At 36.9% G+C, this 72,089-nt stretch overlaps 1 protein-coding gene across 3 annotated transcripts; it reads left to right on the forward strand.

Annotated features, from left to right (window-relative positions):
- Window positions 1-17,789: 17,789 nt before the first annotated feature.
- LOC115219043 (protein DGCR6) lies at window positions 17,790-58,364 on the forward strand. 3 transcript variants are annotated; one of them, XM_036502300.1, is made up of 7 exons: window positions 21,169-21,270; window positions 22,562-22,732; window positions 36,551-36,695; window positions 45,847-46,007; window positions 50,465-50,571; window positions 57,801-58,010; window positions 58,068-58,364. In XM_036502300.1, the coding sequence occupies exons 2-6, from the start codon at window positions 22,669-22,671 to the stop codon at window positions 58,008-58,010; spliced, it is 687 nt and encodes a 228-aa protein (XP_036358193.1). In that variant the 5' UTR covers window positions 21,169-21,270; window positions 22,562-22,668; the 3' UTR covers window positions 58,068-58,364. The 3 variants fall into 3 exon arrangements, with proteins under 3 accessions (XP_036358195.1, XP_036358199.1, XP_036358193.1); XM_036502302.1 differs by lacking the exons at window positions 21,169-21,270; window positions 22,562-22,732 and adding an exon at window positions 17,790-17,832; XM_036502306.1 differs by lacking the exon at window positions 22,562-22,732 and having other exon boundaries at window positions 21,164-21,270.
- The last annotated feature ends 13,725 nt before the right edge of the window (window positions 58,365-72,089 follow it).

Raw genomic sequence — 72,089 nt, forward strand, 5'->3', positions numbered from 1 at the left:
CACACACACTATCATCATCATCATCATCATCATTTAACGTCCAACCTCCATTCTGGCATAGGTTTGATGGTTTGACAGGAGATGGCAAGCCAAAGGACTGCGTCAAGCTCTCTTGTTTACTTGGCATGGTTTCTGCAGCTGGATGCCCTTTGTGATGCCAACCACTTTACAAAGTGGACAGGATACTTTTTACTTGGCACCAATACCAGCAAAGTCTGCCTTAGCATGGTTTTACAATCCAGTGTGACTCAGTGATTGATGTTCAGAGACCAGACATTGATATTGTGAATGAAGGAAGAAGGAAGCCAAGATCATAAATATTACCATATCTGGAGATGCATGAGTTGGTGCCAAAGAGCTGGAAAAGACTGAAAAGTGAAAGCTACTAAAAGATGAAATTGCACAAATGTCAGCAAAGAAAAGAGTAACTGTCATCCCAGTAGTTGCAGGGGCACTGTTTGAGAAATTAGTTGGAGAAATTGGGATTGACATAAGGGTAGAACATGCTCGTAAAATTATATTGTTATACTGGGCAAAGTTCAGAAAGCTCCTACCCCTACTGGCAACAAAAGGTCTCTCCCTCAGAGCAAAAGGTAGATTGTATGATGCATGTGTGCGAACTGCCATGCTTCACGGTAATGAAACATGGGCTGTGACTGCAGAAGACATGCGTAGACTTGAAAGAAATGAAGCTAGCATGATCCGCTGGATGTGTAGTGTCATGTGCACGCAAAACAGAGTGTAAGTATCCTGAGAGAAATGCTGGATATAAGAAGCATCAGATGTGGTGTGCAAGAGCGACGCTTGCGATGGTATGGTCATGTGCTGCGGAGGATGAAGAGAGATGTGTGAAGAAGTGCCACTCCCAAACAGTTGAAGGTATCAGGGGGAGAGGTAGACCCAGGAAGACATGGGATGAGGTGGTCAAGCATGACCTCAGAGCATTGGGCCTCACTGAGGCAATGGCGAAGGACGAGATCTCTGGAGATATGCTGTGACTACAAAGACCCGGGCTGCTTTCTGCAGCAATTCCACATACCCCCTACCCATTCTAAGTACCCTGGATCCCCAAAGTACCCTGGATCCCCAAAGTACCCCGATCCCCAAAGTACCCCGGACCTCGTTGCCCCGGCCGCTGACACGTTAAAATGCTCGAACCGATCGTGACGATGCCGGACCCTCCGGCCCCTGTGCAGGTGGCACGTAAAAAGCACCCAATCCACTCACGGAGTGGTTGGCGTTAGAATGGGCATCCAGCCGTAGAAACTCTGCCAGATTCAGACTGGAGCCTGGAGCGGCCCCTGGCTTCCCAGACCCGGTCGAACCGTCCAACCCGTGCTAGCGCGGAAAGCGGACGTTAAACGATGATGATGATGATGATGATGATGATTGGGGACAGCAAGGATCTTGAGATTGGTACTTGTGGAAAGAGACCATGTGAGACCTTTGACAACAGGTTGTTGTCCACTCTTACATAATTAACTGGAGCAAGTGAAATTGAGAGCTCCAAGGTGTGAAATGCAAATAATAATAAACCTGTTGCACCCTGTATATATTGCCCTGTCATCTACTTTTGAAAAGATAGATTTAACCATTGAGAGTTAAGTATCTTAAACTAGAATGCAGCACAGTGGCAGTGCTAAGATAGAATATGCCAACATTTCTGCTGATTGTAGTTATTGTTTAGTCCAAGTTAGCTTGGAACAAAATCTTATGGCCGAAGACATTTAAACAGTGATATTCTCATCTTTTTCCAGTATTCAGTATCCCCAGGTCCCCATTATCCCAAATTTTCTTTTCTATGTCTGGCATTTTCTATTGTCTTTCATTTGTATAATAAAACTCAACTGTGTGTGTGTGTGTGTGTGTGCATGCGCGCATGTGTGTGTGAGTGTGTGTATGTGTGTGTGTGTGTGTGTGTGGTGTGTGTGTGTGTGTGTGTGTGTGTGTCTCTCTCTCTCTCTCTCTCTCTCTCTCTCTCTCCCTCTCCCTCTTTCTCTGCTTTAAAATGGAAGAAACAATATTTAAAAACAGTACTTAAGTCATACTAATTGATTGTGATGGTCAAACAAACAAAAGCCAAGCTGGATAAAAGATTTCCTACTAAAAGCTCAATCTTTGTGAAATACATTATAAATCTTGTTATTAATCATGTTAAATAAAGATTAATTTTTTTTCACAAACCACAACAATTTAAAGTTATTGCTGTTTAAGAGGATGAGAGATAAATCTTCCCTTCAGTGAGCACTAGTTCTATTGCAGATTACTTTACAAAGTGAATTGTGTATCTGTTTTCCAGTTAGATATACTCTTTTACTCTTTACTCTTTTACTTGTTTCAGTCATTTGACTGTGGCCATGCTGGAGCACCGCCTTTAGTCGAGCAACTCGACCCCGGGACTTATTCTTTTTGTAAGCCCAGTACTTATTCTATCGGTCACTTTTTGCCGAACCGCTAAGTGACGGGGACGTAAACACACAGCATCGGTTGTCAAGCAATGCTAGGGGAACAAACACAGACACAACAAACACACACACATACACATATATATATATACATATATACGACAGGCTTCTTTCAGTTTCCGTCTACCAAATCCACTCACAAGGCATTGGTCAGCTCGGGGCTATAGCAGAAGACACTTGCCCAAGATGCCACGCAGTGGGACTGAACCCAGAACCATGAGGTAGGTTAGCAAGCTACTTACCACACAGCCACTCCTGCGCCTTAGATATACTAATGAAATAGATATACTAATAAAATTAAAATGGTTTCCTTGATTAAGAAAACATTGTCTTGTTATACGAATTTATCTGCTGGAACTTAATCTCCTTAACTGTATGACTACTATAATCATATGAGTTTATTTCAAAAAAAATTTACATGCATAAATTTTGTATGGTTTGCATACACTCATGCACATTAACACACAAAAACATATGCATGAAAACCAAACTCTTATGATCAGATACAAAACCACATACAGTCAACCAAACCCGTGTGTGTGTATTACAAACTATGATGACTTTTTATGCTGAGGTCAGCCTCATGCTGTGTCTGACAGAAAATATGTATAAATTGCTCAGATTTATTTAAGAATATGAGGATGCACAGGAAAAATCATCAGAATGATCCAGAGCAACCAAGAAGTCAGAAGAATTTGTTAGAATGTCAAACCTCCAACAAGTTGCTAGTAGGATTCAGGAACCATTGTCATTCTCACATGTGATGCAGGGATATATTTTATTTATTCAGCCATGGTTATACTTGTCTAATGAATCAACAACTGTTATATATGTACATATGCATGCCACCTTCTCCAAACACTATTACTGAGTTGTTATTGGAGTAGAATCCTCAGGCACCACTTTCATAGGGTCCTATCAGAAGCAACCATCATTACACATTTTCCAACTGGATTTACAAGTATGACCAACTGAAATGATGGATATAACCTGACAGTCTCATTCTTGATCTACCCCTATATATTCTTTTATCCTTCTTTTAGTTGTTTCAGTCATTAGACTGTGGCCATGCTGGAACACCACCTTGAAGAGTTTCAGTTGAACACATTGACCCCAGGACTTAATATTTTTAAGCCTGGTAAGCTTTTTTATTTTATCAGTCTCTTTTGCCAAACTGCTAAGTTACAGGGACATAAACACACCAACAAAGGTTGTCAAGCAGTGTTGGGGGGACAAGCTCAGACACACACACATACAGACACACACACATACATATATATATATATATATATATATATAATATATATATATATATATATATATTATATATATATATGATGGACTTCTTTCAGTTTCTGTCTACCAAATCCATTCACAAGGCTTTGGTCGACCCAAGGCTAGAGTAGAAGACACTTGCATAAGGTGCCACACAGTGGAACTGAACCTGGAACCATATAGTTGAGAATGAAGCTGTGTACCGCACAGCCATGCAGGCACACACACACACACACACACAGATACACATGCACACACACACATATGCACACACATATATAATTATAAATAAGGGCAAAAGAAAAAAATTTTCAATGCCAACAAGCTAAAAAATAGACTTTAGATCATCTAACTACATACAATATTTTTCACTATAAACACACAGCATGTTGAAACAATGAAAGCAAGCAAACAGAAATTTTTTAAATTCGTTATTCTAGGATTTGACCGTTTTCTGGATTAATCCAAAAGGATTCTTCCTTCTTCAGTGAGAAATGAAGTGTTTCTTGCTGAAGAAGGAAGAATCCTTTTGGATTAATCCAGAAATCAGTTTGATTTGGGAATAACGAATTTTAAAAAAATTTTGTTAGCTCGCTTTCCTCATTTCAGCACACTGTGTATTTATAGTGAAAAATAATTGAATGTGGTTAGACAATCTAAAGTCTATTTTTCAGCATGATGGCATAGAAATTTCTTTTCTTTTGCCCTTGTTTTTAATTGTTTATAATTTTCACCTTAAAAGGTATTTTAGTATGTTAGCCACTGATAAAAAATTTTTTTTGAAAAATGTTATCCTTATATTAGAAGTATATATATGTATGTATGTATATGTGTGTGTGTGTGTATGTGTATATATATATATATATAATATATATATATATATATATATACATACACACATACATACACACAAACACATGACAGGCTTCCTTCAGTTTCAGTGCACTCACAAGGCTTTGGTCAACCCGAGGATATAGCAGAAGACACCTGGCTAAGGCAGGTACTGAATCTGGAACCATGTGGTTGGGAAGCAAGCTTCATACCACACAGCCATGCCTGTATATCATCATCATCATCATCATCATCATCATCGTTTAACGTCCGTTTTCCGCGCTAGCACGGGTTGGACGGTTCGACCGGGGTCTGGGAAGCCAGGGCCCGCTCCAGGCTCCAGTCTGATTTGGCAGAGTTTCTACGGCTGGATGCCCTTCCTAACGCCAACCACTCCGTGAGTGGATTGGGTGCTTTTTACGTGCCACCTGCACAGGGGCCGGGGGGTCCGGCATCGGTCACGATCGGCTCGAGCTTTTAACGTGCCAGCGGCACGGGGGCAACTGGGTCCAGGGTACTTTGGGGATCCGGGGTACTTTGAATGGGTAGGGGGTATGTGGAATTGCTGCAGAAAGCAGCCCGGGTCTTTGCAGTCACAGCATATCTCCAGAGATCTTGGTCCTTCGCCATTGCCTCAGTGAGGCCCAATGCTCTGAGGTCATGCTTGACTACCTCATCCCATGTCTTCCTGGGTCTACCTCTCCCCCTGATACCTTCAACTGTTTGGGAGTGGCACTTCTTCACACATCTCTCTTCATCCATCCGCAGCACATGACCATACCATCGCAAGCGTCGCTCTTGCACACCACATCTGATGCTTCTTATATCCAGCATTTCTCTTAGGATGCTTACACTCTGTCTTGCGTGCACACTGACACTACACATCCAGCGGATCATGCTAGCTTCATTTCTTTCAAGTCTACGCATGTCCTCTGCAGTCACAGCCCATGTTTCATTACCGTGAAGCATGGCAGTTCGCACACATGCATCATACAATCTACCTTTCGCTCTGAGGGAGAGACCTTTTGTTGCCAGTAGGGGTAGGAGCTTTCTGAACTTTGCCCAGGCTATTCGTATTCTAGTGGTGATACTCTCTGTGCATCCACCTCCGCTACTAACTTGGTCACCCAGGTAGCGGAAACTATCAACTACTTCTAGTTTCTCTCCCTGGAGTGTGATGGACTCTGTTTTCTGAGTGTCTGTTGTGTCTATTGTCCCTGTGCATCTGCCGCACATGAAAGCTATCCTATCTGTTAATTTCCCTTTAATGTTGCTGCACCTCTTATGTGTCCATAACTTACATTGGGTGCATCTTATGGAGTTTCTACCTGTACCTTTCCTACAGATTGAGCAGGGCCACCTACCCGAGGGGGTGTGTGCTGAGTACCTCTTGCTGCTTACTAATACTTTGGTCTTTGCTACATTTATTCTAAGGCCCTTTGATTCCAACCCTTGCTTCCACACCCGAAATTTCTCTTCTAGTTCCGGTAGTGATTCTACTATGAGAGCTAGGTCATCGGCATAGAGGAGCTCCCAGAGGCATCCCGTTTTGAATTCCTCTGTTATTGCCTGAAGGACTATGATGAATAAAAGGGGACTGAGGGCTGAGCCCTGGTGCACACCTACTTCTACCCGGAATTCTTCACTATATTCGTTGCCAATCCTAACCTTGCTGACAGCCTCTCTGTATAGAGCCTGTACAGCCCTTATTAGCCATTCTTCAATCTCCAGTTTCCACATCGACCACCAGATGAGGGAACGGGGAACCCTGTCAAAGGCTTTCTCCAAGTCTACAAAAGCTATGTAGAGGGGTTTATCTTTAGCTAGGTACTTCTCCTGCAGTTGTCGGACCAGGAATATAGCATCAGTGGTGCTTCTACCTGGTACAAAACCGAACTGCATTTCATCTAAACAAATTCTCTCCTTAATGAGATGGGTTATGACCTTCTCTGAGACCTTCATCACCTGGTCCAACAGTTTGATACCTCTGTAGTTATTTCTATCTAGAGCATCACCCTTACCCTTGTAGCAGTTGACTATGGTGCTGCTGCACCAGTCATTGGGTATGACTCCATTGTGAACTACCTGGTTTACAATGCGGGTGACTATGGTATAGCCCACATAGCCAGCTGTTTTAAGCATCTCAGCAGTGATTCCTGATAGGCCAGGGGCTTTGCCTGGTTTCATATCCTTAATTGCCTTATCTACAAGGGAGCTGTCTATTCGGGTAGCTTGTCCCTCTACTGGGTCAACATTTGGCAGGCTCTCCTCCTCCCATTCATTCTCCTCATTCAGCAGTCTTTCATAATGGCTTCTCCAAGCCTCTTTCTTTTCACTAGCAGTAAAAGCAAGTGCCCCATCATCCATGCGGACACATTTATATAAAACTATATTCATAACTATAGATAACTATATCACTGTATTGAGCAGACTACTGATTATTGCTATACACCACTGATCACAATATGCCTTCTCACATTGTTATAGCTTTCAAATGATTCTAATCTGCTGGTTTAGTGAGCAGGCCAATATTCCTCCTGAAGTAAGAGTTCAGAGTATTGCTTCCCACCCACATGGTTCAGTTACACTGCATGGCATCTTGGGTTAGTGTCTTCTGGGCTGACTAAAGACTTGTGAGTGAACGTGATAAACAGAAACTGAAAGAAACTTGTCATCTCTCTCTCTCTCTCTCTCTCTCTCTCTCTCTCTCTCTCTCTCTCTCTCTCTCTCTCTCTCTCTCTCTCTTTCTCTCTCTCTCTCTCTCTCTCTTTATCTCTCTCATGTATGTGTGTGTGCATGTGCACGTGTGCTTGTGTGTGTGTTTTGTGTTTGTTTAATTACCCTTCTTGGATTGTTTGCTTCCCTGTAACTTAATGGTTTGGGAAAAGAGACTGATTGAATAAGTACTAAGCCTAAAAAATAAGTACTGGGTCAATTTGTTTAACTAAACCCTTAAAGTGGTGCCCCAACATAGCTGGAGTCCAATGACTCAAACAAGTTTAAAAAAAACAAGGAAGTATCCCTAAGATCATTACACTGTGTTCTTCCTAAACCCTTTAACATTTTAACTGACCATATCTGGTCAAAATATTCTACCTGTTTTATGTTCAAACCAGCCAGATTTGGTCTCTCACATCTACCCTACAATGTCACTCTAAAACTGAACATCACATAACTGAAATCTTGATGCTATGAGATAATGCATGATTAATTCAAAACAATGTGGATAAATAAGCTTCACATTTAACAGAGTAATCTGAATGCTAAAGGGTTAACGTGCCAGAGTATAATTTGAGAAAGAATTATTTCTATCAAATTCAGCAATCTCATATGATTTTATGTCAGGTTAGCCATTGATAATACACAGGTATTATCATAGGTCAGAAATATTTGGTGTGATTGTAGGAAGGACCCAACAGAATATCTGACAGTATAATCCAAGATATACAGAAAGATAGTATGGCTATGGCTGGAAAGCATTTGGTTTTTAGAGGTCTGCTCAATCAGGGTTGACATTAAGTTATGCTACGGAGTAAAAATCAATTTAGATTTAGTTTATGCTTAATGCTTCATTAATAAACTCATCTAGAAAAGCTTACATAAAATAGAAGTAATCATACTATGGTATTTTTTTCATCATATGTGAATATTAATATTGCAGACATAAAAGTGTGTTAGTAGATAAACTTGACAAACAGCTAACAAGAATTAAACAGGTCTGTGCATGTATAGCATGTGTTTTCTCTTGATGGGTGTTCTAAGTACCAACCACTCAATCATGAATAGAGCTGGTCGTTTGCCAAGTAGAGACATGCCTACTTATTACAAATGAGAATACTGAAATATGTGTGAGTGTATGTGTGATGTTTTGGATTGCAAGATACTTATTTATTGTTAGTAGGCATATGTGTGTGTGTGTGTGTATGATATTAAGTATTAAAAGCACCAAATATATATATATACATAGAGAGAGAAAGAGAGAGAGAGAGTGAGAGAGAGAGAGAGAAGTTTTCATACAACAAAGGGGATAAATATTCATAAGTATATATATTTTAACATTTTAGTCAACAGGAGTTTCACAGTTACCTCAAGGACTGAAAGTTTTAGCCCTTGAGTCACCTTGTAACTCTTACTGATTAAAATAATAATAATCCTTTCTACTAAAGGCACAAGGCCTGAAATTTCGGGAGAGGGTACTAGTTGATCATATTGACCCCAGTGTTTTACTGGTACTTAATTTATCGACCCCAGTGTTTAATTTACTAGTGCTTAATTTATCAACCCCAAAAGGATGAAAGGCAAACTCGATCTCGGCAGAATTTGAACTTAGAAATGTAGCAAAGGGTGAAATACTGCTAAGTATTTCATCCAGTGTGCAAATGATTCTGCCAGTGTACAAAAGATTCTGCCAGCTCGCCACCTTAATAATAATAATAGTGATAAAAATGATGGTTTCAAATTTTGGTACAAGGCCAGTAAGTTCAGGGAAGGGGGAAAATCAATTACATTGACCCCAGTGCTTTACCGGTACTTATTTTATCAACTGCAAAAGAATGAAAGGCAAAGTCATCCTCAATAGAATTTGAGTTCAGTAAAGACAGACAAAACACTGTTCAGCATTTTGCCTAGTGTCCTAACAATTCTACCAGTTTGTTAGTAATCCTTTCTATCATAGACATAAGACCTGAAACTTTGGGGGTGGGGGCTAGTTGATTACAGAGACTCTAGTATTCACCTGGTACTTATTTCCTTGACACTGGAAGGATAAAAGATAAACCTGACATTGACAAAATTCGAGCATAAAGACAGATGAAATGCCACTAAGCATTTTGTATGGCATAATAATAATTCTGCCACCTTACTACCTTGACAATAGATGTTTCTATTAATGGTACAGGCTAGCAATTTAGGGTGGAGAAAAGTCAATTCCAACCCCACCATACCTGACTGGTGCTTTATTTTATTGATGCCAAATGAATGAACAGCAAAGTTTACCTTGGCAACTCAGAACATAAAGAGCTGGAAGAGATGCCACTGAGCATTTTCTCCAACTCACTAATAATAATAATAATAATAATAATAATAATAATAATAATAATAATAATAATAATAATAATAACAATGACAACAACAACAATAATAATAATACCAATAATAATAAGCACAATGCCTGATATTCGTGAGGAGAGGGTAAGTCAATTACATCGATCCCAGTACTTGACTGGTACTTGTTTTATTGACCCCGAAAGGATGAAAGATAGAATTAACCTCTGTGGAATATGAACTCAGAATGCATATAATCTGGTGAATGCATTTTGTCTGGTGTACTGATGATTCTTCCAGCTCACCACCTTAATAATAATAATATTAATAATAATAATGATGATGATGATGATGATAATAATGATGATGATGATAATAATGATGATGATGATGATGATGATGATGATGATGATGTATTAAAAAATATAAACACTGCATATATAAATGCATGCACACACACACACACAGTGTATGTGTATAAAGACAATAAATTTTTAAAAAGGACAACACAAACATTTTTGACAGTAAATAGTATTCATTTAATGATTTCAATGGAAAAAAGCGTGACTTCACATGTTAAACATTAGTTTTCATCAGAAGAAAAGAGAGGGAGAAGAAAAGAGAAATAGGCAAGGTATGTATAGAAAATAAAAAATGGGAAAGGCACAGCAAGAAGTATAAGGGTTAGAAACCAGGTGAAAATTCTATTCTATAGATAGGTTGAGCTTAATTTAAAAAGAGAGGAAGGTGTGGGTGAATAGCAACATGTATCATAGTGTGTCTGTATGTGTGTGGAAATACACAGACACACACACATACACACCACCAACGTCATATATATATATATATTGAGAAAAAGGAGGCAGTCAGAATTTTGGATAATTCTTTATTAGTACTTTCATTTGTTTATTGAACTAGTCGAGACAAAATCAAAATGATATAAAACAGAACCTTTCCTTGTTCATTTATATGAATTGGATGTTTTTTGCTTTTACCTACAGACCCTGTAGCCCTGATGGGAAATAATTATTTGCTCTTAACATATTGGGCTTCCAGACTACTTGTCTAGGCGATGTTTTCTTTCCTTTTACTTCTTCCTTTTGTTCATATTATATAGTCTTGTTCTTCACTCTGATGAAGATCCATTGCCTTAATTTGAATGCCCTATGAAGATGAATAATTTTATTCTCGCATATATGTATAGACTGCATTTTGGCAATCTGATCAGTAATAGCCGTAAGATATGTTATGTCATCTATTTTGTTATGTCATGCTTTGTATATTACAAAATAAGCTATAAATGTGGTCCAATTGATGTGTTGGTTAATCTGTGGTTTTCTTCATTTTCTAATTATTTACATTGGCTCCTAATAAACTCTTGTTTATCCTGTTGTTACCTGTACTCTATGTGTATGGTGTGCTTGCACACCATTGCTTGGGGATAATACAGGTAACGGATACTGATAGTATATACGGATATTTTTATCCCTTAGTCAATTACTATAACCGCTAACTCTGTTTACACACACACACACACACACACACACACTATATATATATATATATATATATATATAATATATGTATATATGTGTGTGTGTGTATACATATATATATATATGTATATGTATATATATACATATATATATATATATACATATATGTGTGTGGTGTATAAATAATCTCTTAAATACTAAGATGAGAGAGTCAATATACACTCTATACCCTTTGTGTGAAAAATGTTAAATGTTAAATTCTATCTTAATTTTAATTCACTTGAAGAAATTTTTTTTTATGTGATGTAATTGATCTGTTCATTAATAAAAACACATCTGAAACAGTTGTAGTGAACCTCAGCCCATTAGCGTTATTTTACATATATGTGTGTGTGTGTGTGTGTGTGTGTGTGTGTGTGTGTAGTTTATGCCTGATGACTGTGTTGGGATGTTACACATGTTATAATTCATTGTTTCACATGTATTGTGTCTATTAAATTATATACACATGCACGCGCGCACACACACACACACACACATACACAACACACATATATATATATGCTTGTGTATCTGTGTATTGATGTTTATTTCTATATCAAGTTTTATATACAAACAACCTTCAAGTGAAGTCTTACTCAATACAGTACATGTTTATTAAATACAGTCTTACTCAATACTGTATATTACAGTACATGTTTATTAAACTTTTACAAGAAGAGGGGTGACAGTAACTTTAGCTTGCTAGCCTTTGTCATACAGTACTATACTTAGGTTCCTTTTAGCTTTAGATAGTCTTTGACAAGTTGTGTTTTCAGGGGTAGGTGAGGTTACGTGAAGTGATAATTAAGTTTGGTGTATGTAAGGTTTGGGAAATGCATGTGTGTGTGTGTGTGTGTGTAGTTATGGATATGCATAATGCCCTAAAGTTACATACATATATCTATCTAAAATAATATAATGTGACTATACTATAAAACGACTAGAAAACCCCAATGAATACTTATAGCAACCTAGCTACATAGGTACAAATAGGTTTTACTGTTAAATTTCAAAGTGCTCAAATGAAATAATGAAATACTCTTTACTCTCTCTTTTACTTTTTTACTTGTTTCAGCCATTTGATTGCAGCCATGTTGGAGCACTGCCTTTAGTCGAGCAAATCGACCCCAGGACTTATTCTTTGTAAGCCTAGTACTTATTCTATTGGTCTCTTTTTGCCAAACCACTAAGTTACGGGGATGTAAACACACCAGCATCGGTTTCAAGCAATGTTGTGTGCGTGTGGGGGGGGGGGTCAAACACAGACACAAATATATACACACACATACATATATATATATACATATATACGATGGGCTTCTTTCAGTTTCCATCTACCAAATCCACTCACAAGGTTTTGGTCGGCCCGAGGCTATAGTAGAAGACACTTGCCCAAGGTGCCATGCAGTGGGACTGAACCAGGAACCATATGGTTGGTAAGCAAGCTACTTACCACACAGCCACTCATTTTCAAAATGAAGATAAATATTAGGTTTACACAACTGAAGCATTATGGAATTAAAATAGGCATCTGTGTGTGATACTTAGTGTACGTACAGAGTGCAATGGGTAAATTGTCACCATTTTATATCTTTAATTTTGTACATGTGCATTATTTGGTTTTGGTTTCGTCAACTACACAGTATGTTAGAGTTAGTTGGGTACTGTCTGTGAGAAAAACAACACCATGATGCAATTCACTCAGGCAGAAATTTGGAAACGACTTGTTGTACTGTTTGGCATTTGCACCTGAAGCTCCAATATAAACATTTCAGAGTATTTGGGCATCAATCTGAGGACTGTGCATGTACCAAGAGTGATAAAAATCAAACATCCAGTCAGCATCATGATATTTAGAGTGATCACTAGTGATGGTGATGTTATGCCTCTATTCATCTTCCCACACAGCCTCAGACTCAACACAGAGGCTTACATCAAGTGCCTGGAGGAGGTAGTGCTGCCCAGGGTCAAGAGGGTGGCTGCTGAAAGAACCTATGTCTGGCAACAGGACTCTGCACCATGTCATAGAAGCAGGAAAATCCAGTCATGGCAGTCAGACAATTTCTGTGACCACATCACCTCTAACATGTGGCCACCTAACTCCCCAGACTGCAACCCCCTTGATTATTATGCATGGGATGCAGTTGAATGAGAGAAAAACAAAACTCCATGTAATACCAAAGATGAACTGAAGGCAAGGATTACAGCAGCTTTCATCAACTGAAACAAGGAGACCATCCAGAAAAGTTGCTGGCACAGGAGTGGCTGTGTGATAAGAAGCTTGCTTCCCAACCACATGGTTCCAGGTTCAATCCCACTGCATGACCCTTGGGCAAGTGTCTTCTACTATAGCCTTGTGAGTGGATTTAGTAGATGGGAAATGAAAGCAGCCTGCCGTATGTATGCGTATATATATATATATATATATATATAATATATATATATATAATATATATATATATATATACAGTTGCAGCATGGAAGGTGTTTATAAGCCATTTAAGAAACATACAAAACCGTTCGATTCACTTCAACATTTAAATTTAATTTGTCAAAATCTTTTTGTCGCTTTGAGACCGCGACCTGTTCACTGACAAAGCTTCGTGCTGCATAGATTTTACTGTTAAATTTCAAAGTGCTCATATGAAATAATGAAATACTCTTTACTCTCTCTTATACTCTTTTACTTGTTTCAGTCATTTGATTGCAGCCATGCTGGAGCACCGCCTTTAGTCGAGCAAATCAACCCCGGACTTATTCTTTGTAAGCTTAGAACTTATCTATTGGTATCTTTTTGCCGAACCACTAAGTTACGGGATGCAGCACGAAGCTTTGTCAGTGAACAGGTCGTGGTCTCAAAGCGACGAAAATATTTTGACAAATTAAATTTAAATGTTGAAGTGAATCTAATGGTTTTGTGTGTTTCTTAAATGGCTTATAAACACCTTACACGCTGCAATTGTTTTCATTCCAGCACATGATCTCAGATCAAGTCACTCGCTATGCAAGTACATCTATATATATATATAATATATATATATATATATATATATATTATATATATATATATATATATATATATATATATATATATATATATATGTATATGTATGTATGTGTATATATATATATATATGTATATATATATATTATATATATATATATATATATATATATATGTATGGATATATGTATGTATGTATGTATATATGTATGTATGTATGTATGCATGTATATGTATGTATTTGTGTATCTATGTTTGTGTCCCCACCATCACATGACAACTGATTTTAGTGTGTTTACATCTCCGTAACTTAGCAGTTCAGCAAAAGAGACTGATAGAATAAGTACTAGACTTACAGAAAATAAGTTCTATCTTTTCTACTTTTTCATCCTCTTCTGCATATGTTTAGAGCATGCTTAAAGAACAGTGTGTCTTTACATATTGTTTTCATTGATTTCATTATAACAGTTATATAGCTATTTTGTTACAATTTCTTTATACACCATCAGTTCTGTTACAATAGAATGTCACATGTATATGTATAGTTGGAAATGTGCAGAAGTTCATCATATACATGACACAGACAGACGAGGGGCGTTCAATAAGTAATGCCCCTGACCCACTTCCTATAGCAGTAGAGCAACGAAACTTGGCACAGTTATTAGTCTTTTTCTACATAGGGACCACCCAGAGTTACGCGTTTCTCCCATCGTTTGATGCAGCGCTGGAGACCGTTTTTGTAGAAGACCCCAGCTTGGTCCTCCAACCACGACGTGACTTCAGAAATCAAGGCTGCATCATCTGGGAAACGCTTTCCTTTCAAAAACAACTTCATGGCTGGGAAGAGGTGAAAATTGGAGGGTGCAAGGTCAGGAGAGTAGGGGTGGGGTGGGGGAGGAGTTCATAGCTGCACGCCTGTGTTTCTGATCTGGCGACACGCAAGTTGTGGACCGGAGCGTTGTCCTGCAGGAGGAAGATGCCTTTGCTGATCTTGCCCCGCCTCTTGATTTTGATAGCTTCTCTTAATTTCCTCAAAAGTGAAGCATAATAGACTCTTGTAATCCTGAAATCTGTCATCACTACTCCGTCCTGGTCCCAGAAGACTGTGAGCATGACCTTGCCAGCGGAGGGCTGCACCCTTGCCTTCTTTGGAGGAGGTGAGTCACGGTGCTTCCACTGCATTGATTGGGCTTTGGTCTCTGGATCATAGTGATAGACCCAGGTTTCATCCTGTGTAATCAGTCTTTTGAAAAATTTTGACTCATCTCTTGGCACATCTCCAAATTCATCCTCGAGCACTCGATGCGTTCTTGCTTCTGGAAAGGTGTGAGCAACCTGGGAATTCATCTGGCAGACACCTTTTTCATATGCAAATGGTCATGAATGATAGTTTCCACAGACCCGGTATTAATCTTGACTTCATGAGCTATTTGGCAAATAGTTATGTGGCGATCTTCCAAAATGGCAGCCTCAACTTGACGGACAGATGCCTCATCAATGGCAGAAGGGGGGTTGACCAGATCTGGGAGCTGTTTCCACAGAGTTCCGACCATGTTTGAATTCACGATACCAGCGTTTTACAAGGTCATATGATGGGGCATCATCACCATAAGTTACTTTCATTTCATCAAAAGTCTCCCGTGGTGTGCGTCCTTTCAAATACAAAAACCGGATCACTGCTCGACACTCAACATGCTCCATTTCACACTTGACTCAGTTCAAACACCTGTAAATCAGAATCCACAATTAGTCCAGAGCTGTAATTTGCCACTTAATCTACAGAGATATAAATAATTGCACATGCAAAATTTCAGCTAGATCAAACAACTGCAAGTTGGTCAGGGGCATTACTTATTAAACGTCCCTCGTATCTATGTGGTGAAGAACTTTGCTTTACAAATGTTTTCTACAGTAGCATTAATGTCGACTGATAACTTATAAAATTTGGATAGGAGCTAACAGAAGGCTTGATAAATGGTCTGTTGGAGGGGTAGGATGGAAGAGTGATAAGTGAAGAGAAGAGGAAGGTGGGTAAGGATGGTGGTGGGTTTAAGGGAGAGAGAGCAGAGGAACAGTCAGTGGATCGTGCATGAGCAAGGGCAGTTTGGATAATGGTGAGGGGATATCCATGTAGAATGAAGTGAATTGAGACTGAGACTGAAAGTGAGTAGAGACTGGGTCTCAAAGTCATGGTCGGCACTGCAGAGCTGATGTAGATAGAGGAAGTGGATGCAGGTGTGGATATGGTGGGAGGAGGAGAGGTTGAGATAGGAGTCTGTGTGTTTGTAGTTGATGGAGGTGGTAAGAGCAGAATGGTGGATGCTAACAGAAATGTCGAGAAATTCAATGGTAGAGTTGGAGACAGTGCAGGAGAATTCAAAGACAGGATGAAAGGACTGGACGAAGGAGAGAAAGGAGTCAAGATGTTCATGGGAGAGTGAAGTTGCATCGATATAATGACCATATAACTCAGGAGTAGGACAGTGAACTGTGAGAATATTTGGGCCTCAACATAGCCACCAGCGAACAGGTTTGCATAGTTGGAGCCCATTCTCATTCCCATGGCCATTTCTGAGATCTGATGGTAAAAATCTCTTGCAAACAAGAAGCAGTTGAGGAAGAGGATGTGTTCAGCCATGTATGTATGTATTGAAATAAAAATTTAAAAACAAAATGAAATTAGCAAAAGTAGTTCAGGAGTACCAAACTTATCTCTTTGCACATATATTATGTTGCTAAAATGTAAATAAAGTACTACTATAGTTCAACGTTATTTATCTTGTACTTGTTTCAGTCACTGAGCTACAGCCATGCCAAACTGCTAAGTTATAGGACACAAACTAATCAACCCCTGATGCCAAGCTGTAGTGGGGTATATACACACACTATATGGCAACCTTCTTTCAGTTTCCATGCACATAGAGTTTAACTGTCTGACAATGGTAAGCATGGAAACACAATGCACAGCTGTCTCAACATTCAACCTGGCAAGAGGCAAGACATGTGAATGAGTTGGCTGATCTCAATGCTCTGCAAAGAATGTTGACACAGAAGCAGCATTTTGTTGGATACAAGCAGAAGATTGAATCGTGCGATAGTTTCATGCTGATTGGTTGCTTAATAGACTGAGCATGTGAAACAGTCTTGATATTTGACCAGCATTTACCAAGCATTTCAGTTTCGAATCACCACCACAACCCTTTTCAGTCTTGCAAACCCTAGATTTAATAGAGCCCGTCTTATGTTTTGAATTAGAAAAGTTATCAGGGCCTCCAAAATCTATTGATCCAAGGGCCCCACTAGATCCAACTTCCACTGATGTGGACATATAGGACTATAACCAGTAGAGATAAGCCAGTTGCAGTATACTGAAGTGTTCTCATTAAATATGCTAATGCTAACCTAACTATTATTTTTAATGCAGATAGTGTCCCCAAGTAATTAACCTCAGTGATTTTTTTAAATACCTCACTCTTTCTTAATCCATCCATCCATACATACATACATAATGATTGTTCCATCTTCACTGATGATTGCCGTCTCTTTGTGTTGCCTTGTTGTCAATAGCATTTCTGACTTCCTGTCCATGACCTCTCAGGTGACTGTTCTGTTACAGAATTTTCAAACACTACAAATATCTTAAGAGCTATGAGTAGGGATTGGATGGGTAAAATTGGTAAGTAGAGCAAAACTAGTAATTTCTCATTTCTCATTTTCTCCCTGCCTGTTTGAAATCATTACATTGCATGTATTGCATCATCATTTTGTATTGTTGCATCATCTTTAGGAGTAAAAATTGGTCAGCATAGCTGTTGTTGTTGGAAATTGAAAGAGTTTCAAACAGTCAGGTGACAAGTACTTTTTTTCAAGAAATTTTTCCTCAATTTTGACTCAATTGCAATTGAGGTTGTTAATAAAATATCTGGATAATTTTTGGTGTTCAACAATTAAAATTCTTTTCTCTGTTGGATTGCAAGTCAATATTTCCCCACATCATCATCATCGTTTAACATCCATTTTCCAAGCTAGCATACGTTGGACGGTTCGACCAGGGTCTGGGAGGCCAAGAGGCTGCACTAGGCTCCAGTCTGATCTGGCAGTGTTTCTACAGCTGGATGCCCTTATAATGCCAACCACTCCAAGAGTGTAGTGGGTGATTTTTACGTCACCAGCACAGGGGTCAGAGGAGGCTGACAACGGCCATGATTGGTTGGTGCTTTTTACATGCCACTGGCACGAAAGCCAGGCAAGGTGGTGCTGGCATCAGCTATGTTCAGATGGTGCTTTTTACATGCCACCGGCTTGGATATCACAACTACAATTTCCATTTGATTTTCATTTTGATGTTGATGTACTTGACTCAATAGGTCTCCTCAAGCACAGCAGGTCGCCCTACGATCCAAGGTACTTTTAATTGGGCTGGGGCAGGTTATGGAAAACTAGTGTAGGATACAGCCGTGAACTCACTTTATTTGCCAGGTCTTCGCGGTCACAGCATATCTCTAGAGGTCTCGGTCTTTTGTCATTGCCTCTGTGAGGCCCAACGTTCGAAGGTCATGCTTGACCACCTCAGCCCATGTCTTCCTGGGTCTACCTCTACTCCGGATTCCTTCAACTGTATGGGAGTGACACTTCTTCACACATCTCTCCTCATCCATCCATAGTACATGACCACACCAGCGCAAACATCTCTCTTGCATGCCACATCCTATGCTTCTTATGTCCAATATTTCTCTCAGGGCACTTACACTCTGTTGTGTGTGCACACTGACATTACACTTCCAGCGGATCATGTTAGTTTCATTTCTTTTGAGCCTACGCATGTCCTCCGCAGTCATGGCCCATGTTTCACTGCTGTGAAGCATGGCAGTTCGCACACATGCATCGTACAATCTACCTTTCACTCTGAGCAAGAGGCCCTTTGTTGACAGTAAGGGTAGAAGCTTTCTAAACTTTACCCAGGTTATTCTTATTCTAGTGGTAACACTCTCTGAGTATCCATCCCCACTACTAACTTGGTCACCTAGGTAGCGGAAGCTATCGACTACTTCTAGTTTCTCTTCCTGGAGTGTGATGGAATCTGTTTTCTGAGCATGTGGTGTCTATTGCCCCTGTACATCTGCCGCACACAAAAGCTATCTTCTCAGTTAATCTTCCTTTGATGTTGCTACACCTCTTATATGTCCATAGTTTACACTGAGTACATCTTATCAAGTTTCTACCTACACCTTTTCTACAGATCTAGCAGGGCCACCTACCTGAGTGGGTATGTGATGTGTTCGCCTTCCTACTTACTAGAACTTTGGTCTTTGCTACATTGACTCTAAGGCCTTTTGATTCTAAATCTTGCTTCTACACCCAAAATTTTTTTCTAGTTCTGGAAGTGATTCTGCTTGAGGAGCAACGCATCTTGAATTCCTTTGTTATTGCCTGGAGGACTATGTTGAATAAGAGGAGGCTGAGGGCTGAACATTGGTGGACCCCTACTTCTACCTGGAATTCTTCACTATACTCATTGCCAATCCTAACCTTACTAATGGCCTCTCTGTATGGGGCCTGTACAACCCTTATCAACCATTCGTCAACCCCCAGTTTCTGCATCGCCCACCAGATTAGGGATCGGGGGACCCTGTCAAAGGCTTTCTCCAAGTCTGATCTTTCTGGTGCCTAAAGATGTATATTGATGTGTATGGGTTTTTTTTCAAACGTAATTCTAGGGAATTGAAGAGGCAAATTTATCTTACCTTGTCTTAGTCATTTTGCTCTAGCTAAATTCGTTTCAAAGAGAAAGGAAATAATTTTCTGAAATAGTGTTCTAAATATGTTATAGTGTTTTTAATACATTTAGAGAATGTTGTTTACTTAGCTAATATAGTTTTTGTAAGGTAGTGAACATTCGTAAAAAGTATACCTTTTCATAAAGGCAAAAATGCAGTAAATATTCCTCATTGTGCCCCACCGCCAATATAAAATTTGCAGTTTAGGTCATAAAAATAGAATATTTTGTTAATATAATAACATCTTATTTAGTTGAAGAAATTTGATGAGAGTATGAGTTGCTGTGACAGAGAAACCTGACTTCATTTTATGTATTTATTTCTAACGTGAAAATAGTTTATAACTGTCCGAAACATTTACTAAATTTACCGTGTTTTGTGAACGTTTCGTTGTTAGTATTTGTCGATACAGAGCATCACTAGTTTTCTAGGCTGCAACTATTTTAATTATTTATATATTTTACCTGGTATTGAAGTTATGCTTTACAATTGTGGTTTAACTACAGTTTGGTGCCCATAACTTCGTTTCCTCATAATATCGTCAAAAAAGCATATCTTTTAAATTTAAATCTTTCGGAAACACGTTTTTTAAGATGTAAATTGTTATTATGCTGATAAACTTAGGAAAAAAATTAACAGAAAAGTGAATTTTGTGTAGTTTTTCACTCCCACCCTGAGCTTTGTTATCACTATTTTCCATTAAGTTTCACATTACATCATAAATTTCTTTTTCCAGATTTCTGTTGGAACATCAACATTAAGTAAACTATACGTTCAACGTTATTAACGTAATTGTAATCTGTATCTTTAAAAACATATCCCTGCAAAATTGAATTTTAAAAATGTCGATAGGGCGGAGGAGCAACAAACTGTAGTTATGCCAGCGATCTCTCGCAGAGAGAACTGGTGCAAAGATAAATTCATATTCTTATAATGACTTGAAATATCGTGTGTATGTGAGCAGGCTTCCATATCAAAGGTATTCAATGTTCTCTTACACCAAACAGTCATAAAAGAAACACAAACAGACGTTTGTAGAACACTCACCCGCAAATAAGTAAACATAACACTCTCTCTAAATAAAAAAAAGACAGACACACACGCAAATGGGATTTGCAAAGTACTGAATGAAAGAAAAAAAGTAAAGCGAGGAATGTTCCAGGTGTGTTTTAGGTACCTAAGAATCAGACAACCGTTTTAATAACAATCCGAATGTTTACTTTAGAAATTAAAAACATTGGTTTGACAGTATTACCGGAAACGGAAGTGACTTCTATGCCATGCCTTCATTAACGAAGGTGAAATATTAAATCCAAACATTTTGATCACCTATTTTGGTAGGTATTTAAATATATTCTTGTGAAAAAAGTTTCTCCCTAGAATACATTTAATATAAATGGATTAGAAAAGAAATCAAGACTTAATTAAAATCAAATGTTTTCATATAAAAATAGATTTTATTCTTTAGCATTTCTTCACTAAAATATTTTGTTTTGTTTTCGTTATGATATGTCAACTTAAGTTTTAGTTATAAACATTTTTTAAAGCACAAAGGCAATGAGATAGTTTATACATTCGGAAAATTTAAAAATATATTTCCATTATACAAAATAGCTATCCTTGAAGAGATATCTGAAATATTACTGTTTTAAATTTCTTAGATACAACAAAATCTATATTTAAAGTTCAAACCGAAATCTAAGGTTGTGTTTCTCAAAGATTCGTGTCGCAAAGATACGATTACTGATGAACTTCGCATGAACAGCTAATAAAAATATTTTAAGGTTACAAATTCAGTGAAAAGAAATAAGGTAAAAAACTGTTGCTTCCTTTATCTTTTTAACCATACTTTATTGTATTGATTATAACGTTTTTAACACAAAAAACCCCCCAAGTTATAGTTACCAAAACCTGCTGCATTGAAGAATAAGCCCCTTAACGATTGCAAATATTGTTCTCGATAAATCGTTAACTAATTCCCCCGTCTTCCCGAAATTTGCTGGTTTCCCAACCCAAACTATTTCGAAAGCCAAGCCGCGCTATTTTTATTAATCCCAAACACAAAACACCGTTTTCCTTCACAAAAGTAGAACTATATAGGCAATTGAATAATCCTTAAAATTGTTTGTGGACGTTGATTATCACAACACACGCTGTTGTTTCCCTTTAGTACGAAAATGTAAAACGAGATAAAGATTATCAGTTTGCTAGCTCCCTTAGCATTCCAAAGTTCACTTCCATATCAGTGAAAACTGTGAAACGATCTGATATTGTATATTTACTCTGAATTGTAATAAACTTTATAACTGCTTTATCTAAAACTTTGGCTAAGGTAGGTTATGAATATTGTAACTGCCAGGGTTTTCCCTTGCTCTATTATATAATACCTTTGACTCTAAAAAAATAAAGATAGGCTCAATTCTAAGTTATCTTAACATTTATTCTGCTTCTGAGGACAGTCTATTGGTTGACGACTTTCTCATTTATTGATCAAAGCAAAACTGAACACCAGACAGTCCTCCAAAAAATTCAAGCTGGCTCTTCGTCTTTTGAATTTTTAGCCAACTTATTTGTCAAGGCACTCAATGATGCTATCAACTCTGGGGCATGGTAGCAATTTATCCTTAGGTTCTACAAGACAAATTCAATAATGCATTGTCTATGACAAACATAATTCAAATCCAAATTTTCAATGAATAGCCTTCAACAATTCAACTACCATTGCTCCTGCAGCCATGCCTTCTGATATAAAGTACATAAGTATCAAATTAACCATCACTAGCAAACTACAGGAATTCAGTATGAAAGGTGCAGTACTGATTTTTTTCTTTTTCTGTCCCTCAAATAGGCACTCTTTGGAATTATTTTCAGCTTCTCCAGTCTTCTCTTGCCTAATACTGAATCCATTTCTGTAATCCAGATTTCATCAGTCAGTGTCAAGAAAGTTTGTGATACAATTCTTTCATTCGCAGATGGTTCTTGATCCTGTGCTAACAGTTTGCACCTCCTGCATACCAAAGCTTATCTTCCAATATGGAGTAAAATGACAAACAATTTCATTTGTTGTCACTATATTTATCAATACGGTCTTTAAAGGCATTCTCCCAGATCTCAACAAATTCATTTTCACCCAATTTGAACCTTAACCAAAACTAACAAGGATCTTTTCTACTCTAGGCACAAGGCCCAACATTTATGAGGAGGGGGCCTGTCGATTTGATCGACCCAAGTACACAACTTGTACTTAATTTATCGACCCTGAAAGGATGAAAGGCAAAGTTGACCTTGGCAGAATTTGAACTCAGAACAAAAGCAGGTGAAATACTGCTAAGTCTTTCACCCGGCATGCTAATGTTTCTGTCAGCTCGCCGCCTTCCAAAACTAACAATAATATCTACCTATTTACTATTGGAAACATTTACTGTCATTTAGCCACTCCTAATTTTTGCTTTCCACATGATCAGGAATTGGTGCTCCATTATGTTGTGAGGCTACCATCCATACAGCATACAAATTAATTCACCAGAATTTGTTACCAAAAGTAATTATGCAAAAAAGTGCTTTTAGCTCTGTCAGATATAGTGCTATAATGAGACATGCTACCAGTAAGCATTTATCACTGTACCAACTGGTTGGGGAATCAGTCTTGTCAGTTTGAATTTTATTATACTGACCTTAAAATTTAACCCCAATTTAGGGTAAAAAAATATTAAACTTTACCTTCTTTGCATGAAGTGCGTTGTATGCTCCAGCCATCATACTGATTGGCTGACTGTCTGTTACAATTTGATTTTTTGGTACACTATTGTTTTTCATCCTCTTCAGTGCTGATTTGTCTGATCTATCCTGGAGACATGTAAGATATAGAGGTCTGATATTCTTTTGTCACTTGACCTCTCCTTCTGCTTTGTGTCTTTTCTCCATGCTTATGGTACTCTAGCTAACTGCTTATTGTCTTCCATAATAGATGTATCATAGTTTCAAGATATTGAGAATCTTGCAGTTCTATATTTAAGAGATGAGGAATTATGTACATTATTTACAATTGACAGATATCTGTCCTCATCTTGTTAACACAATGTTTCGGCTGATATATCCTCCAGCCTTCAGGTGTCTTGGGGGAAAATTTCCCCAAGACACCTGATGAATTCTGGAGGGTATATCAGCCAAAATGTTGTGTTAACAATAAACAAGATGAGGACAAATATCCGTCAATTGTAGATAATGTAAATAATTGAGAATCCTATCAAAGTGAGCTTAGTATGAATATTGAATAAAAAACATCATCATCATCATCATCGTTTAACGTCCGTTCTCCATGCTAGCATGGGTTGGACGGTTCGACCGGCAATCTGGGAAGCCAGAAGGCTGCACCAGGCTCCAGTCTTATCTGGCAATGTTTCTACAGCTTGATGCCCTTCCTAACGCCAACCACTCCGTGAGTGTAGTGGGTGCTTTTTACGTGCCATCTGCACAGGTGCCAGGCGAGGCTGGCAACGGCCACGGTCGGATTGGTGCATTTTACGTGCCACCGGCACGGAAGCCAGTCGAGGCGGCGCTGCCATTGGCCACGATTTGGATAGTGCTTTTTACGTACCACCAGTCCAGGGGTCCTGGCATCTGCCGGGTGCCAGTCATAGGATTGGTTCAATTTCGATTCCGATTCCAATTTCACTTGCCCCAACAGGTCTTCGCAAGCAAGGGGGGTTGGCATGGGTGCCTGTTGTTGGATGAGGTTCGATATCGACTTCGCTTGCCTCAACAGGTCTTTGTGTGTCCAAGAGAAGAAAGGCATGCATAAGTGGGCTGGACTTACTTGTCCTGCCTGGTCCTCTCACGCACAGCATATTTCCAAAGGTCTCGGTCGCTGGTCATTTCCTCAGTGAGGCCTAAAGTTCGAAGGTTATGCTTCACCACCTCGTCCCAGGTTTTCCTGGGTCTACCTCTTCCACGGGTTCCCTCAACTGCTAGGGATTGGCACTTTTTCACACACCTATCTTCATTCATTCTCGCCACATGACCATACCAGCGCAATCGTCTCTCTTGCACACCACAACTGATGCTTCTTAGGTCCAACATTTCTCTCAAGGTACTAAAGCTCTGTTGAGTATGCACACTGACATTACACATCCATCAGAGCATACTGGCTTCATTCCTCGCGAGCTTACGCATGTCCTCAGCAGTCACGGCCCATGTTTCACTGCCATGTAGCATGGCTGTTCATACACATGCATCATACAGTCTGCCTTTTACTCTGAGCGAGAGGCCTTTAGTCACCAGCAGAGGTAAGAGTTCCCTAAACTTTGCCCAGGCTATTCTTACTCTAGCAGTTACACTTTCAGCGCACCCACCCCAACTACTGACTTGGTCCCCTAGATAACGGAAGCTATCAACTACTTATAGTTTTTCCCCCTGGAAAGTGACGGAAGTTGTTCTCTGCAGATTTTCAGAGTTTATTGCTCCTGAGCATCTGCCACATACAAAAACTATCTTCCCAGTTAGCCTTCCTTTGACATTGCTGCACCTCTTATGTATCCATAGCTTACACTGGGTACATCTTATAGAGTTTCTACCTACACCTTTTCTACATATCGAGCAGGGCCATCTTTCTGAAGACATTTGTGGTTTGTCTACCTTCCTACTTATTAGTACTTTGGTTTTAGCTAGGTTGACTCTAAGGCCCCTCGATTCTAATCCCTCCTTCCACACCTGGAACTTCTCCTCCAGTTCTGATAGTGATTCAGCAATTAGAGCAAGGTCGTCAGCATAGAGGAGCTCCCAGGGGCAACCTATCTTGAATTCCTCCGTAATTGCCTGGAGGACTATGATAAATAGGAGGGGGCTGAGTACTGAACCCTGGTGGACCCCAACCTCTACTTTGAATTCTTCTGTGTACATGTTGCCAACCCTAACCTTACTTACGGCATCCCTGTACATGGCTTGCACAGCCCTCACCAGCCATTCATCTATTCCTAGTTTCCTCATTGACCACCAGATAAGGGATCGGGGGAACCTGTCAAAGGCTTTCTCCATGTCAACGAAAGCCAGGTACAGGGGCTTATCTTTGGCTAGGTATTTCTCCTGCAGCTGTCTCACCAGAAATATGGCATCAGTGGTGCTTTTCCCTGGCATGAAACCAAACTGCATCTCATCCAAGTTGACTCTCTCCCTAATCAGTTGGGCTATGACCCTCTCTGTAACCTTCATTACCTGATCCAACAGCTTGATACCTCTGTAATTATTTGTATCTAGAGCGTCTCCTTTACCTTTGTAGCAGTTGACTAGTATGCTGCTACACCAGTCATTGTGTATGACTCCTTCGTGTATCACCTGGTTAACTATTGAATAAAAATTGAATAAAATTTGAATAAAAAACAATAGAAAAAGGAAATTCTGGGAAATTATTATTTAATTTCTTAAAATTATAGAAGATAGAAAACACATTGATATCTTTGCTTGCTTATGTTTTATTGCTCTAACTGATGTGTTATGGTCAAATCACTCCAATTTTGTTATTAATCACATTACTCCTAGAAAGTTGTCCAGTTCAAGATATGCATCTAGATTGGTTTTTCAAAAATGCCTCTACTTTGGCAATCATACTATAACAGGGATTCTTTTTCAATCAGATTTCAAATCTTAAACTATATAGAATGGTTGTGTCTCATTTATCCCAAGATCAAATCTGATTAAAAGATTTATGATCAAAGACATTTCACTGGTGATCACCCTATGTTTTTGGAGTACGTCTAAGTCTGTATTATCTAATATATCTTTTCTTTGTTTAAGATGGTAGGGTATGATTTATTTCCTGTAGCTTCAGTGGCCTCATAGAAGCACCTTTAATGGTCTATGTGTTTGCATATATTGTGAGTGGGTGTTTGATGTATCATTACTAAATTCAAAATAAACATGTAGCTTGAACTAGCAAGAAATTTGGAAAACTTGTGCTCAGAATGTAAACCTATTGACCTTCAGCCACCAACCAGTCCCATATTTTATTATTAGACATCCTACTAGTCTTCTACAAGTCTCATATCATTACCTGATTCATCTCCTATTGAACCTTAAATTGACATAGGGCAACTATGACCATGCATAGTTGTTCCAGTTAGATTTTATCCTTAAAAAAAATAACTTGGTGAAGAAAAACATTTCGTCATTTTTTGTTTTTGTTTTTTTCCTCCTAGAAAATGTTGTTCATATGGTCAGACTCAACAGATCATGAATATCAAGTGACCTTTATATCTGATTCCACAATCATTGATAAGATGGTTTTGGTTGCCCCCCCACCACCACCACCACCACCAAATGGCACTTAATCAAGCATCCAAATGCAACTTTTACCTCATTTTAATTGCTAACATTAAATGTTATCAACTCAAAGTATTTTACAAGCTATTCAGATATATTATCTGAGCAACTAGCTTTCTATATTTGCCTTTACATAATATCTTTATAACTGTACAAAATTTGATATAATGTCAATTATTATTATTTTTGGCTTTTTTATTGCGATTGTGTTTTTGACCTGCTGCATCAAAACTGTTGGCTATATATCTTAAATAACAGTTTTATTCTTTCAGTATGGATATAGTCACAAATAAACTCAACATTATTTTCATGTCTGTTTTTGTCAAATCATTACATCATTTAACTATCAAATTCTTCTTTCTTTCATCCAAGCCAACAAATGTTTCCTGTTGTTTTTTTATGATTATAATTTTTACACTTGAGAATTTTATATATTATTTATTTATTATTGTCATCATAGAATTTCTAATTTATATAAGTACTAACAGCTAAGCCCGGTTTCACCCGGTCTGTTTAGATGATGTGGCTGTGATCGTTTTTGGTTAGGCATAATTTATAACAGTGTTTCTCAACCCTATCATTTCGGGTCCCCTGTTTCAATTGGAGCCTCCAGCTGTATGAAAATTTCCTGACTCCTCAACCCCTGTCAGAAAACAGCTTCAGGAATTCTGAAGAACGAATTTGTATGTAGTCTGGGGAAATTCCATTAGAACGTTTTAATCGATTTTCTCGATAACTATGGGGGCTAGGAACAAAATACAAACCGCATTCCAATCTATGCACCCATCTCCACATGTGTGCCATTTTTCATGCGAATCCACCCAGCTGTTTGGTTGTGAACCTCAAGACAAGAAAGAATACAACGATCACCCATGTCCAATTTATATTATAGATTAATGGTAATAAAACTAAAAAGTCTACTTATCATCATCATCATTGTTTTAACATCCACTTTTCCATACTTGCATGGGTCAGATGGAATTTTGTTAAGGCAAATTTTCTATGATTGTATGCCCTTCCTGTCGCCATCAGGCAGTTGTTTCCAAATAAGGTAATATTTCCCTGTGATATGACACATTTTCATGAAAGATTGGAAATGAAGGACAGTGCTTGCATGATGGAGACATTTGTTTACAATTATCATGCCATGTCAAGACAAGGAGAGTGTAACACATGCTACCTGTATATATACAGTATATGTCTGTGTGTGTGTGTGTGTATAAATATAATATGCTCCGCTGGATGTGCAATGTATGTGTACGCATGCTACAGAGTGTTAGTATATTGAGAGAGAAGTTAAGCATAAGAGGAATTAGATGCAGTGTGCAAGATAGAAGACTGTTCTGGTTTGGTCATGTGATGCAGATGGATGCTGACAGCTCTATAAAGAAGTGCCATTAACTCAAAGTGGATGTAACTTGTGGAACAAGGAGACCCAGAACGACATAGGATGAAGTACTGAAGGATGACCTCAAAATGCTGAACCTTTCAGATAAGATAACAAAGGATCAAATTACCTAGTACCTTGCTGTCATCAAAAAGACCCATCCTCCGCAGCAGAGGTGTGAAGGCTGCATCCCTGATGAAGAGGATTAGCCTGCAAGAGTCTTGTGCTGGTGCCTTGTAAAAAGCACTCATGCCAATGGCACATTAAAGCATGCAGCACACATGGTAAAGTGGTTAGCATTAGGAAGGGCATCCAGCCATAGAAACCAAGCCAAATCAGAGTGGAACTTTGTGCAGCTTACCAGCTCTGGTCAAACCATCCAAGCCATGCCAGCATAGAAAATGGATGTTAAAGGATGATGATAATGATGATGATATGTGGCCAGCTCCTGTCAAATTGTCTATCCCATGGTAGCATGGAGAACAAATGTTAATTGATGATGTTTTGGTATGATTTTACCTACTCAGTAATAGGTGGCACCACAGTTATTCAAAGCTCAACAGGAACTGCTGTTCTTATAGAGAAAAATTGCAAGCAGAACATTTGCTAATATGTGTAGAGGCTTACTGAGCTGAAATTAATTTAATATAATCAAATGAAGCTGTCAAGATCAAAATAAGTGGTACATTTTTAACACATTCCCGTACATTAGAATGTGAATGGGATTCACTGCAACATTTTGTGTCAGAGAACCAAATTTCTCTTTATACTGTCTGTGTAAAAACAGATGAAGCTCCAAACAACTTCATCAGAATACCAGGCATGTTGTTTCAGCATGATTCACCTCCTGGCACTCTACAAGCATAGAAGTGCTGCTAGGCAGGACTATCTGAGATGCATGCAGAGCAACAAAGCTGTTCTGCATGAACTTGTACAGTGCTTGAGTATTGCCTACTTATGGAGTTATGTCAAAAGGCTGTTAATCATGTGTAGGACAAATTCGACTATCAGCTGAATTCACTGTGAGGACCTTTGACAAGGCAGGGCAGGTGGTATTCCTCTGTCTAGCAGTTTTGGCGAAAGAGGTTGTGTGGTAGACAAGGTTGAAAAGATTGAGGAAAGACACTTTTCTCTTTAGCCAAGCTCTCATCACCTTGGAAAGAAAGAGGGAACTTTTGTTTTCATAGCTCTAATGTATTATAACACTCTTTCACTTGAACATGCATTGCTTAATTGCTGGTTATATTTCAGTGTTTTTCTAAGCAGAATAGAATACCTCCAAGAACTTTTTGGAGAAATTATATTATTATATAACAATCATTTAATTTTAATTAAAATTTTATATAACAGTGCCAATCAATTATTGTACTTTTTTTGTCACTGCTCTCATGGATTTCTATGATTCTCTGTCACCATCCAATTCCATTATTATGAATTTGAATTGAAAGCTTGAGTCATAGTGAATCTTTCAGTACCTGAGTACACAACCATGGACACACCCCTATGAATGTGTTGCAGTTACTCTCTTGATAGAGCTTGGTGATCCTAATCATTGATCTTCTAAGGATTCCTCTTCTCAGCATCAGTATAAGAAGCACCATTGGCTCAGTTGAGCTCTATCTCTTCACAATCTGCCAAGCTGCAGTTCCATGATCTCACTGTATCCTTAGCAGGGTGGATGTATGGGTGCTATGCCTCGCCAAATGGCAGCCAGTAACTGTGCAAGGCAAAGTTGTCAGTCTGTGAGGTATTTTCAAAATACCAACATACCAATCCATTAATATACAACTGAGCTCAATGATAATGATTTATTAATGATTATCAGTTAGCAAAATGTATCTTTCACAGACTTTTTTGTAGTAAGCATCAAGACACGCACTGTTTTCTATTTAGTAGATATTTATTAGGTAGGTGACTAAATTTTCTCTTTGGAGAAATAAAACTAATTCGTAAAATGATTCAGTATTTGACTTTTTGTAATTGTTTTATTTCCTGCAAAGTTCAAATGAGAACCATGATGAAATAATGCTCTAACATTTGGAGCAGTGATGCTGCTACGCATACAAACATCTCTGTCTATTCTGTGATGACTACATTGGCTTCTACTCTTGTTAATTAAGTACCTTCATCCAGGGTCACCTGATATACCATCCTTTCCTCCTCTATTATATCTTCTTTCCTAGGTTTTCTATTAACCACTTCACCTAATCCTTCCTAGAATATCAACTTACTGGCATTCTATATCTTCTTATGTTCTTCCTGCTGACATTGAAATTTTCATGCTAAGCAAACCATACAACTTGAGTTGAAGAAACAGGAAAATAAAAGAATTATATCCTGTAATCAACAGGCACATTTGTCCAATTCCAGATAAAATCAAAATCATCATTGTCCTCATTGTGACTTCAAAGCAAAATCCATCCCAGAACTCAAATTGCATTCATACATCCTTGCAAATAAAAGCTTTGCAGTTTCTTTTATTTTTAAACCTTCTTTTTTATAATCTTTTCCTTCAAACACACATGCATCAAAATTGACATGAGTGATTATATCATCATCATCATTTATTATTATTATTATTATTATTATTATTATTATTATTATTCAGTAGCTTTATTTTTATAGCGTGCTTTCACTTCACTACCGAGCGCAGCTCTGTGTGCCTTGGGTATGTGCTGTGATTTGTTGTGATGCTCTGATGGTTATTGTATGGAAAGTGTTCTGCGTAGGATGTGTGCAGTGCCTAGTAGTGCAATTTTCTGTATGTTATATGTGTTTGTAAGTCCTGGTGTTTTTGTTATGTATTTGTCTGAATATTTTTTTATCAAGCCTAATGCACCTACTATGATAGGAATTGTTTCTGTTTTCAGATTCCACATTCTAGTTACCTCTATTTCCAGGTCTTTGTATTTTGAGAGTTTCTCCATTTCTTTTAGAGACACGTTGTCATCAGCCAGTATTGATACATCAATTAGAAAGCATTATTATTATTATTATTATTATTACTATTATTATTATTATTATTATTATTATTATTATTATTATTATTAAGGTGGCAAGCGGGCAGGATCATTAGCACACCAGGTCAAATGCTTAGCGGTATTTTGTCTGCCGCTATGTTCTGAGTTCAAATTTCACTGAGCTCAACTTTGACTTTCATCCTTTCAGGGTCGATAAATTAAGTACCAGTTGGACACTGGGATTGATGTAATCGACTGCCCTTGTGGCAAAATTTGAAACCATTATTATTATTATTTTAAAAGGTTTAGCATAACTCCTCACAAAGATAAATAGACAATAGAAGAGTGTGATGCAATTGCAATAGATATTTTATTGGTTTGAACAATATTGACAGAATGACATCATCAGTCTTCAATTTTCAAGTTTACAACTGGCAAAAGGAAAAAAAAAAAAAGAAGAATATTTAATCAAACAGTTTTGTGTAAATATGATGAAATTTCCCTGTCATTTTGTTCATCCCTTCAGGGTATGATGTTAATAATTCACAAACATATTTCTCCTCATGCATTTTGAGGACTGAAAGTGTACATGTGGGACAGAGATAACCATTTGGTGTACACAGCAGAATGCGCCAAACACAACTTGATTTATGTTGGTTGTACAACAGAACAACTAAACAAAAGATTCAATGGACACAGATAGGATGTCAAGCACAATAACAGTAGTTCGACAGAACTTGCTGAACATTTTACATTAAATGGCTGGAATTGTGAAAAAGACTTGAAAGTACATATTCTCAGAAAATATTCTGAATCTGCTACACTTTCAGTCCTCAAAATGCATGAGGAGAAATATGTTTATTAACATCACTCCCCAGAGGGGTGAACAAAATGACAGGAGAATTTCATCACATTTACACAAAACTATTTGATTGAATTTTCTTTTTCTTTTCTCCCACACCTTTTTTCTTTCTTTTTCTTTTTGCCAGTTGTAAACTTGAAAATTGAAGACTGATGAGGTTATTCTGTCAAGGTTGGAACACAGTTTGCCCCATTCAAATTTTTAAATTTAAATTTCTATGTATCACTTTTCATTTTGAACTTGACAAAGACAGGCAAGCTGTTGCAATATTGTTCAAACCAATAAAATATCTTTTGCATTCATATTATTTATTATGACTATTATTAAGGCAGCAAGGTAGCAGAATCGTTAGCGTGCCAGACGAAATGCTTAGCGGTATTTCACACTTCACTACATTCTAAGTTCAAATTACCTTTCGTCCTTTCAGGGTCAATAAAATAAGTACCAGTTGAACACTGGTGTCAATGTAATCAACTCATCCCCTCCCCCAAATTGCTGCCATTGTGACAAAAATTTTAAACCATTATTATTATTATTCACATACACTCAACAGATTAGACTGTTGGAAAAGAAAAGCATCCTAATATTGGGCTACAACAAGTAGCTTTACATACCAAGAACCCTTCTATTGGATTACAGCAAGTTTCTGTTCTCTTTATCTACTACTACCAAATCAGGCCTTCTAGCTTCTATTACTCTGTCAGTCTGAATGTTAAAGTCTCACATCTTGTATTTCTTACCTTCTAATACTTTACTAGGTTCATGTTCAGTATGTTCAAATCATAGCTTTCTACATAACTCCCTGTGGATTGCTCTCCCTAGATTGTCATGTCTTTTCTTGTATTCTTTCTGTGCCAGCATGCTACATTCACTTACAAAATGAGTAATGCTTTCCTCTTTTGATTCGGGTTTTTCTCTATCGTGGCTTTTAGCCAATTAGTCCTTAATGCTTGATCTTGTGCAGCAACTAACAAACTTTCTGTCTCCCTCTTCAGCTTTCCTTTCTGCAGCCATAACCATGTCTTACTACTACTTGCTGAAACTATCTTTTTGAATCTATCATGTTACATCTCCTGTCAGTCAGATAATTTCTGGGTTTTTTTCTTCAGATTTTTAAGTTTGTTTGGTGTTTTGGTTTCCCTATGTCTTGCTGTGACACTAGTAACTTTTAATAAACTCTTCACTGTTACCTACATAGGAGTCTATATCTACTCTAGCTAACTCCGTGCAGTCTTCTACTGATATTAACCCTCTTTCACCTTCCTTTCTAGGTAGATATAATCTTGCTACTCCTGACCTTGGGTGGAGTTTTCCATTCATATTGAATTCCTTCCTAGTTCTTCTGTCTAGCTTTGCTAATTCAGTTTTTGTCCAATCTACAAAAGCTGTTGAGTTATGATATTGCTCAAGTATTTACAGCCTTCACTAGAATCAGACCATTTAGCTTTGACTTCATTACCCTTCTTACCCTTCTGATGTACTCCTTCTCAATTTTCGGTTTTCTTTCTGAAGTTAGTACTCTGTCAGATTCTAATGCTCCTAGATACTTATAACTCTCTCCTCTTTACAATGATTTTATTGTCTGGCCATCTGGTAATTGGATGCCTTCGATGTTGACTACCTGTTCCCTTCTCATGACTAATATTGCACTCTTATCTATGCCAAATTCCATGCCTGTATCCTTCCTGAAGAGTTTTACAGTCTGTGTTAGGGAATCTCTCTTTTTCATTCTTACTAAAAAGCTGCAGATCATCCATGTTGAGCAAATGGTTAATTTTTCCCTTACTATTTCTGAACTGACACCCTGCATTGCCTTCCTTAATACTAAACTGAGGCTATCAAACATAAGACAAATATTAAAGGAGACAACTCCTCTAGGAAAACTCCTCTTTTGATATTAACTTTCCCTAAGAGTGTGTCACCTGAGTATAGATCTACTTTCCATTTCTTCATGTTGCAGCTAATTAATTCTCTTATGTTGTCTACTATACTGAATATACTAAAACATTCACTTATCCATGCTCTTGTTAGATTTTTCTTTTTACTTCATTTAGAACTGCTTTATCTATATATAATAGATCTTGCGTTCCTCTAGCCTCCTGCAACCTTTCTGTTCTTCTGCTAGTAAACTCTGATTGTCAAGTTGCTCATAAATGCTTTCTGTTAACAGCTTCCACACTAATGGTAAGCAAGTGATTGGTTTATAGTTGCTAGCTGTATTACCCTTGCTCTTATCCTCCATAATGAGTATTGACCTCCCTCTAGTCATCCAATTTGGTATTATTCCTCCATTAAGGCAATCCTGAAGTTGTTCCCTCAGCCTCCCATGTAAACTACTGAATTCCTTTAGCCAGTACCCTTGAACTAATACTGGTCCTAGGCCCTTCCAATTCGGGATTTTCCTAACACTTTACTCATTAATGCACTAGTTAATCTTAGATCTGGTTGCTTCTCACTCACTACTTCTTTCCTTATGTTCTCTATCCATACTGCATCTACATTATGATTGACTGGTTTATCACAAATATTACTCCAGAACTTTCTAGCTTCCTCTGCATTAGGTTTCTCATTTTCAGTACTTTGTTTTCCACTATTTATTTGGTCATAAAATCTCTGGTCTGTCTCAAATAATCTATTCTGTTAATACTAATCTATTCTTTTCTGATATCTGGGGAGCTTGCTTGCTACTGCTATGATATGCTGTTTCAACTCTTCTATTATTGTCCCAAATCCTTTCTCTTTCACTAAGTATCTTTCCTTGAGGCAAGATTTGCATCTTGTGGCTCCTAACTTGTTTGTTTTCCAGGCTTCTATTCTACTCAGATCTTGTATTAAGGCTTCACTTTATTTTGTAGTCTTCTTTTTCACATTTGCTCTTTTTTAATATTTCCCTGTGAGCTATCTGATCTTCTGGTGATTACTCCCCCTCTTGCATAGATCAGTAAGTTAGTTTCTTCTATATCTTTAGTATCTGTCCTACTTATAACAGAATCTACTTTCCTAGTAATTTATTGTAGCTTCCTTCTGTTGCTTCCTTCGATGCCTTTTAATGCTGGCAATCTTTTTATTTCTTCACTCATTACTTCCTGCTACTCATCTAAAATCTTCTGACCTTCTTTACTTAAATCACTTAATTCATTGGTACCAGTTGGCACTTCCTTATTGGTAGCACGATTATTATTTTTTCTTTTAAATTCTTCTGTGGTTTGAGCTATATCTCTTATGTTATTGTTTGTCTTTCTTTTCCAGTTCTCTTGTGATCTCTTCTACCTCCAATTCTGTCATCCACTTTCTTCTAATAGCATTAACTTGATCAACTACTCTCTGCTCTGTTACTTTAAACATTCCCTTCTCTACCCAAAGTGTTAACATCCATTTTCTATAGCCCCTTCTTCTAGGTTCACTTTCTAAGCACTGTATTACTATCCTGTTTTCTTCACTGGTCCACTTCCTCCTCCTTACTCTATTATTTGCTTATGCTGTATTAGGATGACAGCTGTGGTCAGTCTGTATCTTTACTGATCCACTGTCAAATGAAAGGCCTTCCTTTAAAGGTCCAGCTTCATTTTCGCTGTTACAACCAGAGTTCTTCGGAAACTCCTGTCTCTCATAAACTGAGGTAAGGTAACGTTCATCACCATCGTCATTATCACTATTATTTTTCAGCATATGAAAGTTTCAAGCAACTTTTTATTGCATCATTTGTTGCACCTTTGGGCTAGTGGGGTGGTGTGTGCTGCATTTTTGGGATATTGTATTGTATCAGTATGTTTTATTATGGGGTTTTGTTTGAGTTTTCTGTTGTATTAGTTTTTATATTGTGTTGTTTATGTAGCACTGGTTGTGTTCTGTTGGGTATCAACCTTCTATGGCACATGTTGTGGGTTTTGTTCATTTTGTTTGGTATTTACAGTATGAGTTTATTCCTGTATGTTTTTGAAGGGGTGTTGCATAGTAGTATGTGTTTGTGTAACTCCTAAATCAACTATTTTATAGTATCTTTTGCTTGTTTATTATTATTATTATTATCATCATCATCATCATCATCATTATTATTATTATTATTAATATTATTATGATTATTATTTGTTTAGGTTTTTCAAAGGAATGTAGTTTTATACTTGGATATTCAGCCATGGAGGATTCATATGCTTCAGAAATTGAAAGAAAAGAGCTTCTACAAAAAAAGCACTATTTCTTTCTTAATGAATTACAACAAATGGCTAGAGAGTTACCGAGGTAAGAATCAGTAAAATTCCAAATAAACTTATGACTTGTTTTGGGTAATAATTTAAACAAAAAGATAGTGCAAAAATTAGCTTTGAAAATCATTTTTGTTTTTCATTCTTAATCTGATAACTTATTCTGTTGGTCTGATTTGCTGAGCTATCAAGTTACAGGGACGTAAACAAACCAACATTGGTTGTCAAGCAGTGGTAGGGGAAAAATACAAGGACACACTCACACACACAACATGGCTTCTTTCAGTTTCCAGCTACTAAATCCACTCACAAGGCCTTGGCTGGCTCGGGGCTGTAGTAGAAAACTCTTGTCCAAAGTGCCATGCAGTGGAACTGAACCTGAGACCATATGGCTCAGAAGCAGACTTCTTATCACACAGCCACACTTGAAATCTAATCTCACCCAGATGAGATATTTTTTTAATTGATGAATTAAAGAAAAAATAATCCAATGAATTACATATCTTTTTCAGAAGAAAAACTTGGGTTTGTTGTGTCTGTAGAGGGTCATTAGGCCAATATTAATAACATGCACTAGTTCAGTTCCACTCCTTTATTATAAATCAATTGGTTAAATATCTATCTAACTAATCAATTGTTTGTTTAATTTGTTGGTTAAACTGTCAATCATTTGTTTTCTTTTTTATTTGTCAAAGTTCTTTCAACAAATTCCCATAAAGAATCTTGCAAACCAAATACAAAAATTTGGATTTGTGTTTCATTAAAATACTTGTAAAGAACAAAGAGAATAGAGCTTGATAAATGTCTTTGAATAAATCTGTTTGTATTTTGAGGCTTTAAAAATAATCATTTTCAGTCTCAAGTGAAATTGTGAATTTTAATAGCTTTATCCAAATTGATTTTTAATCTGAATTTCAGTCTCTTCCAAATTAATTTTCTGAAGGATTCACTGATATTTTCATCATCTTTATGCACCATCTATTAATTGTTAAGCATTTTCAGTGTGTAAACATTTTATGGAGAAAGCAGTTATAGTTTCTGTTCTTTAATTCTTTTACTGGTTTCAATCATTAGACAGCAGCCATGCATCACTGCTATAAATTGGATTACATGCCCACCACCACCCACCTAGTACTTTGTCTAGCTCTTATTTTATCAATCCTTAGCAAATTGTGCACTTTTGCAAGCATTAAAGTCAAGTCTCTGGTATGAGAATAACACACACACGCATACACACACACTTTTCTGAGGCTTTGAAAAGTGTCATGGGTGCTGCCCTTCCACATTTGACTAAGAATGTAAAATAAAAATAAAATGCCCAATACCCCCACTGGCTCTGCACCCTCCTCCACCACTATATGTATATATATATATCCCCTCTGTCCACCTTTTCTCCACCTGAGGCAGCCATGTTTCCCCTCTAATACAAAATTCCTTTTTTCTATCCCTCAGTACTACTCTCCACACCATATGAGGGACCTCTTATCTTGTGACTTCACTGCTGCTAATGCTATATAAAAAGCACCCAGTACAGACTGTAAAGTGGTAGTTGGCATGAGAAAGGACATCTAGTCATAGGAATCATGCCAAAGCAGGCAGTGGGGACTGATGCAGTCTTCTGATTTGCTGACTTGCCAGTTCCTGTAGAACCATCCATGTCAACATGGAAGATGGATGTTAAATGATGACAACAGTAACAATGATTAATATATATATATATATATATATACTAGCATTAAAGACCCGTCGTTGCCGGGTCATAGTGCTAGTGCATGTATATATGTGTACATATTACATGTACATCTATATATATACATCTACACATAAAATACAAAATACAAAGTTATATCTTGTTATATCTCTAGTGATAACAATACTCAAAATATATAACAGACTGGAATTGTAGGCCTGTCTCTTGTAATTTCGATCAATTGTATCTTGTCCTCCCTCTTGTATAGAAGTGTGGCTACAATCCACCCTACCTCTACTTCGGGGGTGGGGGGGGCATGTGTTAAAATCTTCTTTTTTCTCTACATTGTATACTTTATAGACAATAGTCTTTTCTTTAATTTAATTTTTTATTATCCATCTGGACTATTCCATTTCTGCACGCTAATTTTATTTTTAATTTATTCCCATTCATGTGAAACCACTTATTCAAGTTCAAATCATTGATGCAGTTTTATACCAATTTAACTTTTGTTATGTTACGATTATATTATACTTTAGTTTGATTTTAATTATTACTTACTACATATAATTCAATTGTTATTATTATTTTTATTGTTAAAGTGAAAGTATCTGACATAAAATAGAGAAACGTTTTTGTTTCACTTTTAACATGTAATACTGAAATAGTGGAGAAGATATGATATTGCTATGGGCTCGCCCTAGGCAAAAAGTTCAAAATTTTTTTTGCCGACGACACTCCCCAGACCCTAAGTAAGGCATGTGTAAAGTTTGAATGAAATTGGTTCTCAAGTTTTAGGGAAACACACAGACAGACAGACACACACGCACACATTCTCAGTTTTATATATATATCATCATCATCATCATTTAATGTCCGCTTTCCATGCTAGCATGGGTTGGATGATTTGACTGAGGATTGGTGAACCAGATGGCTGCACCAGGCCCCAATCTGATCTGGCAGAGTTTCTGCAGCTGGATGCCCTTCCTAAAGCCAACCACTCTGAGAGTGTAGTGGGTGCTTTTATGTGCAACCAGTGCGAGGGCCAGTCAGGTGGTACTGGCAATGGCCACGCTCAAATGGTGTTTTTTAGATGCCACCTGCACAGGAGCCAGTCCAGCGGCACTGGCAACAACCTCGCTCGAATGTTTTTTTCACGTGCCACCAGCACAAGTGCCAGTAAGGTGACGCTGCTAACGATCATGCTCGAATGGTGCTTTTTATGTGCTACTGGCATGGAAGCCAGTTTGCTGCCCTGGCAACAATCATGCTCAGATGGTGCTCTTAGCGCTCCACTAGCACGGATGCCACTCATCGAATTTGATTTCGATTTCAATTTCACTTGCCTCAGCAGGTCTTCGCAAGCAGAGTTTAGTGTCCAATGAAGGAAAGGTACGCATAAGTGGGCTGGTTACACTCTTGGCATAGGCCATGAGGTTATGGTCTCACTTGGTTTGCCAGGCCTTTTCAAGCACAACATATTTCCAAAGGTCCCGGTCACTAGTCATTGCCTTGGGGAGGCCTAATGTTGGAAGGACATGCTTCACCACCTCATCCCAGGTCTTCCTGGATCTACCTCTTCCACAGGTTCCCTCAACCGCTAGGGTGTGGCACTTTTTCACACAGCTATCCTCATCCATTCTTGCCACATGACCATACCTGCACAGTTGTCTCTCTTGCACACCACATATGATGCTTCTTAGGTCCAACCTTTCTCTCAAGGCACTAACACTCTGTTGAGTATGCACACTGACATTACACATCCATTGGAGCATACTGGCTTCATTCCTTGTGAGCTTACGTATGCCCTCAGCAGTCAAGGCCCATGTTTCACTGCCATGTAGCATGGCTGTTCATATATATATATATATATATAGGTATGTTGATGCAAACAGGAAAGATAGAACTCAAATATATGAGCATATGTATATTTTTTTATTAATATTTAGCAGGAGTAATAGAGTGACTCAAGGTCTGAAAGTACCAATGCATGAAACTCTCTGACTTTGAGTCATTCTGTTACTTCTGCTTAATATCAATTTACACATAAGCAAATTTTATGTTGGTTAACGTCACGAACATATTTTAACTAACCCAAATTGTGTGTGTGTATGTATATATATATATATATATATATATATATACATACACACACACACACACACACACACACACACACACACACACACACACATATATATATATATACATATTACTTGTTTCAATCATTGAACTGCAACCATGCTGGAGCAGTGCATGGAAGAGTTTAGTTGATCAAATTGACTGCAATAATTATTTTAAATTTGACACTCATTCTATTGGTTTCTTTTTGTCAAACCATTAACTTATGGGGAGCATACACAAAGCAACATTAGTTGTCAAACACTGAGAAACAAACAAGACAGGCTATCATATTCATTCACATATTCATTCTCCTTCACTCATGGTTTGATTGACCCAAGGCTATGTCAGGAGACATTTACCCCCCTCCCCTCCCACTATGGTAGAATCAAACCCAGAATCATGTGATTTCTAAAGGTACATCTTAACTACGTTCTCACACTTGGGGCCCATGTACATTTTATTTTGTTTTTTGCATTTTTAGACGTGGTGATCGAGATAGAAATAGGTAGAATAAAATATGTAAAGAAAATAAATAAGTAGGTTAGTTGAAAGGATAGCAGGATAGTTAAAATGTAATGGTTGTTGACCCTGAATGATTTAGACAAAATTAACTTCAGCAGCACTTAACTGACAGGCTTGGTTGAGTAATATGAGACCAAATATTTAATCCCCCTCTCAACATTTCCTGGGTACAAACTTAATGAAGTGGATTTGTTTTTTATACATTTGTGTATTATTTATCATTTTTTTTTTTGTGTCATTTAGTTGATACTACTGTTACATTTGTATAGGAGGTGTTTATATTCACAGAGACAGTATTAACACCGAGAGGTAATATTTATCCCAACTTTAAGGTAGCGAGCTGGCAAAATCATTAGCCAGCCCGGCCAAATGCTTAGTGGCATTTTGTCCGTCTTTACATTCTGAATTCAAATTCTGCTGAGGACGACTTTGCCTTTCATTGTTTCTGAACTTAGTGTCCTTGTGCCAAAATTTTAAACCAAAATTTATCCCCATTTAAATGTGGCTGTTCTGTTAGAACAAACCATACTGCGGTAGATACCTTGAGAGAAACTCTCATATTGGCTTTTGGTGCTAAATGCTTTATTGTGTTTTTTTTCATAGGTTTTATTTCTTTCATGTCTCTGTAAACTACTTCGGTGAATTATTTGAAATTGATTGCAGTTTATTTGGTTATATTTCATATTTGTTGCTGTTCTAACTATTCTAAAATGCAGAGATGGTCATGACTGGAATGTTTTCATCGTAGCTCTAAAGATCAGTAATTTCTGGGTTTTTTAATGGATCACTTTTAATTGTTTTTATATTTACTTTTGCTTTACATATATTTTATTGGGTTAGCAAGAAAGTAACTTCCTTTTTCACAAATAGATAGAGTTACGATGTTTTTGAATGACTTTTGTCAATGTTATGATTTTTTCCTTTTGACATTTGATAGCCATTGCTTTTAGCTTACCTTAGAAGCAAATTGCATGTAATTTTGTTTACAGCTGTTAATTCAGTGTCAATTTTAACAAAAGCGAACATTTTCCCTGTATTTTACTTTTTTATTTCTGTAAAAGCAAGACAACTGCTGAGGCCACAAAGAAATATGTGAAGTTTACGGTGTTGACTGCTTAACAGAACGCATATGTCAGAAATGGTTTAAAAAATTCCATTCTGGAGATTATTCACTCAAAGACAACCCATGTTCTGGTTGACCTACTGAAGTTGATGATGACCAAATCAAAGCGATCATTGAATCTGATTGTCATGTAACTGTGCGAGAGGTTTCAGAGAGGTTAAATGCATCATGCACAACAATTGAAAATCATTTAAAATGATATTTGGATTCCACATAAATTGAAAGAAATTCACTTAACACAACGAATTAATATTTGTGATATGCATCTCAAATGCAATGAAATTTACTTTTTTATAAAACAAATCATCACTGGTGATAGAAAATGGGTTGTCTACAGTAATATCAATTGAAAACAATCATGGTCCAAGAGTAATGAACCATCACAAACCACACCTAAAGCTGAATTGCATGAAAAAAAAAGGTGATGCTGTCCATTTGGTGGAATTACAAAGGTGTTGTGTATTTTGAGCTGCTTCCAAGCAACCAAATGATCAATTCAGATCTTTACTGTCAGCAACTAATGAAACTGGAGGAAACAATCAAAGAAAAATGGCGAGAATTGGCAAATCATAAAGAAATTATGTTTTACCATGACGACACTAGACCACACATGACTTTGCTAACTCGTGAAAAATTATTGGAGGCTTTGTTGGGAAGTGATGTCATGTCCACCCTATAGCCCTTACCCTGCACCATCAGATTACTATTTATTTTGCAGTTTGCAAAATTCTTTGAATGGTAAAACTCTCAATAATGATGATTACTTGAAATTGCACTGCTTCAGTTTTTGGCTGATAAGGGCCAGAAGTTCTATGAGCATGGAATCATGAAATTGCCAGAAAGATGGCAAAAGGTCATTGAACAAAATGGAAAATATATAATTGATTAAAGTTCATTCTTTGTATGAAAAAAATGACTTTATTTCACACTAAAAAACTGAAATTACTTTCTTGCCAACTCAATATATCTTAATCCTTTAGCACTCGTATTACTCAGTCAAGTGTAACACTTATTTTCTAATATTGTTTTAAATTAATCATGCATTATCTCATAGCTTTGAGATTTCAATGATATTAATGTGTATTTTTAGAATGACATTGTTGGGTAGGTGTGAGAAGCCACATCTGGCCTTTATGAAGATAAGACAGATAGAATATTTAGGCCAGATATGGCTGGTTTAAATGCTAAAAGGTTAAATATGAAAACATCCCCTCTTATCATCACCCCTCATTTCCCTCACTGGTAATACTTATGTAAACAAAAACAAAGTGTGGTGCAAGAGACTATCTAAAAGCAATCAGCTACTCAATTACCCACATCTACAGTAAATTTGTAAGATATTTAAGAAATGTCTGAGGCTAGCTGAGAACATCTCAGTGAGCCTCTTGTAGGTCACATGCCACTTTTTGCCAATCTTTGGCCTACTCCATTTGTGCTGCCCAAATTTAAAGAACACTATAATTAAGTTAGCATTGGCTTGACATATTTAATGCAGGGAGCTTAAAAGAAAAAAGAGAAGCAAACTGAGATTGAGAGGGGAAAATAAAACAATGTTAGTCAATGTTTGATATTATTTTTAATGTGACATCTCAAGACATGTTTTAGTCTTATTCTGATGTCATCAGTGAAGAATAGACTTCACTATACTTGGAAGAATTACTTAGTAAATTACAAGATTACAACTGATTGGTGTAGAAGAATAGAGTAGTTTAGAGAATAAATCATTCTGAGATTCAACTTTGCATAAAATCAATTCTTTAGTGTTAATATATTTAATGCAAGGAGCATTAAAAAGCTAATTAAAAATAAATTTGATATTTGAGAGAAAAAAGAATTAATATTGTGTATTAAGAGCAGGGACAATTGTGGATGAGTCTTAGTCTTATTCTGACCTCATCAGGGTAGCATACTTGTGAATGTATCATTATCTTTTATTTGTTCAAAAAATTTGGACAGCAGCCATGCTGGGGCACTACGTTGAAGGGTTTAGTCAAACAATTTGACTCAAGTATTTATTTTTTTAAGCTTTGTACTTATTCTCTCAATATCTTGCCAAACTGTTAAGTTATGGGGGATGTAAACAAACCCACACCTTTGCTGGACAGTGATGGGGGACAAACATAAGAACACACACATAAATATGTATATACATCAGGCTTCTTACAGTTTCCATCTGTCACATCCATTCATAAGGCTTTGGTTGGCCCAGAACTAATAGTTGAAAACATTTGCTCAAGGTTCTTACAGTAGGAATAGTTTCTTGATTGAACTAGACACTGGAATACTGGCTCATGCATTGTAGTTTCAACTGCCTCTGATTCAGAATAGGAGAGTTAATTATGCATTGCCTCAGTGAATAAATGATAGACTTTTCTCATCAAGATATTTGCAATATACTAGTAACCTATCCTGGAGAAGATTATCTTTCAGCCATTTAAAGGTATGAAAAACTGCATTTGACTGTTCATGCTTTTTCTGAAATGTTCACTACTCATGGAATTCCATTGTTGTCCATATTTTATCTTCTACATTGAATCTGTAATAACTAAAATCAAACAAGTGCACTAACCTCTTCACAAATTAACAAATGAATAAAAAGTGAACATTTATTTTCCTTGTTACTATCTTCAACCTTTTAGCATTTCAACTGGCCATATCCAGCCCAATTATTCTACCTGCCATATGTTAAAACCAACCACATCATCTGAACACTCACATTATCCTGCAATATCCTTCTAAAAATAAACAGTCACGTCATCCACATTTCAAACCTATGAAATAATGCTTGATTAAATTCAGAACTATGTGAATAAATAAGCATTACATTTGACAGCGTGAAGGTGTGTGGCTTAGTGGTTAGGGGATTCGACTCATGATCACAAAGTTGTGAGTTTCAATTCCCAGCGATGCATTGTGTCCTTGAGCAAGATACTTTATTTCATGCTGCTCTAGTCCACTCAGCTGGCAAAATTGAGTAGTTCCTGTATGTCAAAGAACCAGCTTTGTCACACTCAGTGTCATGCTGAATCTCTCTGAGAACTACATTAAGAGTACATGTGCCTGTGGAGTGCTCAACCACATACACGTTAATATCATGAGCAGGCTGTTCCGTTGATCAGATGAACTGGAACCGTCATCGTCGTAATCGACGGAGTGCCAGAATAATCTGAATGCCAAAGGGTTAATAACTCTTGTTGCTCTTTCCATTGTTACCACTGTGACTTCTAAATTCTTCTTGTTTCCTTTCCAACAGTATTATCACTTTGTGAAGTTTTTTGACTTCATCTTGAATTTTGTGCACAGTACACTTTACTTATTCATGCTATTCCCTCAATCCACACTTTGCTTCTTGTTTTTAGATTTGATTTTTCATATTGTTTATAAATAACTTTTGCTTTCATTTATCTTTTGGTGGCAATTGTTTATTTTCCCTAATTCCTTTTTTTACTCTTAGGCTGTCTAATAGTGATTTTGTCAGTTTTAGTTCTTGTCTGTCATTCTGTATAAGTTGTTCTTTTACTACTGTATAATAATTGTTCATGTAACCCTATGTCAATTTTACTCAAAGTGAGAACTGAACCAACTATGATTGTGATTTATTTTATGTTATGTAACTTATTGATTATAGATTTGCCTGTATGTTTATTAAAAAAAACCTTTTAAGTAAATGAAAAGTATATATATGAATAAATTGTTTAATCTTATTGCATTCTGCTCCACGCTTTTCAGCAAATACCAACAGCGAGTACCATATGATTTGCTGTCTGGCCTTGCTCATGCTTTGTTAGATGGTACGGTCTTTGAAATTGTCCAAGGCTTATCTGAAGTACAGCATTTGGAAGAGAAGAGTTTATTTAATCAGCGAGTGAAACAGACAAATGATCATAAAGGTACTGTAGCTAATTGTTCTTGTTTTGCATTTTTCTGTGTACCCTTCCACTGTGATCTGGTTCTGTGATAGCAGATCTTTTCAGCTTAGGATGTTGAAATTTAATTTCTTTAATAATCCTGTTATTGGAATTTCATATGTACACATGTATTTCAGTTTTATGTAAATATTTGGTAGATTTTTTCCCAAAGTCATCTAAAAACCCAAAACTTGTCACAGCTGACTATCACTGATCTGGTGTTACCCTTTTCATTTGAAAGTTGTTGGAACACTGTACCAGATTGTAAAAAATAGGGAGTTTCCACATATGTTGTTCTTTTGCTAAATTTTTATGCTCCCCTATATCAAGGGAAAATTCAATCTGATTCATGAACCCTGTTTTCATCCCTCTCTGAAAAAATTGAACTGTTATTAGTCCTTGTTATGCCACAACAATAATCCAGATATTCTGCATTCAGTGAGACACAGGCAGAGAAACTAAGCATGTGTTATTTCTTGCCTACACAATCAGCTGCAATGTCAGGAGTTTGTATCTGTATCCATGTCAAGACATTTAATCTTTTTTGACTAAGTCCTCATAACTCTAAATTATGTACTGCAAAGTGGCATAATTCATTGTTGTAATTAGTAACATTTTTATAACCATGATTAATTGGCTTGCAATTTTAAATTCAGTTCCCTCTGTGATGAAATTAATTCTGTTCAGAATTATTTACCCTTTATCTGCTGAGTTTTAGTGGAGCTAGGTACCATCCTATGGATCCATGTAGTTCAAAAAAATTATTTTAAGGTGAAAAGTCAGATTGAAGTTGAAGTTTATTATTTCTCTAATGTAGATTCTCTGTTTCTGTTCAGCTGTTAATTAAAATAATGACCAAGGAAAATTAGCAGGGATGACATTTCCATGGAAAATAATTAGTCACAATTATAACAAGCAAAGAAACTTCAATTAATCATGACTGTAAGAAGCAGGAGCAACAACTTTGTATATCAAAAATTCAAATGGGTTGACTGAATGAAAATGTCAGTTAATTGGAAATAGTTATGTAGTGAGGTAAAAAAAAAATGTAAATCTGATCATTTCCATATATTTTGATGGCTTTGAACATAGTTTGATCCTATTAGACCTCCTCAATGAGGCACAGTCTTTACTGTGACTGGCTGATCTGTAAAATAAATTGCAATATCTATACACAGTAATGCAAAATCATAGCTTAATGACAGAGAAACTAACAAGGGATGTAGGTAGATTTTAGGTCTATTGATTCAGTTTTTTTCTCAATGTTTTTTACTTTAAAGTTATAAATTGGAAGAAGAAAAAAACCCCAATTTTTTGCCAAATAACCACATGCACTATATACTTGTTCTTCACTTCAGGTTTATTATTACCTCTACCTTAGCAAAGGCAGAGGTATTGTTTTTAGTTGTGTTTGTTGGTTTGTCCATGGACAAGATATCTAAAGAACCGCTGGATGGATTCGGATAAAACTTTCAGGGATATTTGGTCTCGTGACTGGCATGAACTGTTTAGATTTGTGGATCAATCTGATACCGGACAAAGATTCTGGATTATTTGTTATATTTACTTTACATAAGTATGATTACAATCTTACTTTCAAGTCTTTCTCAATTATCTCCCTTTAGGCTGTAACTATATTGAATGGTGAATTTGATAATTTTGGCTTGTATTAGATAAGAATAAACTATTTATTACTGTTAATAAATTTTCTACAGCCACCATCACATTCCATAACTACCATTGGGATCAATCAGGTACTTAACAAGGATTTTGGATTATTTTTCCGTTATTTTTTTTTACTTCATTTTTGAGAGTAGTTGGGTTCATTTTTAATATTCTCATTTGTGAGAGTAGTTGAGTTTATTTCAGATATTCTCATTTAAAAAATCATCTCTGTCTAATTGTTGAGAGGATGTTGGTGTTGCCTTGGTGGAGGTTTGTGCTCTCTGGGTGCCCTTGTTATTCTTATTTTAGTGTCCTTTGTCTGAAATCTTTTGTCACGCATCCTGTAATCTCTTCAGCAACTCCCCAAATATAACAATATCTGTTTCAATATATATCTTCACATCAGGAATCTTGCAAAACAAATACATAAACATAATTGCCTATTCATTTTTCACTAATTGTACATTTGTATAACAGTATTGTGAATATCATGTTTTTCAATAAGCTCAAAATTTAGTGTTGCTTTTCTAATACCTTAGATTCTATTTTTTAAATCTTCAGAGCCCTTGGATACCTCTTGTGATGCACTAGTGCATGCCATTTGAAAGCCACTAGTTGACTGAAATTTTCTTTTTCACTGTATTGTGTTACTACTTTATTAAATACTAATTGTGCCATGAATATCATTTGTATGAAGCAAGAAGTCCTGTTGTTGTCTCTGCCCATATTATATTACTTGGGTTTTGATATACCCTAGTTAGTTGGTGACTCCTTGACCCTGTGTAAATTTCTATTGCATCAAATAATTTGTACCTATCCACACATATACACAGATGATGTGATGGAAAAGCTGCAGTAGACAAACAGTGGGATAAAATGTCAAAGCAAGACTGGTAGGATTTGAACTTGGTCATTAATCAACAAAATTAATTACAGTTCAGCATCTGTGCCATCTTTACAGAGCTGGTAATAATGCCCAATATAATAGTAATATTAATCATTTCAAATTTTTGCACAAGGCCAGTAAGTTTAGAAGATTTGTTGCTTGATTATATATTTTATGATTTCAATTTGCATATTTTCCAATAACTAAGAATTAAAGTTAAAGAAAGTTTCATATACAGGGTGCGGTGAATAAATTGTCGTCTAAACTACTCAAAAATGAAAATAATACTGACATCTCATTTTAACAGATATATTCACCAAATTACATAAAAATATCTTGAAATACTAAAGAGTAAATTCATTCAATAAAGTCACTATTGGCTTCAACCATGGCTTCCAGACGACTTGATAATCTTCTGCAACTCTTCTGGAGAATCTTCCGCAACTCTCCTTGTTTAAGTTGGTGAATGCTGCCATAATCCTTGCCGTCAGTTCATCTTTGGTGTTACAAAGTGTTTTCTTGGTCTCTCGCTCAATTGTGCCCCACACATAATAATCAAGGGGGTTGCAGTCTGAAGAGTTAGGTGGCCAGATGTTAGGGGTGATGTGGTTGCAGAAATTGTCTGACAGCCATGTGTGGCATGGTGCAGAGTCCTGTTGCCAGACATAGGGCCTTCCACCCTCTTGACCCAGGGCAGCACTACTTCCTCCAGGCACTTGATGTAGGCCTCCCTGTGTTGAGTCACAAATGATCACTTCAAACATCATGATGTTGACTAGATGTTTGATTTTTATCACTCTTGGTACATGTTTTGGGGACACTGCAAGCCAACGGTTGTTCTGTGTGTTCACCATCTGATCCAGGCAGACATTTTTCTTGTCTGAGGAAAACCAAAGCATGTTTGGTTGGAGGGGATGCTTGTGTTTGTTCAAAAGATTCATAATGTGGTCTTATTGAATATATTGGTATAAAACCAACATTTAAACTAAGCAAGCAGGACAAAAACTTCTGTTGAAAAGCATTTGGTTTGCACTAACATTTATAACAACTTTTGATTTTGATGTTCATGTTTGACCTTTTGACAATCTCTGGAGTGAGATATAACTTATCTGGGATGCTGGCCATCTAGATGTTATTCATAATGTTCAGACAACTAATTACCTGCTTTTGAGCCAAGTTAATCAAGTCTGTTTGATTTAGCAGCGACTGGAGGAGTACATACACTCCAAATATGCATTTACATTTTATCTTGCATCCTGTAGGAAGTTTTTATCCTTTTTGTGAACCTTATGAAGGAGATGACAAAGGACTGAAATATATGATGCATTGCTGTACTCGAGAAGACCTACCCATCACAACAGAATTGAGATCCTAAAACTAAGGTGCCACATAAAAGCCATTGGTATTGGTGCTGGTGCCATTTAAAAAGCACTGGTGATGGTGCCTGTAGAGTGTGTTGGTGTTTGGAAGGGCATCCAGCCATAGAAGCCAAGCAAAAACATTATAGAACCTGGTGTGGACCCTGGTCTTGCCAGTTCCTGTCAGCCATCCAACCCATGCCAGCATGGAAAATAGACAGATGTTGTTGATGATGATAATGATTGTATGACAAGTGTTCATTTACCAGCATTCTATACTGAAACACCTTATCAAGCGAATTGACTGAAGAAAATTATTTTGAATTTAGTTAATGTTTTCTGAAGTGATGTACAAAGTGGAGAGAAAAGCAAAATTATCACCAGTGCCAGCATGAAAAACGATAACTAATAATAAATATTTGTTTTCCTTTCTTAATCTTAAATTAAAATTTCTGTTTATGGTATTACATTTTATTATTTGTAATATTTAATTTACTGAAGAACCTCTGCTTTTGTTTACATTTCCTTAGCCCAGAAGCATGAAATGACAAAAAAACATAAGGAGTTGCTTCAAGCCTGTGAAAACAAACCTCACAATTTACCTCTGGTGCAAGCTCAAGTGGATCGTGAACGAGAGGTAAATCAGTTACTTCCCTCTCTATTATTGATTAGCTATTAGTTATTTCATTATCTCAATGTCACTGGTTGCACTTCATATTATAAACCAGAAAAGAAATTACAAGATATCTGGTGCCACTTTTATATGCAGTCTACCTGGCCATTTACATTTTATCATGCAATCTAACCCTCACCTTAATCATAAGCTAGATAAGGTCATTTCATAGTGTAGACTGAAGTAGCATGAAATATCTATGCCCTTTTGTAACTCTATTACGTATGTCTGAGAGAGTGGTGTGTTGACAGAACCTTTAGAATATCAGACAAATTACTTCACTGTATCTAATTTAAGCTCTTTTATGTTCTGAATTCAGATATATATGCATATATATATATATATATATATATGATGATGATATATATATATATATACACAAAAAAAAAATCAGGGTGAATACTTGATAACTGTAAGCACCTGTATATGCCAGTTAGTGGTGTAGGTGATAGGGTATATTTATCAAAAGAAAAACAGGATGCAAAGGATTTAGCGGTACATATGTTTCTGGCTTTATTGGACAGTTTATATCAATGCATAATTGATGTAACATATATGTCAATAGCCTTCTTCAGCCGCGTACAATTACCACACCAAAGACATGTATTACATTATAGCAGGTTTGAGAAGAAGTTTGGGAAAAAGATGAGTTTCGTTGGGAATGCAAATCCTCATAGTCGTATATGGCAAAGCGAGACACCAAAACAAAACGTCCATCGAAACTCGTCTTTTTCCCAAACTTCTTCTCAAACCTGCTATAATGTAGTACATGTCTTTGGTGTGGTAATTGTACGCGGCTGAAGAAGGCTATTGACATACATGTTACATCAATTATGCATTGATATAAACTGTCCAATAAAGCCAGAAACATATGTACCGCTAAATCCTTTGCATCCTGTTTTTCTTTTGATAAATATATATATATATATATCATCATCATCATCATCATTTAACGTCCGCTTTCCATGCTAGCATGGGTTGGACGATTTAACTGAGGTCTGGCGAACCAGACTCCGATCTGATCTGGCAGAGTTTCTACAGCTGGATGCCCTTCCTAACGCCAACCACTCCGAGAGTGTATATATATATATATATATATATATCATCGTCATTTAATGTTTGCCTTCCATGCTAACATGCGTGGGACGGTTTCACAAGAGCCAGCCAGGCAGAAGCCTGCACCAGACTTCTGTGACTGTTTTGGCAGGATTTTTACAGCTAGATGCCTTTCCTAACACCAACCACTCAGCAGTGAGGACTTTGTGCTTTTTTGAAAATTTGCACTTAATCTTAAAATTTCTAAATCTGTGACAGCAACTAAAAAGATCTCTATCTCTTTCTTTTTTCACTTTTCTCATGGTAAACTTTCCCCCTCTCTATGCATTTTTAACATACTCTCTCCTACTCTTTATAAAAGTATATTGTTCACAATGAGTGTGTGTGTTTGTCAGTGTGCATGCATGCATGTCTGCAAAGAATTTCATTAGAGCGATAGAATGTTTTTAAAAAGGTATGTAAATGATAATTTATTTTAATAGCATACTTTTCTGTTATTAAATGTTTTTCCTTACCACACACACACACACACACACAACCACACACACTTGATGTTGGATGGAGAAATTGAAAAATTAAATTATTTAAAAATTAAATTGCAATGGACCACTCCATCATCATTCCAAAAGATGTGTTTATGGGGAGAAAAATATTGAAAAACATTATCACAGAGTGACAAAGAAATGAGTAATGGAGCAGGTGGTCGTGGGATGTGCTAGAAACAACAGCTAAATCCCCCTTAAATCAAACAACTTTTCGTTTGAAAACTATTCAGAAATTGTAAACACAAACAAATTGCAAATTCAGACTGTCTGTATTTTGAAAATATGATTTCAAAATAAATTTGGAAAAAGCCAAAATTTTAGGATTTATGGAGGGGTGGAATTAATGAAAATATTAAAAAGGCTTTCGTTATTGCTTTTAAATTAAGTTTCATTTTCTGTTTGAAAATGAAGGAAGTGGGGATTGTGATTTGATTGCCATTTCCAAAATTTTTTCTTTTTTTTAAACCTTCAAGTTTTCTCCCATTGTTTTTAAGTGCATATCTATCTATGTAAATATGTGTATATATGTGTAGCTCTACATATATATATACACACACATACACATATGTATATATGCGTTTATGTGTGTGTGTGTGTGCCATTAAAAAAAAACAATTACATTTTCGCAACATATATAATTACATTTGTCCATATGTTTAATCAAATTGCCTTTAATATGGCCTTATTAGATTACAGTTAATGCAATGTGGCCTTCACACTTACAAAATAATAATAATAATAATAATAATAATTTCTCAACACTAGTGTAGACCAGCAAATGTGACCAGCTTTGGTATGTTGTTTCCTTCATTGTCTTACATGTCTGTTGTTTTCATTGTTTAATTGTTTAGCCCCAGGTCAACACTGGTCAAGCAAATCTATGATGAATCATTCTGTCTTCTTCCTACATACAAGGAACCCAAGACCCATGTTGTCTAAATTGTATTTTTTTTTAAAGACAATAGGATGTGATTCCAGAGAAATTTGGTTGCTATTTCTAGCAGGGTATTAGTGTGTGGTGGTACAATGAAGGTAAAAAAGCTGTTTTTAGTCGGAGCATGATAGTTGCTGTTCTTCTTGGCAGTGTTGATTTTAATCCCAACAAAGTAAAACAAGATACAGTAATGTGAGTTTTATTTTTCAGTTCACTTTTGTATGGTGAGCTGAAATTTATGTGTGTGTGTGTGTGTGTGTGTGCTGATATTTTGTTTAGACATAGTGATACTAATAACCTGCTGTTTGCATTTTATGGTAGAAACAGCTGTGAGCTAATGAAGTTCATTCCATAATTCTTTATTCCCTTCTCATTTATTTTATTTCAACTATATATATAAATGATGTAGCGCTCATGCCACTACATCATTTGTACATTGTAGAGCCTCTACCACCAGCATTGCCTAAACAACCTTAACATTAGATTCAGAATTCATCAAAGGCCGAGGCCACATGCCCATACACCCTCAACACAATTCAGGCTCACAATGCATAAATTTACTGCAACAATTTCTTTTCTTCAACAGGCCCTACTCTATTTAACATTATCCCAAAACAAATCAAAGAAGAAAAAGATCCCATTGTCTTCAAGGGATACCAGATGAGCCACCTATACCTGGATACATCTCAGTCATCAACTCCCTGCTTGAATAGGCCATAATGCCACAAAATTTTACTTTAAAATGACTTGATAGATTCTATCAGGTGGTGCTGTTAAGTTAGACTTGCCCTGGGCCAACCTCTGGCTGAAACATATCTAAGTTATGTAAGTTGTACACACACATACACACACACGCACGCGTGCACGTGGTAGGCTGCTTTCAGTTTCCATCTACTAAATCCATTTACAAGGTTAGATGTTTCGATTGTCTTGTTTACAATTTAATTCTCAATTCATACTGGAAGTCGATACCAATCCATTCAATTATATTGTAGTAATACAACGAATTATATTACCGTTCCTAACAGATCAAATTTTTTAAATAGATTTTGTAGCTTGTTGATTTGATATGACTAATGGGTCACCTGTTAATTTGCGTTAAAACGGCTTCATTGCAGTGTAACCTAAACATAATTGTGTGACACCATCCGCATGATGAATAGTTGACAAGTGGATAGCAGGACCAACCGGTTGGCAGGTGGGGGAAAGAAAAACAGAAAAGGAAAAAAAAATTAGTTGATAAATATATTTGATATTTTTTTTTTGCGAAACGATGGGAGATAACTCTGGCCTTAGGTATCTTGCTGTGGTAGAAGTAAATGAATCTGTAAACGTGCAGAAATATCTATTTGCTGGCATAGAAAATTGAATTGTCTCCCGTTACAGCATTTAGTACTGCCATATCGAAAAGACTCGACTAATTGTAACTGAAGACAGCAAGGATGCCTATGCGTGGAGTTTCAACATGCTAAAAATAGAAACTAGGTTCCTTCAAAACAAAAAATTTCAACAAAAGAGAAACACAATGAACAGTGTAATTCTAGATATACTATACAAGAAGAGGCTAAATTGTCTTTGATCATAGGTCACTCAATTAGGTTAAACAACCAATTGTAGCACTCCACTAATTACACTTCCTATGCTCTGTCTTCTTCCACAGACCGTCGTTGTGTGGTAAGAAGTTTGCTTCCCAACCTCATGGTCCTGAGTTCATTCCCACTGCGTGGCACCTTGGACAAATGTCTTCTACTATAGCCTTGGGCCAACAAAAGATTTGTGAGTGAATTTGGTAGACAAACTGAAAGAAATCCTTCGTGTGTATGTGTGTGTGATCATCATCATCATCATTTAATGTCTGCCTTCCATGCTGGCATAGGTGGGACAGTTTCACAAGAGCCGGCCAGGCAGAAGCCTGCACCAGACCTCTGTGACTGTTTTTACAGCTGGATGCCCTTCCAAACACCAACCACTTTACAATCTGGACTGGGTGCTTTTAAGTGGCACCTGCACTGACAGGATCACCAAGTACTTGCAAAACAAAAGAAACAAAAAATTTCAAGTTGGGAGGAGGTGATGGTGGAGGCATTGAAGGAGGTGATCTTGTGTTGAATGATGAAATGGTCATGTGTGTGTATATTTATGTGTGCATCTTTGTGTCTGTGTTTGTCCCCCATCTTCGTTTGACAATCAGTGTTGGTATGTTTACATTCCGGCAACTTAATGGTTCGACAAAAGAGACCAAGAGAGTAAGGACTAGGCTTACAAAGAATAAATCCTGGGCTTCATTTTTTCAACTAAAAAAAAATCCTTTAAGGTGATGTTGCAGCATGGCTGCAGTCAAATGACTGGAACAAGTAAAAGGAATATATATATATATATGAAGTGGGTGTGTGGCTTGCTTACCAACCACATAGTTCCGGGTTCATTCCCACTGTGTGGCACCTTGGGCAAGTGTCTTCTACTATAGCTTTGGGCCGACCAAAGCCTTGTGAGTGGATTTGGTAGACAGAAACTGAAAGAAGCCTGTCATATATATGTATGTGTGTGTATATGTTTGTGTGTCTGTGTTTCTCCCCCCAACATTGCTTGACAACCGATGGTGGTGTGTTTATGTCCCTGTAACTTAGCAATTCGGCAAAAGAGACTGATAGAATAAGTACTAGGCTTACAAAGTATAAGTCCTGGGGTCAATTTGCTTGACTAAAGGCGGTGCTCCAGCATGGCTGCAGTCAAATGACTGAAACAAGTAAAAGAGAGTAAAAGATATATATGTATAATAGTGGGATAGGCCAGTTTATGGGGTTACCCCAGGTTCTTGCCTTACAGTGTATCTTCAGACCCCCAGACACTGAGACATCTTTAAAATATGAAGAGGGTAAAGCCTCATTTTTTAAGGGTAAAATCCTAGGTGATTATCTCCCTTCGCCATTGTCCATCAATCTTCGGCAACAACAGCAGAACTGGCAGTGGTGATAGCACTAGCACTACCACATCGTCCACCAGCACCAGCAGCCCTGACTCCATCAACAATAACAGCAACACCGGTGGCAGTGCCAGCAGCAGCAGTGACAACAGCAACGATGACTGCCCCATAGGCAACACCTGCAGGGACGATAATATAACTGGTACCAACACCAACAGCAGCAGCGACAACACCACAAGCAGCATCAGTGGCAATGGTAGCTGCAACAGCACCAACAACAGCAGCAGGCACAAAGACAGTAGCAAGAGGTGCAGTGGCAACGGTAGCAGCAACAACAGCAGCACCTACAACAGCAACAAGCACAACAACATCATGCACCCACGAAAGTATGTGGAGTGCACTGGGAACTCTCTCAAACAGCATATTTCCAATCATCTATCCACCTTCAGAGCCTCAGAAAAGAATGTAACATCGCTGGCCAGCCATATCTGGTAATTATGAGATTAAGAGATTGCATGAAAAATACTCGAGAACCCAGGCCCCTACATCAATGGGACTAAATGATGCACATTATGCATTACCAAACGCTTGAGGATCCTTAAAGACTCGCTTGTACCAGGATGCATCCTGAACTCTTGGATGGAGATTTTCAGACCATGCTTGCATTTTAAAATATTCCTGTTGGCCTCTTGGAATCCACATGGCGGCACTACAGCCAGAAACCAATAGCAAAGGCTGAAGTAAGACAATCATTTACTTCTGTGGTGCTTTAGTGACCACAAGATGGCAGCATGGCCAAAGATCAATGGACAATGGCGAAGGGAGATAATCACCTAGGATTTTACCCTTAGAAACGAGGCTTTACCCCCTCTGTATTTTAAAGAGGTCTCAGGCCAGCAGTGTTTGGGGTCTGAAGATACACCATAAGGCTAAATCCTTTATGAGCGAAACCCAGGGTAACCCCATAAACCGACCTACCCCACTATAGTATTAACTGCTCTACATCTTAGAGTGTGCTTCTCCTCCAGGTTTATGTATTTTTACAAATTATCCTATATATATATACATATTACTACTTGTGTTTAAAACAAAAATATAATTTTCTTACCTAATCATAAGGCCTCAATTTTATAGATTAGTGAAAAATTAAGACAGCTTGATGTATATACCTTTCTAAGAAGTATCATTGATATAAGAAATGTAAATATAACTTGTGACTCTGTAATGAAGAATTTACATTTACATAGTTCTGTTTTCACTTTCACTGCACAACTCCTATCAAATGTTTTCCACCATGCCCTTAAGTTGATCCAAGTCCTCTGAGTGGAACTGAGTACACAAAAATTGCAGTGAATCCTGTTGGACTATACCTGATCTAAAACTAATCCATTTTGCAGTTTAATACCAACACCTGGGTTTTGGCTATTGTTTAGTTTCAGGTCAGCCTTGATTAAGGAACCCTATGATCAAAGGCATTTCAACCATGGCTATTCATTATATTTTTATATCAGGGACTTCATTGAACTTCTTTTTATAAATTATAGGATATGGTTATTAAGGAGGTTTGGTTGTTATTTTTAGCAGAATCCACATTATTCAAACATTCAGACTTTGTCCCCTTTCTGAAATAATATAATATGCTATTTCCTACTGCAGCAGTTCTTCCTCCTGTTTCTCCCTCCTGTGTTGGAGGTCATGCAGAAACTTTTTTTATTAGTTATGTATCTCTTTTCAGATTATGAATAAAAGAATTGAAGAAGAGTCCAAGAAAAAAGATATAAAGACAATTATGGAACTAGATCAGAAAGTAATGGACCAGCAAGTTACTCTGGAAAAAGCTGGTGTTCCAGGCTTCTATGTAACCAACAATCCTGCTGAAATTCGCCTACAAATCTACCTCTTAGAATTTATTGTGAGACTTCGAAACACTGAGTTACCAACATGAATGTTAGATTGCTAGAACATTAATTAAGGAATAAAATTTACTTGGTAGAAGTGCTAAATAAGAGGAAATAATTATTCAGTAGAAAGAATCATCTAATCTCAAATTTATTTTGCCAAACTCTGCAACTGGAAAAATGTATTCTCATCATTTCTTGGTTTTCTACCAAGGCTTATTTAAAAAATACTTTCAAAACTGGATGCTGTAACAACTTCCACGTGTTTACTATTTGATATTTTTCTTTAACTTCAAATAGTAGCTCAAAACAATGTTTGGTTAGATTTATCATTAGAAAATTCTTGTTCACTAAATTTTTGTTTTTTTTTCAAATTTCATCATCATATCATTAAAACACATTAAAAACATATTTTCATTTAAAATTATTTATCTGTATTTTTTGAAAATCACATGGCACTTGTCTAGAAGCTAACTTCTAGAGTAAAGTAACTTCCCTTGCTTTTTCTAGATTTTGTGACAGTGCATGAGTCCAACAATACAAGCAAATGAAATACTCTTTATTATTGAAATGTCCCTTTTCTTAGAACAGTGAACTGCTGTGTTATGTTTATAGCTAGGTGGACTTGTTCATTAAGAGACACTTGATATTCAGTTTTGAATTGATTTTTTTATTTATCTTATCTACTGCAGCCTTCCTATATATCATCATTTAATGTTCTCCTTCCATGTTGGTATGGGCTGAGTGGTTTGATAAGAGCTGGCGAGTCAGAAGACTGCACCAATATATTGTTTGCTTTGACATGGTTTCTGTGGCTGGATGCCCTTCCTAATGCTAACCACTTTAGTGTATTTCTTGCTTGTTATGTGATATTTACTAAGTAATTTGCAAGACAAGACCCCCTCAACTGAGGTGAGAGTAGTATCGAAGGTGGAGACTTTGTGCCAGATGATGAGAGATTTGAGTATCAATGGAGTATGTATGGTTCGACCAAACCATCAGATGCTGTTATATTCCACTGGTCACTATGCATTTCCCATTCTGTCTTGATTGCACCATTCTTTTCCATCTTGACCCAAACTGACTAAATTGTTTTCCCATCGCCATGGAGGTCTTCTAAAAGGCCTTTTCTGATCTCTTGAATACCACTAGGCAATTGCACAGGGCTACCTGTTGTCTGTGAATCTTGCAACATGTCCAGCCCAGTGGAACCTGCGTTTTTGGTACTCTGCGATCACATTGTTCACTCTTCTCTGTTCTCAAATTATCTTGTTTCGAATGCGCTTTCTTAATTATGTTCCTAGCATGGATCTTTCCATAGCCCTTTGCATCATAGCCAATCGATATTTTGTCTCCTTTGTAGTAGACCACATCTCACTAGCACATAAGAACGCAAGTAAGATGGTGCTTTTGAGGAGTCTGGTATGTATAGCATTGTTTAATTTTGCTTGGTGTACACATTCTTTATTGAGTTAAATGTCTTCCATCCTGCTCTTATTTTCGTTGAGATTTCAGCATCGGTATCTTGATGTATATTTACTGTGTGCCCTAAGTGTGATTTTGAACATCTGGTGGGCAATATGTAGTATCAAGATGTCTTATGTGTACAATTTGAGTGCCATATACTGGATTTGAATATGACAGCAGGACCTGGGGTGTGAGGTCCTTGTGGATGTATTCTGCAACTCCACTCTCTTCTGTCCATTCATATTACAACATATTTTGGTATGTGTACTTTTGCATCCCCTACATCAGCTCTATCTAAGATGCATTTCCTCAAGTGCTTGATTGTATGCAGCAAGGTCTCTCAGGAAAGATATTTTTGTTTTGTAGTTGAGGTGCACCAAACCTTCAATGTTTCAAAGAAATATTGGTGTGATGCCTGTGTTGCTGTCAGTGGTAGCCATCCTTTATCTGCCAACTATGGTAGCCTCAAATAGTAATGGCAGTGGTTCCAAGTTTGTTCTTGATGTAGCCAGGTCAGCTGCTGCATAATTTTTTATGCCATGCACAAAAAAAATTTTTGTTCAGCTGCTGTTCTTTTCACATCTGGATGAGGCTTGCTGTTTGGAGGTGTATACACTATGTCTGCATATCATCTTCTAAGAACCAACAATGTGAAATTTTTGTCCTTGTTCTCCTCTTGGAAAGGAGTTCTGTTTTTTGCCCATACAGTTTTGGCAAGACTTCTGATATGCAAAATGCCAACAGCTTCTTGCAGGTAAAATCTGCATACATTTCCACTTCTGCTTTTGTACCTCCTATTCCTTTTGCCCACATTGTTGGAGATTTTTCTGCTTTGCTCCAGAGTTTTTTTTTTGTTTTACTCCTTGCTCTTTGTTGTTTCTGGGAGTTTCTGTTTTGTCATTAATAAGTTTTTGCTTTCTTCCTTTTTCAAGCCTCTCATCTCTTTGACTGTCTACAGTGGTGAGGGCAGGACAGTATCAGTGTTTCCTTTGGCATTGTTCTTTCGATGGTCCACTGGGCCCAGGAGACTTTTCTTTTCCTTTTCACTTTCTCCATCCTTCTTATTAGTCTTGCTGTGATCATTTCCCAGAATGGCATCCAGGGTGTTGATGTGTGGTCTAATGGGAGCAGAGAAACAAAAAAATTCAAGTTTCTTCTACTCTATCTGGGCCATGGTTCTAGTGAAACCATTACACTTTAGTGCTGTCACAATGATGTTGTTTGGGGGATCTCTCTCTCTGCAATTTTCTCATAGAAATAATTGCAGTTCCTTGATTCTCCAATTTTGTGACATCTTTGCTGTATATATATAGAGAGAGTGAAAGAGGAAAGGAGACAGTGAGAAAAGGGATTGTATAAGTATGTATCAGGTCATCCCATAAGTTCTGTCTGAATTTTGAATAAAGAAAACAAGTGATCAAATGTTATATGTAATTGAAATTTAATTATCAATGTACTTTCCCTGATTATCTATGACTTCCTTCCATCTATTTACAAGCTTTTTAATCCCATCAATATAAAACTCTTTTGGTTTCACAGCGCAGAACTCTGAAATGTCAGTTTCGACCTCCTCCTGGCTTGCGAAGTTATGTCCCCCAAAATGATTCTGTAAACTATGAAACAAATGGTAGTCTGAAGGAGCAAGGACGGGAGAATAAGGTGGATGTGGAATTTTTTTTCCCAACCAAGCTTTTCGATCTTCTGTGATGTGATCTTTGCAGTGTGGGGTCATGCATTGTCCTGATTAAACATCACTCCTTTTCGATTCACTAAAGCGGGTCTTTTTTTTTCAAAGCTTGGTTCAAATGCTCTAATTGCTGACAGTAAACTTGAGTATTGATTGTTGCATTAGGTGGTAACAATTCAAAGTGAATTACTCATTTTCAATCCCATGAAGTTCCCTTCTCGGTTGTGGTTGAGCCTTTTCCCTTTTACCAAGCCACTGTTTATGACGTTTAACATTTCGATAGAAGATCCATTTTTCGTTACCAGTCACAAGTCTATCCAAAAAGGGTGAAATGAGTTAGTGAGAATGGAGAGAAGAGCAAATGTCAACTCGGGATTTGTGGTTGCTTTTGGACAATTCATGAGGCACCCATTTTCCAAGTATAGGAACCTTTCCAAGTTGTTGAAGATGATGATGAACAGTTGTACGGTTTGAACTAAGCTTTATTGCCAATTCTTCAACTGATAATGCAAGATTTTCTTGTTCAATCTTCCTCTTCAGGGCTGAAATCTTCACTTCTGAATTTTGCAAACCATTTTTTACAAGTTCTTTCATTCAGGTATTCTTTCCCATAAACTGAGTGTATGTTTTGAGTCACTTTGGCTGCAGAGTTTTCATTTTTGTACATTTTTGTGCCTTAAATGTTCTTTGGATACTTCCATATTAGAAAGGGTTTTAATCAAAGAAATTTTAATTCTATTATTCTGTAAAATAATATTTAATTAGTTAAAATGTACACAAATACATAGAAATATTTTTTTATTCCATTAGACATTCTAAAATACTATTAAATTTCATTCAATTTTTAAAAAGGTAAAATCGGACAGTATATCTACACAAATATAAAATTTGTAGGAAGAGAAACTTGTATATATGTGTGTATGCATATATATGTGTGTGTGTATACAAAAGTGCATTTGTATGCATATGCTTACACACATGCACTCATATACATATAGGGTGAGAGAGAGAGAGAGAGAGAGAGATAGATCAGTATAACCTATATAGAGAGAGATGAAAATCAATCTAGCATCAAATATGTGATAATTAAAATAGAATTATCAGTAGGAAAAGAGATGCTAATAAACTTTTGTTCTCTTATCTTGTGACTGGCTAGATTAAAACAAGACAAAATAAGATGAAATACTCCACTCTTGAATACTTACCAGACTTCAGTGGTGTTTATGTTTGTGAATTTTAATTGAAAAACTTAAAGAAACTTGATTCCAGAAATTCTATTTTATATTTGAGCAATCTACAAAGTTACATTGGTTCATACAAGTTGGAATCAGATAAATGAGAAATGTAAGGTCAATGCAGTTAACATCTTTTTCTTTTTTCAAGTTGTATATACTCAAAACATGTGGTGGGTTAATCTTGATATTTTTGATATCAGAAAATTCCTTATAACTGCATAATTTTTTTAATTTCTGTATGCTTTGAAGAGAGGAGAAAGTGGAATGGCAAAATTTGCTTTGAAAGTATGTACATGTATATGAAATGGACATATGATTGAGTGAAGGTGTGTGTTGTCATGTATATGTTTTTTTTTGCATGTATGTGTAAGTGGCACTCTCTGTCTCTTACACATATACATATTTCATATACATGTACATAAATACATATGCATACATCTCTTTTGTATGTATGTATGCGTGTACATGTGGGAGAGAGAGTGAGTGACTGTATTTCCTCATAAGATCTAGAAAAGTGGATGTCTTTTGGTTGTGGCTTATTTTAATACAATATTTATGTGTACATTTTCATAAATGTTTGTCTGAGTAGTATTCTATGCATGTGTGAAACATTAGAAGTAAATCGAAATATTGCCTGAAAATGACCTCAAAATTGTGCAACCCAACCTCGTTTCCCAGTTTATTTTAGTAGTAATAGAATTGTTAAGCCAAAAACTGATTATTTGGTAGTTTTCATACATATAGATAATAAGTAGCTTTCTCCATTATAGTACAAATGTGACTAATTCAGAGAAACATTACTTTCATTATTCACACATCATCACTCACATAATGTAACACTTTGTAATTTTGGTTCAAATTGAAAGTGTGAAACTATTTTCACTTTCTAATGAAACTTTGTCGTTGTAGAACAGTGTCTTTCAAATAACTATAGCTGGTTGTTGAGATAACACAGAAAGCATGTAAATGAAAATAAAGTCTATTTGGTAGTCAAAATATTACTGAATCTTTTGATACCCCATACGTCAAAATTGGTAACACAGTTTTCAAATGCATAAGGAACATACGTGTGTGCGCACACACACACACAAACTCTTTTGTATATATATAGATATATATATATATGCATGTATACATGTGTGTGTAAGTGAAATCACAGTTGTGGTCATTGTCAGTGTCACATAATTGGCACCCATGCCAATGGCATGTAAAAAGCACTATTCAAGTGCTGGGCCTCACAGAAGCAATGACAGATGACCAAAACCTTTGGCAATACGCTGTGCTTGAGAAGAAGACCCATCAAGCCAAGTGAAATCATTGTCATGGCAGACACTGGTTGTATGTAAAAGCACCCACTACACTCTTGGAGTGGTTGGTGTTAGCAAGGGCATCCAGCTGTAGAAACCATGCCAAATCAGACTGCAGTATGGTGCAGCCCCTCAGTTTACCAGCCCTGGTCAAGCCATTCAACACATGCCGACATGGACAACGGACATTAAATAATGACGATGATGTGTATATATGGGTGTGTGTGTGTGGTTAGAGCATCAGGCTCACAATCATGAGATAGTGAGTTCGATTCCTGGACTGGGCTGTGTATTGTGTTCTTGAGCAAGACACTATTTCACATTGCTCCAGTTCACTCAGCGGTAGAAATGAATTGCAACATCACTGGTAACAAGCTGTATGAGCCTTTGCCTATCCCTTGGAAAACATTAGTGGCGTGGAGTGGGGAAGCTGGCATTCATGGGTGACTGCTGGTCTTCCATAAACAACCTTGCCCAGGCCTCAGAGGTTAACTTTCTAGGCAATCACATAATCATTCATGACTGAAGGGGGTCTTATATAACATATATATATATAGGCACAGGCATGTTTGTGTGGTAAGAAAATTGCTTCTCAACCACATGGTTCTGGGTTCAGTCCCACTGTGTGACATTTTGGGCGAGTGTTTTCTACTATAGCTTCAGGCTAGCCCAAGCCTTGTGAGTGGGTTTGGTAGATGGAAACTGAAAGAGGCCTGTTGCATGTATCTATATATATATATATTTACATAAATATGTTTATGTGTTTGTGTCTGTCTTTTTCCTCCCCACAATTGATTGACAACCAATGATGGTGTGTTTATGTCCCTGTAATTTAGCAGTTTTGCAAAAAAGACTGATAGAATAAGTATTAGGCTTACAAAAAGTAAGTCCTGAGATCAATTTCTTCAGTTAAAAACCTCTTTGAGGCAGTGCTCCAGCATGGCTGCAGTCAAATGACTGAAACAAGTAAAAATATATGTATGTATGTATGTATGTATACATATATATGTGTTTGTGTATTTGTTTTGCAAGATTCTTGATGTGAAATTTTATGTTGAAACAGATATTGTTTTATTTGGGAGTGGTCCTATTTTGCCAATTAAATACATGCACTATATATTTGGTCTTTATTTCAGCTTTGTTGTTATTTTAATTTCTTTGTCTAGAGTCACTGAAGAGGTCACAGGATGTGACAAAAGAGCTTTGACAAAGAAACTAAAATAATGATAACAAGAGCACTCAGAGAGCGCAAACCTCCACCAAAGCAACACCAACAGCCTCTCAACGATTAGCCGGAGATGATTTTTAAAATGAGAATATCTGAAATATACTACTGTTCTCACAAACAAAGAATACTAAAAATGAAATGACCACTCTCAAATGGAACAATAATCCAAATATATATATATATATATTGAGTGAGACGTGAAAGGAGAGGAGATAAAATACTCATACAGTGAAGGAGAAGTAGTGAGAGTAATATCCATGACTGAGAGGGAGTGAGAGAAAGTAATGACAATGAGAAAGATGAAACAAAGTGGCAAAGAGAGCTTCATGAATGAGAAAGGGAGAGATGATATATGAATAACAAAGGAAGGAGCAAAAAATCCAATAAACGGCATTTGAAGTGTTAGTATATGTGTGTGTAAAAGAGAGGTATGTGTGTGTGTGTACAATGGTAATGTTAAACATTGAAAATGTGTGGGTATATGTGTGTGCATGTACAAGAGAACTATGTGAAACTTTACATATTCATGTGAAGTTTAAAAAATTGGAAAATTAATCCAGAATCCTTGTCTGGTACTGGAATGATCCCAAAATCTAATTAGACCATGCAGTCACAATGCCAAACATCCCTGAAAGTTTCATCCAAATTCATCAAGCAGTTCTTGAGATATCTTGTCCACAAACAAACAAACAGACACAACTGAAAACAATACCTCTGCCGTCGCTAAGGCAGAAGTAATAAAGCTGAGGTGAAGACCAAATATATTGTGTGTGTGTGTGTATATCTATATATATAAAACTGTAGTTGTGTGAGTGTCTGTCCCCTTCGATTTAGATTCCTAACTACTCCCACATTTTGCGGTGCAGTTTAACCAAATTTGGGTATCTTATAGCCGTGATTCATATCGAGCCCGTCTGGGTATTAGCGCATGTCTACGATGAGTCTACGATTTTAAAAATAAGTTAACATCAATTTTTATTCCATTTTAATGCATATTTTTTCGTGTGTCGATGGCGGTGGAGTTGGCGTCCACGCTCACATCTGCACCTGTGTTGCTTCTCCCCCTTCTTCCCTCCCTCGTAAAGCTGTGGGGAAGGGAGTGTAAGGAAATCAACGTCGTAAAGCGTTGTCAAGGAGACCAGCGTTCTTTTAGAACAACGACTTCATGGCTTGAAGACACCAAAACAGAAATGGCTAAGAAAGCCCGAATTGGCATCTATAACGGAAGTAACTCTCTAAAAATGCTTATATAGTTATTTCCCTTACAAACCCGAGCAACTCCGGGCGATACTGCTAGTATATATATATATATACACACGCACACACACGTGTGTATGTATGGAGGTTGATCTGAGAGTGTAGCTTCTAGAATAAGAACAGGTTAGGTGAAGTTTAGAGAGCTGCTACTTTTGTTAGTAACAAAGGGCCTTACCCTAAGAGTGAATGATTGTATGATGCCTGTGTGCAAACAGCCATGATGCATAGCAGTGAAGCGTAGGCTGTGACTGCAGAGGACATGTGAAAGCTTGCTGAAATGAAGCTAGTATGTTCTGTTGGATGTACAAGGTCAGTATGCACATATGACTATGAGATTGCACCTAGGAAGTCCAAGCAAAGTTGTTTTATGGAAGACCAGAAGTTGCCCATGCATACCAGCCTCCCCTTTCCATGCCACTAATATTAACCAAGAGAAAAGCAAAGGCCAATACAGCTTGGTACCAGTGACACCGCAACTCATTTCTACAGATGAGTGAACTGGAGCAACATGAAATAAAATGTCTTGCTCAAGAACACAAACACACAGCCCAGTCTGGGAATTGAACTCACTACCTCATGATTGTGAACTTGATGTAACCACTGAGTCATGTGCCTTCTCGTTCCAAAATTATACAGATGAAAATAAACAATGAAACTTTATATGACATGCTATTAATACTGGATTAACTATAAGGCAGTGAACTGGCAGAATCATTAGCATGCTGGGTGAAATGCTTAATGACATTTCATCCGTCTTACTATGAGTTCAAATTCCACCAAGGTTGACTTTACTTTTCGGCCTTTCAGGATCAATAAAATAAGTACCAGTTGAGCACTGGGGTCAATATAATCAACTTACCCCTTCCTCAAAATTGCTGGCCTTGTGTCACATTTTGAAATCAATATTGGATTACCTCTTGACTCAAGGGGGTTTTTTTTTCAAATATAAAGGAAAATAAGCAAACAATAGAGTTTATTTCCTTCTTCGTTGAGACTAAGAGTTGGGACATCAATTGTTTAACTCAAAGTAGATTGATCAGCCCTGTAATCAAAAGCATTTCAGCCATAATAATCACCTGAGCAAGAAATTATATAGTGAGAAACAAAAACAAAAGAAAAGCTTTTGAAGTCATGAGAAAGATTAAGTTGATCACTAGAAAGATAATGTGTAACAGAAAATTCCATACTGACAGAAAGTGAATCAGCATCCTAGAAATAATGACTTAAAAAAAAAAGAAAAGAACATATTGGAGAAAGCACTGTAGAATAAACTATATCTGCAGAGATTTCATGGTTAGAATGCTTTTGAACTTAGATTTCCTCTACCAGATCTGGGGCTAAACAACATTTGATATAAAGTACAGCTCCATAATTGTCAAGCTTTCTCACTACAGTTTCTCTCCATACATGCAATACACATCTATTACTCTTGTTCTCTTTGTCAGTATTGAAGCAAAAAACAAATATGGAACTTTTTTTTTAATCAATTGCAAACTTCTGGTAAATCTTGCAACTTTTCTAAAGAAGTAAAAATCATGCCTGGCTCTTGTTTTCAGTCTTCTGTGAAAAACATGCCTTGGCATGGTAAAATATTACCGTATTTGGAAACAGGTTAGAGTTGGGGGCAGGAAGTCTTCATTCTAGAAAATCTGCCTCAACACATTCCATTTGACCCATGCAAGCATGGACAATTGGACATTATATGACGAGGAATACATTTGAGTTGATTCTGTCTATTGGCTCACAGAAGAATTTAACTTTAAACCTTTAGATTCCTTTGTCAAATGCATTGCTTATTTATTCACATTCTTTTGAATTAATCACACATTATTTTGTAGCTTCAAGATTTCACCAATGTCTTATCTTTTACTTGTTTCAGTCATTTGACTGTGACCATTCTGGGGCACTGCCTCAAAGGGTTATTTAATCAAACAAATTGACTCCAGTACTCATCTTTTTTTAAGCCTAGTACTTATTCTATTGGTATTTTTTGCTGCATTGCTAAATTACAGGGACATAAACACACCAACACCAGTTGTCAAGCGATGGTGGGGGACAAATAGATGCAAACACAAACACACATATGACAGGCTTCTTTCAGTTTTCATCTATCAAATTCACTCACAATGCTATGGTCAGCTTGAGACTATAGTAGAAGACACTTGCCCAGGGTGCCATGCAGTGAGAGTGAACCTGGAACCATGTGGTTAGAAAGCTAGCTTCTTACCGCATAACCATACCTGTGCCTGCAGTGTGTTTGTATATTTTTAGAATGACATTGTAGGTTAGGTGTGAGAAGTTGGATCTGGTCAGTTTTAACATAAAACAAGTAGAATATATGGCTGGATTAAATGCTAAAAAGTTAAACTTATTACTGCAAGTTAGTGAAACCTTCATCAATTATACAATGTTCTCACTGCTTATCTTTGTGATATGCATCTATCCTGATGTACCTTAACATTCTGAGTCATCGCTAATATAAATGTTTACACATTGGTCACTGGACAGTGTTAACGATAAGAAAAATGCTATTGACCTTTAGGCTGGTAGTCTGACAACCTACTAACTTGTCAATCTGTAAATCTCTTCTTTCACATGATGAAGTTGCAGGTAGGGATAGTAAACAAAAGTCTCTGTGAAAAAGGACATTTACATCAAACTAATTACCTGCTGATGTAAATGAACTTGTCTAAACATAGAAAAAGCAGGAAAGAGAAAAATGATGATGTAAATAGAAGTTATTAAAATGTTATTTTTAATTAATTCTCTTTGTAATAAAGAATGATTAAATAATCTTTTAATGTTTCAACACAAGGAAATAAATAAAGATATTGCAGGTATTAACTAATTCATAAAATAACTAATTTCAAAGTGATAATTATAAGGGAAGATAAATGTTTGTTAAAAGACACCAGTAACTCATGAGGCTACATATAAGATACATTCCAGAAGTTTTAAAACTTTTTAGGAGAGGCAGTCATAACTGTCCTAGATGATTGTAATTTTAGTCTATCATTACTATACATCTAATAAGCTAACCTGTCAACACTTTCATTCCAGATTGAAGGAAATGGCCACCACAGTACTTTGAACACTCCCTGTTAAACACTGCTTGTAACTGCTGACTAGTTTTCAGAATGCAGTTTGAACATAAAGACAATTCAAAGGCTTACTGTGCAGTAAAGTTTTGTGTTAAACTGGGCAAAAATGCTACAGAATCTTGTCAAATGCTCCAAACTGCTTATGGATTAACTTGTATGAGTCGAGCATCTGCTCTTTACTGGCACAAGAGGTTCAAGGATGGTAGAGAGGAGATGAGAGATGATGAGAAGGGAGGGACTTCAAAATATCAGAGCTGCTTGAGAAAATTCACAATTTTCTGAATGAATACATTTGGGTGTTTATAAAGACAGTAAGCATACAGTTGGACTTGGTGTGGCAAATATACACAGAATTATTCTTGAAGATCTGAATGCGCATAAAATTTGTGCAGTTTGTTCCCCGAGTGCTTGGTAATAAACAGAAGGAAAGACATGTTGGTGACTGCAGAGAAATAGTTAAGCTCACTACCACCAATCCAAGAGTACTTGAATTTCTGCTGATTTGTAACAAAAGGTGGATCTATTGTTATGATCCAGAGAGACAGAGTACCTAATGGAAGTATCTTGGCTTCTCCTAGATTCAAGAAGGCCAAACAAAGCAAGTTCACCAGGAAGTTCATGATGAGCTCCTTTTTTGACTGCCAAGCCATCATCTGCATCCACTGGGTTATCTCATGCCAAATAGTCAACAAAGAGTACTTTGTGGATGTTTTGAGGGTGATCAAGAAGAGATTTCATCACAAAAGGCCAGAGCTCTTCCATCAGATTGGTGGCATCTTCACCAGGACAATGCACCAGTACACAATTCCATCCTGGTAACCAACTACTAGGCAGAGATGGGCATCAAAACTGTCCGTCACCCTCCCTACAGTCAAGACCTTGCCCCCTGTAACTTTTATTTGTTCTCCAAGATGGAGAACCTCGGGGGTTTTGAAGACATTGAGAAGATGAAGGCAGCTGTGACAAGGGCCCTGGACACCTTCACTTTGAAGGACTTCATGAGGATTTCACAAAGTAGCTGGAGTACTACAATGAATGCGTTGAAGTCAGTGGGTCCTACTCTGAAAGGGATTAGAGTTTGTATGTCTTTGAAATTAATAAATGCCTCTTCTGAAAAAATCTTTACATTTCTGGAATGCACCTCATATATTTGGTTTCACACCACTCTGTGAAGGAGAAGGAAATTCCCTTCTTTTGGATTAGATGGTTGTTTTATCAAAAGTAACATTTCTGTTGGTTTTACCTGGCAGGAGAATAAACTTAGAAAGAACAATTATGTAGAACATTTGAATTCAAAACTCTTGAGTCTATATCCAATACTTTAAAGATTTATCCATGAAACCAATTATGGTTAATTAAAGAACTCAGACAAGAGCAAATTGTTTAACAAATTCACTGAGTTATCATGAGATCCTAATTTCAGTTCCAATGTTTGATATATTAGACAAATATATATATATATATGTGTGTGTGTGTGTGTGTGTGTATGTATGTATTTATATCTGTGAGTGTGTCTTTGTGTTTGTCCCCCACCATCCCTTGACAACAGATGTTGGTGTGCTTATGTCCCTGTAGCATAACAATTTGGCAAAAGTGACCATTAGAATGAGTACTAGGCTTATAAAGAATAAAACCTGGGTCAATTTCTTCAGCTAAAATTCTTTAAGGTGGTGCTCCAGCATGGTGGCAGTCAAATAACTGAAACAAGTAAAAGAATAAAAGAAAAGAATATATATATATAGGTTTTATTCTTTATGACCCTAGTACTCATTCTAATGGTCACTTTTGCCAAATTGTTACGCTGGAGCTGGCCAGATTGGAGCAATCTCAAGTATAGTCAGCCGAAATTGTGATGATAATCTGGTACTTGACTGAGGAAAGAAACTTCGAATAACCCGTCCTTATTTTCTTTGTATCATCTATCTGAATGTTTTGTTGTCCCATTTTTGTATCACCTAGCTGTCCGGATGTTCTTGTTCCATTTTGTATTTTATATATATATATATATATACATATATATATATTATATTAAATTAGAGACAAAATCTTTTCTTGCCCCCTCCTTAATTCTTCTGTCCTTCTGCTTCTACTTCTCTCTCTTCTCTTCCCATGTGATCAGCATTCAGCCAAGCCTGTTCTTTCTTTCTTGGTCTGGCTGTTGTCCATACAACATCAATATTCCCTGCCATAAGGCTTCATTTCCACACACGCCAGCTTAATTTAATTCATCCTTAGTCAAAATACACCTGTTGTTATGTCCTGTTATTATTTTTATTGTATTTGTGTAACATTGTCCATTTTTTCCATCCTTGTTTTTGTATACATTCGCTGCTTTCTTCCAAGGAATCTAATGCTCTTAGCTTAGTTTTTCCTTGGGGCTGGCCAGATTGAAGCAATCTCAAATATAATCAGCTGAAATTGCAAAGATAATCTGGTACTTGACTGAGGAAAGAAAACTTTGAATAACCCGTCCTTGTTTTCTTTGTATCGTCTATCTGGATGTTTTGTTGTCCCATTTTTGTATCACCTAACTGCCCAGATGTTTTGCATTCTTGTCCCATTTTTGTATTTTATATATATATATATATATATATATAATTGATCAGATCTTTTTCAAGACACAATGCAAGAAGATATCTCAATGCAGATATAAATAGGTATAAAGGACGAAGAGTACAACATTTTTAAAAACAGTGTGCTAGCCTTTGCTTGATACCTAAATACATGCATCACATATATTAGTTCTATAAGGTCTCCTGAACCTTCTGACTACTGGCCTGAAAATGCATTACCAAACATAACAATAATTTATTTATCTCTTTTGATATTTTGTTGCATTTCTTA

This window comes from Octopus sinensis, linkage group LG1 (genome assembly GCF_006345805.1).
Source record: "Octopus sinensis linkage group LG1, ASM634580v1, whole genome shotgun sequence".
NCBI classification, from domain to species: domain Eukaryota; kingdom Metazoa; phylum Mollusca; class Cephalopoda; order Octopoda; family Octopodidae; genus Octopus; species Octopus sinensis.

Excerpts from the sequence above, each read along its gene's own strand:
- LOC115219043 (XM_036502300.1), top strand. The coding sequence starts at position 22,669 with ATGCCTTCTGATATAAAGTACATAAGTATCAAATTAACCATCACTAGC. Across the intron at positions 36,696-45,846 it reads ATGGCTAGAGAGTTACCGAG|CAAATACCAACAGCGAGTAC; the intron begins GTAAGAATCAGT and ends CACGCTTTTCAG. Across the intron at positions 46,008-50,464 it reads ACAGACAAATGATCATAAAG|CCCAGAAGCATGAAATGACA; the intron begins GTACTGTAGCTA and ends ACATTTCCTTAG.